The sequence below is a fragment of the Mytilus edulis genome, chromosome 2, assembly GCF_963676685.1.
Source record: "Mytilus edulis chromosome 2, xbMytEdul2.2, whole genome shotgun sequence".
Classification (NCBI taxonomy): domain Eukaryota; kingdom Metazoa; phylum Mollusca; class Bivalvia; order Mytilida; family Mytilidae; genus Mytilus; species Mytilus edulis.
The window spans coordinates 37,257,235-37,329,323 of record NC_092345.1 but is presented as its reverse complement, the minus strand read 5'-3'; the positions used below and the strand labels follow the sequence as shown (position 1 = coordinate 37,329,323).

General features: G+C 32.8%; 2 protein-coding genes across 4 annotated transcripts; both read left to right on the top strand.

Annotated features, from left to right (window-relative positions):
* Positions 1-6,639: 6,639 nt before the first annotated feature.
* On the top strand, positions 6,640-10,082 carry LOC139512106 (uncharacterized). Its single transcript, XM_071299497.1, has 2 exons — positions 6,640-7,193; positions 9,622-10,082. Exons 1-2 carry the CDS (start codon positions 6,686-6,688, stop codon positions 10,035-10,037), a joined length of 924 nt encoding a protein of 307 aa, XP_071155598.1. The 5' UTR covers positions 6,640-6,685; the 3' UTR covers positions 10,038-10,082.
* Positions 10,083-25,731: 15,649 nt separating this feature from the next.
* On the top strand, positions 25,732-71,218 carry LOC139512130 (glycerophosphocholine phosphodiesterase GPCPD1-like). Of its 3 annotated transcripts, XM_071299524.1 has the most exons (20): positions 25,772-25,916; positions 30,772-31,103; positions 31,846-32,009; positions 32,789-32,845; positions 33,744-33,895; positions 34,116-34,193; positions 35,499-35,609; positions 36,151-36,304; positions 41,793-41,928; positions 42,716-42,770; positions 43,677-43,769; positions 44,253-44,327; positions 45,307-45,346; positions 50,987-51,114; positions 52,647-52,777; positions 63,776-63,911; positions 64,279-64,439; positions 68,110-68,172; positions 70,404-70,601; positions 71,078-71,218. In XM_071299524.1, exons 2-19 carry the CDS (start codon positions 30,907-30,909, stop codon positions 70,564-70,566), a joined length of 2,094 nt encoding a protein of 697 aa, XP_071155625.1. In that variant the 5' UTR covers positions 25,772-25,916; positions 30,772-30,906; the 3' UTR covers positions 70,567-70,601; positions 71,078-71,218. The 3 variants fall into 3 exon arrangements, with proteins under 3 accessions (XP_071155627.1, XP_071155625.1, XP_071155628.1); XM_071299526.1 differs by lacking the exon at positions 68,110-68,172 and having other exon boundaries at positions 25,732-25,916; XM_071299527.1 differs by lacking the exons at positions 25,772-25,916; positions 68,110-68,172 and adding an exon at positions 29,755-29,868.
* The last annotated feature ends 871 nt before the right edge of the window (positions 71,219-72,089 follow it).

Genomic DNA, 72,089 nt, shown 5'->3' with positions numbered 1-72,089 from the left:
AGCAATATATATTCAGATGGCATTTCTTTTATAAACAATCTAGATTCAATAATGCGTATTGTTATGCGTTTACTTTTCTGCATTGGCTAGAGGTATAGGGGGAGGGTTGAGATATCATAAACAAGTTTAACCCTGCCGCATTTTTGCGCCTGTCCCAAGTCAGGAGCCTCTTCCTTTGTTAGTCTTGTTTTGTTAGTCTTGTTAATTCTAGTTTCTTGTGTACAATTTGGAGTTTAGTATGGCGTTCATTATCACTGAACTAGTATATATTTTTGTTTAGGGGCCAGCTGAAGGACGCCTCCGGGTGCGGGAATTTTTCGCTGCATTGAAGACCTGTTGGTGACCTTCTGCTGTTGTCTGCTCTATGGTCGGGTTGTTGTCTCTTTGACACATTCCCCATTTCCATTCTCAATTTTAGATAATTTTGACTTGACTTTAAGTTTCTTTCGAAATTTCTTCCTCATCAACATTAAGCATTTTGTTATGTTGTGGGCAGCAAAACTTGTAACAAATTACCCCTCTCGATCCCTTCTTATTTTAATATCTTCATATTGTACAAAAAAAGAAAGACCTCTGTAGTAAAAAATCAATAATAATTGTAACAATTTACCTCCCTCGATCCCTCCCTATTTTAATATCTTCATATTGAACAGAAAATAGAAAGACCTCTGCAGTAAAAATCAATAATAATTTCCATCGAAATTCAATCAAAATAGAATTTGTTTGATAACTTGTCTACCACAGAGATCTTTTGTTCTTTTGTGATGCCATATAACTTTGGCAGTTATAAAAACGGTTTCAGCATTTGCACTTTTAATACCTGTCAAAGTACATTAATCAAGTAATATTAACGCCTTTATCTGTTTTCAAAGTGACATTTCAAAATATTAGTTATTAAAAGTTAAACTGGCGATATCAGTTTTTATAATTGCATTTTGAAATAATAGTTCTACAAATAACCATATTTTCATTTCTTTTAAATGTCATTTAAATGCAATGGTGTCATAGTCAACCAAAAAAAGGCTTTCGACTGCATGAAGCTTATTTCCCTATTAAACTTTTATCATTTGTGTGATTAAGCCATTTACATGTAAATCCGAAAATAGCTTCTGAAGCACAAATATTGATAAAGAGTTATTTTCATCAACAACATTACCAAACTATAGGTGACCAAATATAATCAAATGTTAAAATAGTAAACAAAATCCTGTAAATTCATTTCAAAAACGAACCTTACACAACTCTAAATCATAATACTGATACGTTTCTATATGGAAAATATTTCTTCAAATTTTGTACATTATTTAGAATATGATTGATGCATTAATGTACGAATAACCTGAATATGTTCTTCAAATGGAATCTTGTGTTATATCGCATAAACATAATTGGTAACCAATTAGATTCACGCAAAAAGAAATGGGTTTTTTTTCTGATCAATATGTATTGCTTCAATTGTTCAATTGATATGGGGTTTTTTTCTGATCAATATTTATTGCTTCAATTGTTCAATTGATATGGGGTTTTTTCTGCAAAATTCTGTATCCTTCTAAATGGTACTTTATACATATCTAAAGCGTACTGTTGTAACCTCTTCTGAATGTTTACATACAATTTATTTATTTTACTGTCCTTGTTGCAGTTATTTCAAACTAGGGGCTAAATAAACGATATCGGAAACATGTTTGCTATGCATTTTATCGATTGAAATTGTAGTACTATTTTAAACCATACCAAAGAAAAGAAATTTGCGCCAGAGAAATTAGCTTTGGTTCAATTTAATTTTATAGATTAAGTGTTTAGTACATTATTTTGATTGTTTATGAATTATAAAGATTTTATTCAGCCCAGAATTAAATTACCTTTAGTTAGCTGTATTTTGCAACTAGTTATCAAAGGTACCAGGATTATAATTTAGACGCGCGTTTCGTCTACATAAGACTCATCATTGACGCTCATATCAAAATATTTATAAAGCCAAACAAGTACGAAGTTGAAGAGCATTGCGGCTCCAAAATTCCAAAAAGTTGTGACAAATACGGCTAAGGTAATCTATTCCTGGGATAAGAAAATCCATAGTTTTTCGATAAATTCAAATTTTTGTAAACCGGAAATTTATAAAAATTACCACATAATTGATATTCATGTCAATACCGAAGTGCTGACTACTGGGGTGGTGATACCCTCGGGGACGAAACGTCAGCAGCAACACTTTTCGAAATTTTGTATCCTAAATGCTCTTCATCTTTGTACATTATATTAAGTTTTTACTTTTTTTGTATGAGCTTCACTGATAATCTTTGGATGACAAAATGCGCGTCTAAGGTATACAATTAAAACATGGTATCAATGTATCCCTATTACAAATGATGGCGGATATGTTCATAATGTCATAAACTTTAATCCCGTCCTCTTTACATGACTGGAACCTACAGAATTAGTCTTATTACCGGGTTTGTACTAACATGAGCAATACGACGGGTGTCACATATGGAGCAGGATCTGCTTACCCTTCAGGAGCACCTGAGATCCGAGGTGGGGGGGGGGGGGTCATGTTGCTTAGTCTTTATTTTTCCATGTTGTGTTTGATGTACTATTGTTTGTCTTTTTGTTTTTATCATGGCGTTAGTTAACAACTATATATTCAAGTCTCTGTGTATTCACCCTAGTTGGTCAAATTGAATACATTTCTCAGCTTCTCGTTCATTCAAGTGGAGGGTTGAAGTTAGAACGATCAACATTGCTTTGCTTTAGTAATAAGCTTGTAATGTTCTTGACTCAATTACAACGTGTAGGATAACTGTTGTACTACAGAGATCAGAGAAGTAACGCCAATAAGTGTTAATTGTGTTGCTGTTCTTTTCTTTCCGAATGAATCAATCAAAACAATGGAAAATACATTTTTTGAAATAAACAAAATATTCCAGTGCAATTTTAGATTTTTCTACTCCTGATTGCATTGTCTTAGTTGTATTTGGTCTAAAAAAAAATGCTTGGAATACCAGTATTTAATTTGGTCTTTCAGTAGTTTTGATTGTAGTGTCCCTGGTGAGTCTTTTTGTAGACGAAAAGCGCTAAGACTTGCTGAACCCCAAAACATTTTTTGTTTGTTGATTTTCAGTAAATGGTTTGAATCAACTTTTTGTTGGTGTAATTGATATAATTCATTTGATTTTCTGTTTTTTGTTTATTTCTCTGCCAAGTTAGAGCTAGAAATTCGGAGGCACTACATTAACTCGTAGATTCAACTACATGATACGGAATTTTATGGTTTTATTTTACCTAAAACATCAACGAATGAACAAAACTCATGGATACTACTCAACTGTTATCATGGTTATGTGAAGAATTAATAGTATGATAACATTACTGTCAGTGTGTAGACCTCTTATTGGATATTTTACAATATTGTGCTCCTCTTGGCATAAAATGAGAAGATAAAGATACCAAAGAGATTTCAAACTGATAAGTCGATCGAAAAAAAAAACTGATAACCATTATAACGTCATGGCAAAACAAAGAAAAACAACGACAAGACAAACAACAATATTATATACACAACATAGAAATCCTTAACTGATTAAAAGAGGGGCGAAAGATACCAGAGGGACAGTCAAACTCATAGATCGAAAATAAACTAACAACGCCTGAAAATGAAAGAGACAAACAGACAAATAATAGTGCAAAAGACACAACATAGAAAACTAAATACTAAGTAACACAGACCCCACCAAAAACTGGAGGTGATCTCATGTGCTCCGGAAGGGTGAGCAGATCCTGTTCCACATGTGGCACCCGTCGTGTTGCTCATGCTATTACAAACCCGGTTAATAGTCTTATTCGGTATGTTGCATTCATGAAAAGGGAAGGGGATTGTAGTTACGACGTAAGGAACAATGTCCGATATCATCTGTGAAACTGGTGATGGCGTCCGTAAAATTTATAAAGGGATGATTTCAACTTTACCTTTTGGAACTTTTGGTTTAATAGCTTCCTTATGAGCAGCAATCCTCTATCAAGGAAATCATGATAGGAAAAACAAGCCCTGTAATATCGTATCAATTGGGATATATATACCCTGTATAACCTGAACCCCGAGAAAAACCGGGATCACAATCATAAATCAGTTTAAATTTGTGTTGATAATCTTTCTGAAAACAAACAAATGAAAGTCTAAGATCCCTACTTTCAAATGTTTCAATCAAAATAACACAAAATTAACAAAGAGCCAACAACCAAGTAGATATAATCTGCATTAAGCAACATATCTTCAGATGCCATGGGTTTTTAATCAACACTCTATGACCATTGGTCGATCTCAATAGGATTAGTACCACAGGTGAAATATTTTTGACTTGTCTTACTGTATTCATTCGAAATGTCTTCCTCATTTAATACTGAACTTGTTGTTATGTTGTGGTCAGCAAAACCTTGTACAATTCTTTCCCTCATCGACACCTCCCAATTTTATTATCTTCAAATTAAACAGGAAATAGAAAGCCCTCTGCAGTAAAAAAAAATTAATTTACACCTAAATAGAAGCAATATTACGGAAGCCCTGGAGTGCCATGCAAAAATAAAATTACAACTTGTGCGCACAGGTTACTAACTTGCGCGCACAAGTTACTATCTTGCGCGCGCAAGTTACTATCTTGTGCGCACGAGTTATACAACTTGAAGTTGTGCGCACGAGTTACTAACTTGTGCGCACAAGTTACACGTGATCTTATAGACATGCGCTGTTTTGCTAAAGAGATTACTTTATGGAACGCCGTAGCTGCCGAATACGAACATATGTTTATATACATGAATGCACATACTTTTCAATATGTGCACTTTTTATATATATATATGCACATACCTTTCCTATGTATATGCACATCGTTTATTACATATGTACATACTTTTCTATATATGCACATATATGCGGGTTTTTTTTTTTTTTTTTATATATTTGCACATAGTTATATAACTTCATATGCATATACATTTTTCTATATATGCACATACTTATTCTACATATGAATGTACAAGTGAAGTATTCACATGCAGAACTACATTTGTACATTCATATGTAGAATAAGTATGTGCATATATAGAAAAAAAAATAGTAATTTTATTTTTGCATGGCACTCCAAGGCTTCCGTACAATATAATTTTGGCATTCAAATTTGTTAACAATTTTAATTTTAATACCTGTCAACGTATAGGCATGTACTAAAAGGTGGAGTAGAGTGGTGGAGTGTTGGAGTGGAGTCATGGAGTGAAATATACTTTACATATCCAAAAATCAATATTAATTTAAAATCATTTATAATTGGGTTTTTTTTAATTGCAGCGCACAATGATTTTATATCATTTCGTTTGACATACTTAATTATTCATCAAAGTTGGACAATGGTTTGGGTAGCATTTTATGAAAGCTTAGATGGAGGGGGGATAATGTTTTTATCGTGTAATTTATTTTACTGTCCTGAATTGTAGTATAGTTCTAATAAGAAGGGGGAGGCAAAGGCCCAGCAAAAGAGGAACGAAAGATACCAAAAATACAGTCAAACTCATAAATCGAAAATAAACTGACATCGCCATGGCTAAAAATGAAAAGTCAAACAGACAAAAAATAGTACACATGACACAACATAGAAAACTAAAGAATAAGCAACACGAATCCCACCAAAAACTAGGGGTGATCTCAGGTGCTCCAGAAGGGTAAGTAGATCCTGCTCCACATGTGGCACCCGTCGTGTTGATTATGCAATTATAATATTTCAATTGGATTACAAAGGTATGTTTTTGCTAAGACAAACAATATTTGTCTGGCGTAGCCGTGCGTAAAATGATTTTTTCGGCATATCTCCTCGAAATATGACTTGTTAAATGGAATAAAACATCTTTTTAGTACACTGTTCCTTCTCAATATGCTATTACTAAAATATAAACCTATGGTGTCCAGTTTGAAGGTTATTTAAGTAAATGTATACATTCATGCACGTGCAGATTTAATTACAAGTAATCCCATACTTAATATTTGGTAATCAAAGTCAGCAACAAAAATATGTACATGTATGGTCGATCTATTTCACGAAATCTAAAGTCAAAACGATAGTTTTAATGTCAATTCCGTCTTTAAGGCTACCTCACACTGATTAATGGATGTGAAGTTAGCAGCCGGCTCGTTATTCGATATTTGATATTCAATATCCAACCAGCAGAAAAAAAATAATTAACATCAAAAGCAGGATTTTCGTTGCTGGAAGGAGTAAAAAGATACGTAGGAAATCGTTTGAAATTTGTGAGTGTAACCTTAATCTTTAAAAAGTTATCTCTTTCTGTTTATAGCCAATCTAGTTCATGTGTTGATCTGTTTATTCAGTTTGTTCCCTTGTTTGTGTGTAAGGTTTTTCATTTGCTTTGAATTTTGAACTGTCTGTCTTACATCTCCATATTGTTTTGGATTAATTCTTATCTTTAGCCAACCCCTTTTATAAATCGTAAACCAATCTGATATCTTAAGTCATTTGTAATGCCGTATATATAAACTTAAGTGCAAATACAATTTTATTGAGTACAAGTGCAATATATATGCTGTCCTGACTAAACCTCGAGATAACCCTGGGTTATCTTGGCTAAATACTTATAAACACCTACGTATACTGAAATAAGATTAACAGAACTAACTGTCATCATGAAGTTTGGTTTATTTGGATTTCTTATCAGTGTACTGGCAGTCTCTGTGAAAAGTGAAACTCAAAATATAAAGATTCATGACCTAATGCTTGACGAAATACAGAACAAACACTATGCAAAGATTTTAAAATTGGAAACGATGGTCATGGCAATGAATGAGCAGCTAAATAGACAGGATGAGAAAATCAGAAGTCAGAATGAACGAATTCATGAGCAACAGCGGCGCTTAAATGATCAGGACATTCAAATTCGTAAGCATGATCGCCAGATAAACGACGTTGTACAACATGTCTCTGAACTGCAAGATAGTACAATCAATGACGAGAGCCAGAACCAATCAATGAGAGGCTCTAAAATCAGTCCTTTGAAACAGTCAGAACCACGTGACTTTGTAAAAAACAGTAGCCATTCGTTTATAGACCATGCACTGCGTCAGTTGATTAAGTCCACACCAAAAGAGAAAACCGGGAAAAGAAATGGAAGGCCATCTTTTATAAAACGTTCAGGTATATTATAGCAAACATGTAGGGTGGTTAATTTAAGTATGATTGAACCTAATCTAATTTTGAAGATAATAAGTAGTTTAATGAATATATACTTCTAATTACCTGGAGTTGACTCTTACTGTTTGGTTGTTGTCTCAATTATGTTATCTAATAGAACAATGTACTGTTTAACATACATATTGGCGACATTGTGTTCTTAATTTTACATTGTTCAAATGATGATTATAGATCAAAATGATCGAATACACCCATTCTGCGGACACATATTTTGACGCTCTGTGCTGATTTGTAGAATATTGTTTTTACAACAATAATTTTTGGTCCTCAATGCTCTTCAACTTCGTACTTTATTTGGAATTTTTAACTTTTTGGGATTCGAGCGTCACTGATGAGTCTTTTGTAGACGAAACGCGCGTCTGGCGTATATACTTAATTTAGTCCTGGTATCTATGATGAGTTTATTTTACCAAGTTGTCATTACAAGCGTAAGAAGAAAAACACGCAACAGTTTGTACTTTTAATCAACATTATCAAAAGCACAGAACCTTTGGATAAATAACGAGTTTTAAGTGAAAATAAGCCTATTTCAAGCAGACTCTGTTTCTTAAAGGGTAAAGTTTGAGGCAATATTGGACGTGTTATCGCATCTTCCATTAACTAATGTGTACGTATGGTAAACTTGAACAGTTCCCCCTTCGGCGCAACTGAGCTCACCCCGTTTTTTTAAGGGGTTTTGTTCCTCAGACTTTAGTTTTCCATGTTAGGTTTTTCTTTTGTTCTGAAGAATATTTATTTTAACTTTTGATTATACATTTATGGACAAATCCATATGGATTACTAAAAATACCAAGATAATCTCAAAAATGAGCGACCATTCCAACACAATTAAAGTTATTTTGAACGCCATTTTAATCCCAACTAAAAATGGAAACTCTGTAAGGTTTATTCAATTATTAAAAAAAAATGATCTCGATCACAAACATTATCTACATATAATCAAAGAGCTGAATAGATCTGAGGGGAAAGACGGCCCTTGTTTCTATTTCCTTTTTTTGGGGGGGTGGGGGGTATCTTTTGATAGTCTTCATATAAAGAATGAAAAAAAGAACAGCTAGAACATGTGGAAGGTTGACACTATTGGAATCAATTGTTGTTTAATGTAATTTCGTTTCTTTAGTTTAGGATTCAATTTAGACCAATGGAAGAGATCTGCATCTTCTAAATCTAAACATTCAATTAAAGTTGATAGTTAATTATCTAAAATTCAACTAGTAGAATTCTGTCATTTAACAACAACAACAATTATTTTTGAAATCTTAATAGTGTACGACTGAACTGCAGGCTAGGGCCATTTTCCATTTTTTGTGACAGTACTCTTAAGATTTTTAATTTTTTTCTTAAGAAAGTTAGGACTGAAAAATCTATTCAGTTTTAAATTTCCATTGAGTAAAGTTCCCAGTTACATCTATCACCACAGGGATACAGGTACTAATGAAAATAACAATATGATTGATGTAAACTGTGAAGCTTGTTTTCAAATCCTACATTTTGAAATATTTGTAAAATTTCATGAATAAAGAGGTTTAAACTACAAAATGCAACATTTGTAATTTTTTTGTAACTATTACAATGATTATGTTGGTACACAAAATTTAGTTTTAATGGAAGACTACTTATCATATACTAAATGTCACATTGTAAGTGTTTATTTTAGTGGATAATTAGCTCATAAATTGAGGTGCTCCTGAATTGGAGGAAGATTCTCAAAACAGAGTTTTACAGAAAAAAAATGGAAAAGATCGTTTCTCTCCCCGATCTCATGTAGCCCCTCGGACTTCCTGTTTACTTTGAAAGTTGTTGACCTACAAATTAAAATATTGCATGTTGATGTTTGAATCATCTACAGCAAACATCATTATGTTTAAATTTAACAAATGCTATTTTTTAATAAGTGCACAATCTTTGAGAATGATTTAAATAACCAGTGAAGGATATCCCTGCTTATCATATGCGTAGTGTGGCATTCCAACAATGACGTCACTATAAAATATAATGTAGGTTGGATATATTTAGAATATCTCGTCATACTGATTTTTCCGGATTGTAAACTGAGAAACGTAAATAGTGTAAAGGAGAGCTCAATATACGATAATTTCGAGAGAAACAGAAGGGAAATGTGTAAAAAAGTGTTTAAAGTCAATTTATTCATTTGTGTCTCCCCATCTCATCATTCTCAGTAAGATTTGTTGGGTGGTTTTCCACACTATAAAAACAAAATGAATGATGTGAGGGAATGTCACTCTGGTCAACCCCATTTACGGCTTGAAGCCGTCTTCCCAAAAAGTACGAGTTGACACTGTATAGACTCAAATTTTGTAAAAATAAAACAAAATATCAATTATAATATCTTTTCTGTTGATATTTACAGGTTTGAATGGTAACATTGTAGCATTTTATGGCTATATGAGTCACGGAGAATCCCAACCAGGAAAACATCAAATACTCGATTTCGATGTCGTAAAGACAAACGTTGGACTTGCCTACAACAAGTACAGTGGAATGTTTACTGCTCCAGTGAATGGTGTATACGTATTTACCTGGACAGTCTCCACTGGTATGCATAGTTACGTTTATTCTCAGCTTGTAATCAATTCAGATCCATTTGGAGCAATTCAAACAGATAGCGACGAGGTAAGCGATTACCATACATCAACGGGGAGTGTAGTAGCAGAATTAAACTATGGAGATGTAGTCTACATACGTACCCACCCCACTGAACTCATAAAAGGAGTAATCAGGAGCGAAGATGAAATGCGTACAAGTTTTAGCGGATGGAAATTATAATCCAGATTTTAAATCGCGTTAGTTATAAAATATTTTGAACTGTTATCTAGTTTTTTAGTTTCATAGCAGTGTTGACTATTACGTACATGGGGGAACACATACTTGCCTCCCCATGCCGCTAAAGTTATATTTGCTTAAGAGCAACAAAAACACGTCTATTTCCATAGCACGTTTATTTCAAAGAGACAGATAACATCACATGACAAATATACATCATCATCATACAAAGGGACACAACTCTCACGACTTAACTACAAAACACATACGACCATACAATACATATACATAACATCCCGCCCCCAAAAAGAAAATTTCCCAAATTTGATCAAAATGGTGTATGTGTTTTATCCATATACTATTTCAAGAAGAAGAAAAAAATGCACTATAATAAATTCAAACTATATAATCACTTCCGTATATTAAGACTCAAATCAGTAACAATTTTCCAAATAATCTTTGTAAATACATTTATATTTACTGAAATATTCGTGGCTGACCAGTTCTGAATCTAGCATCCATACACACCAGTATCAACAATGCAGAAAAATCCGAACGTCTGGCATCTCGATCTCCCCCTTAGGACCTTATGCACGCATTACGTTCATTCAACATAAAAAAAAATATGCATTTGATACATTTACTCAGTCTACTAAATGGAAAATACAAGAATATTGTCATAAATGTAGCTGTATACAAAACATTGATAGATAATCATCAGAGACCTTTAACTCTTAAAAATAGTAAATATTACATCAATGAAACACTTCATAAGTTACATATGGAGTCAAAAGAAAATACGACTAATTCTCCCTCCCTAACGTGTTCAATCTCTCATACATCACACTCACAAAATAAAATAAAGATGAAACAAATGAAAAGCTCCAGAAATGTCAATATCAACCTAGGTTTTATTTATGACTATTATCTCACCGCTACTGACAATCCGCTATCAAATCAGTCCAACTGTTAACAGAAATATAGGTATTTTAAAATAATAAAAAAAAATCCTTCAGACAAAATTGAATTCATAATTAAAGTCGGTGTTTTCCTTGTAACTGGGTAGCGTACGACGAGATAAATCTCACACGTACCGTCCGTAGTATAATTCAAATAGTTCAAAACTGCAACACATTTTCCCTGCTAAATCCTAAATACACATATAGGTCAAGCTGATTAGTTAGTAATGATAACGCCAATTACTTTAGCAATTATTTTCGAAGTACTGTAAGATGATAGGACGGGACGTCACATGACACGTCATGCTACAGTTTTCTGCACACATAAACATACACAGCTGTATTTCCTGATGTCAGACTGACCAACGCCAAATTGCGGTTAAAATTTAATTGTTTGTGTAGAAATTTCAATCGCGTCCAACAGTCCAAATGAAAATCAAAGTTCAAATGATAATAAACAATTGCGAAATACTTTCGATATTAATATGCATGTATACCATGTTGTTTAAAAACAGTTCCTTGAATTTCACCGTTTTCTTTTGTTGACGAAAACTCCCATAAATTTGTGACTTCTGAATATTGGCTAAATCCAAATAAAAAACATCCAAATTTCACACAAAATCCAAAAATTGTTTCTAGTGTCAACCGCATGATACTGATATACTCCACTAAACGAAAATTCCAAGGTTTCAACGTGGTCAAAATTTAATAATGGCACCGCCAACCTCGTGGTCTAGACTTTAAAAAGTTTGTTCTTCATCTTGGGGAGACAGCTCACATAAAATACATTTAAAGGGACCCGTTTTAAGTCCTCCACCATATTACGTACATGGGGGAACACATACTTGCCTCCCCATGCCGCTAAAGTTATATTTGCTTAAGAGCAACAAAAACACGTCTATTTCCATAGCACGTTTATTTCAAAGAGACAGATAACATCACATGACAAATATACATCATCATCATACAAAGGGACACAACTCTCACGACTTAACTACAAAACACATACGACCATACAATACATATACATAACATGACCAATGATACTCTCTACCGAGAAGCAAGCCGATTTTCAGTGGTTATGCATGGTGGGAAAATACAATTATTCTCGAATACCAATATTCTCGACGCCACTCTCCCATGTGTTCGATAATCCCTTGTAACTATGGAAGAATTTGATACTGTAAGGATTATCAAATACACTTTAATTTTCAAGTTGATCCACTTCCACAAAGATGGCAAGATCTGTTAGCACATGTTTATTCATTTTGTGTGCTGATAAAGTTTATGACCCTGGTATCTTTGATAACTATTTTTAACTCGTCCAATCATCATCTGAGATCATCGTAACCAACCTTTTATTTTTTTATATACAATTGGTATATACAATGGGTATACTATATAATAGTTGAAAATGTGTTTGAAGCCATTACACCGTAACCTTTAAAAAGGCGAGTTTTGTGTCATTAATTTTTCTATTCAATAAGTGACTTAAACATGTTAACGATGTAAGCGTTACAATTTGGTACGATTGACGCGCGTTTCATCTATATAGGACTTATCAGTCGCGCTAGCTAAAACTAACATATGCCGGCGGACCAATTCAATCAGATGTCAAATAAGCTTGACAAGATTTTGTAATGTTGGACTAAATACAACAAGTGAAAATGGCGCGTACAAGATTTAAGGCTTTAATTTTTAAATAGCCACTTTTGATGGAATTAATATTTTTGATAGATTAATAGAGGCTTTGCATTTCAGACATTATTCCGTAATTTTTTGTTTACGTAGTATTTTATATTTCAATCATGTAACAACGCATAGTATGTGAATCTCTTCAACATTATTTTTTTCGAGTTGCAGTCAATAGCCTTAAATCTCAGTTTTATCCACTTTTCCGAACCTATAATTCTTTTAATTATTGTCAAATTGATTTTGCATTCTTTTCAATAACTGTATATATTGCTTCAATTGCTAAGAAACTTAATTTATGTATACCATAACTTTATTTCACTATTAGAGTATTTATTAATAACTAACAAAAGATGCATTTGGCCATTGGTTTATTCCCATTTATCACATATTCATACAACAATGGCTTTCAAATATATGGTTCCTATGGTGTTCATTTCAATTTATTAGGTAATGCGCATTATGGAAATATCAATATATAATGACAGTAAATGCTATAATGACAGTATTTAACTTCCCTTTTCCATTCAGCAGTTTCAGGTGTATTACGTCGATTGATTACATCACCTTTAATTGTATTTAGTAGATATAAGAAGATGTGGTATGATTGCAATGAAACAGCTATCCATCCAAGTCACAATTTGTAAAAAATAAACAATTATAAGTCAAAAAAGAGGGGCAAACAATACAAAAAGGACATTCAAACTCATAGATCGAAAATAAACTGACAACGCCATGGTTAAAAAGGAAGAAAACAAACGAAAATGATAGTTTACAAGAAACAACACAGAAAACTAAGACTAAGCAACACGAACGATTCTCATTGCGTAGCCTTGACTCACACAAAACAGCAAGCTACAAAGGGGCCCATTTAAAACGAAAACTACTGAATATCAGATTCCTGTTTACATTCTTAGTACTTCCATTATGTTTACGTTAAAAGAACGTTGGAGATAGTATAAGGAGTTATGTATACACTGTTTAAGGATTATGTTGCAAGTCAGGACTTTTCTATGTGTATGTAGTAAGGTTTTAACGGAAAGAGGGTATTTGTACACTTCATTGGTGATTTTGCAGTTGTTTTGTACTTTAATAATAATGCTGGTGTACTACTTTTTTTCCACGACCCTTTGAATGTACCCAATTTAGTTGATTGTCTCAATTTTCATAATGTTTACCCATTTGTGGGCTATTATCGACCAGGCAGAAGCTAGCGAACAATAGCTAGCGAACAATAAGGCGATATATCGAGAAACCAAAAAACAGAATAACACAACAACGGCCGTTAAATAAAAAAATATTTAAAAAGGCAGAAAATCAGTTAAAATATAACAATTTAAAGTCAATTTTGAAATGGTTTTTATCCAATCTATTGATTTAACAAGTCGCATAACTTTTTAGGCTAATATTCAGTACCACAATAACTATGCATCTATCAACGGATTATTTGTAGGTGTAGGGCCACCTATGCACCCTCTTCAATTTAGAACGTATGTAAAAGTAGTCCTACCCTGTAAAATATATCACCTTTTATGTCATTGTTTAATCTAGAGCTCAAAATTTGAAAAAAATGTCAAAAAATTAGGAGGGTCGGCCTATTCCAGTGCTTCTAGAGAAAAATAATGATGGGTTTCACGGGGAATGACTATATAGTCTTGTAGAGGAGAAACAGGCGCTTCTTTTGCGCTAGGTATCGAAGGGCGCTGTGTTCAAAAATCTGAAACTAGAGCTCAAAGTTTGAAAAAAATGTCAAAAAATTAGGGGGGTCGGCCTATTCTAGGACTTCTAGAGAAAAATAATGAGGGGTGTCACGGGGTATGACTATATAGGTCTTGTAGAGGAGAAACAGGCGCTTCTTTTGCACTAGGTATCGAAGGGCGCTATGTTCAAAAATCTGAAACTAGAGCTCAAAATTCGAAAAAAATGTCCATAAATTTTGGGGGTAGGGTCGGCCTATTCCAGGAGTTCTAGAGAAAAATAATGAGGGGTGTCACGGGGTATGACTATATAGGTCTTGTAGAAGAGAAACAGGCGCTTCTTTTGCACTAGGTATCGAAGGGCGCTATGTTCAAAAATCTGAAACTAGAGCTCAAAATTTGAAAAAATATGTCAAAAAATTAGGGGGGTCGGCCTATTCCAGGGCTTCTAGAGAAAAATAATGATGGGTGTCACGGGGAATGACTATATAGGTCTTGTAGAGGAGAAACATGCGCTTCTTTTGCGCTAGGTATCGAAGGGCGCTATGTTCAAAAATCTGAAACTAGAGCTCAAAATTTGAAAAAAATGTCAAAAAATTAGGGGGGTCGGCCTATTCTAGGACTTCTAGAGAAAAATAATGAGGGGTGTCACGGGAAATGACTATATAGGTCTTGTAGAGGAGAAACAGGCGCTTCTTTTGCGCTAGGTATCGAAGGGCGCTATGTTCAAAAATCTGAAACTAGAGCTCAAAATTTGAAAAAAATGTCAAAAAATTAGGGGGGTCGGCCTATTCCAGGGCTTCTAGAGAAAAATAATGAGGAGTGTCACGGGGAATGACTATATAGGTCTTGTAGAGGAGAAACAGGCGCTTCTTTTGCGCTAGGTATCGAAGGGCGCTATGTTCAAAAATCGAAACTAGAGCTCAAAATTTGAAAAAAATGTCAAAAAAATAGGGGGGGTTGGCCTATTCTAGGACTTCTAGAGAAAAATAATGAGGGGTGTCACGGAGTATGACTATATAGGTCTTGTAGAGGAGAAACAGGCGCTTCTTTTGCGCTAGGTATCGAAGGGCGCTATGTTCAAAAATCTGAAACTAGAGCTCAAAATTTAAAAAAAATGTCAAAAAATTAGGGGGGTCGGCCTATTCTAGGACTTCTAGAGAAAAATAATGAGGGGTGTCACGGGGAATGACTATATAGGTCTTGTAGAGGAGAAACATGCGCTTCTTTTGCGCTAGGTATCGAAGGGCGCTATGTTCAAAAATCTGAAACTAGAGCTCAAATATTGAAAAAAATGTCAAAAAATTAGGGGGGTCGGCCTATTCTAGGAGTTCTAGAGAAAAATAATGAGGGGTGTCACGGGGTATGACTATATAGGTCTTGTAGAGGAGAAACAGGCGCTTCTTTTGCGCTAGGTATCGAAGGGCGCTGTGTTCAAAAATCTGAAACTAGAGCTCAAAGTTTGAAAAAAATGTCAAAAAATTAGGGGGGTCGGCCTATTCTAGGACTTCTAGAGAAAAATAATGAGGGGTGTCACGGGGTATGACTATATAGGTCTTGTAGAGGAGAAACAGGCGCTTCTTTTGCACTAGGTATCGAAGGGCGCTATGTTCAAAAATCTGAAACTAGAGCTCAAAATTCGAAAAAAATGTCCAAAAAATGGGGGTAGGGTCGGCCTATTCCAGGAGTTCTAGAGAAAAATAATGAGGGGTGTCACGGGGTATGACTATATAGGTCTTGTAGAAGAGAAACAGGCGCTTCTTTTGCACTAGGTATCGAAGGGCGCTATGTTCAAAATCTGAAACTAGAGCTCAAAATTTGAAAAAATATGTCAAAAAATTAGGGGGGTCGGCCTATTCCAGGGCTTCTAGAGAAAAATAATGAGGGGTGTCACGGGGAATGACTATATAGGTCTTGTAGAGGAGAAACATGCGCTTCTTTTGCGCTAGGTATCGAAGGGCGCTATGTTCAAAAATCTGAAACTAGAGCTCAAAATTTGAAAAAATGTCAAAAAATTAGGGGGGTCGGCCTATTCTAGGACTTCTAGAGAAAAATAATGAGGGGTGTCACGGGAAATGACTATATAGGTCTTGTAGAGGAGAAACAGGCGCTTCTTTTGCGCTAGGTATCGAAGGGCGCTATGTTCAAAAATCTGAAACTAGAGCTCAAAATTTGAAAAAAATGTCAAAAAATTAGGGGGGTCGGCCTATTCCAGGGCTTCTAGAGAAAAATAATGAGGAGTGTCACGGGAATGACTATATAGGTCTTGTAGAGGAGAAACAGGCGCTTCTTTTGCGCTAGGTATCGAAGGGCGCTATGTTCAAAAATCGAAACTAGAGCTCAAAATTTGAAAAAAATGTCAAAAAATTAGGGGGGGTTGGCCTATTCTAGGACTTCTAGAGAAAAATAATGAGGGGTGTCACGGGGTATGACTATATAGGTCTTGTAGAGGAGAAACAGGCGCTTCTTGTGCGCTAGGTATCGAAGGGCGCTATGTTCAAAAATCTGAAACTAGAGCTCAAAATTTAAAAAAAATGTCAAAAAATTAGGGGGGTCGGCCTATTCTAGGACTTCTAGAGAAAAATAATGAGGGGTGTCACGGGGAATGACTATATAGGTCTTGTAGAGGAGAAACATGCGCTTCTTTTGCGCTAGGTATTGAAGGGCGCTATGTTCAAAAATCTGAAACTAGAGCTCAAATATTGAAAAAAATGTCAAAAAATTAGGGGGGTCGGCCTATTCTAGGACTTCTAGAGAAAAATAATGAGGGGTGTCACGGGGAATGACTATATAGGTCTTGTAGAAGAGAAACATGTGCTTCTTTTGCGCTAGGTATCGAAGGGCGCTATGTTCAAAAATCTGAAACTAGAGCTCAAAATTTGAAAAAAATGTCAAAAAATTAGGGGGGTCGGCCTATTCTAGGACTTCTAGAGAAAAATAATGAGGAGTTTCACGGGGAATGACTATATAGGTCTTGTAGAGGAGAAACAGGCGCTTCTTTTGCGCTAGGTATCGAAGGGCGCTATGTTCAAAAATCTGAAACTAGAGCTCAAAATTTGAAAAAAATGTCAAAAAATTAGGGGGGTTGGCCTATTCCAGGGCTTCTAGAGAAAAATAATGAGGGGTGTCACGGGGTATGACTATATAGGTCTTGTAGAAGAGAAACAGGCGCTTCTTCTGCGCTAGGTATCGAAGGGCGCTATGTTCAAAAATCTGAAACTAGAGCTCAAAATTTGAAAAAAATGTCAAAAAATTAGGGGGGTCGGCCTATTCCAGGGCTTCTAGAGAAAAATAATGAGGGGTGTCACGGAGAACGACTATATAGGTCTTGTAGAAGAGAAACAGGCGCTTCTTTTGCGCTAGGTATCGAAGGGCGCTGTGTTCAAAAATCTGAAACTAGAGCTCAAAATTCGAAAAAAATGTCAAAAAAATGGGGGTAGTGTCGGCCTATTCCAGGAGTTCTAGAGAAAAATAATGAGGGGTGTCACGGGGTATGACTATATAGGTCTTGTAGAGCAGAAACAGGCGCTTCTTTTGCACTAGGTATCGAAGGGCGCTTTGTTGAAAAATCTGAAACTAGAGCTCAAAATTTAAAAAAAAGGCAAATAATTAGAGGGGTCATCCAGTAGCGGCATAACACAAAAAAACTCATCATAAATACTAGACGCGCGTTTCATCTACAAAGACTCATTAGTGACGCTCGAATCAAAATAATGATTGAAAGGCCAAAATAAAGGACGAAGTTGAAGAACATTGAGAACATAACATTCCTTGGCTAGTAGTTTTGCAAAATACAGGTAAGGCAGTCTATTCCTGGTGTAGAAAAACCTTAGTTTTTTCAAAAATTCAAAACGGTGTTAATTTATAAGATTATATCAATGATAAGCCAAGTCAACACAAGTGCTGACTACTGGGCTGGTGATACCCTCGGGGAAATAAATCTCTACCAGCAATGGCGTCGACTCAGTGGTTGCATTTTAAGTTTTAACTCATCATAGATACCAGTATTTAAATTTTATATTTACGCCAGACGCGCATTTCGTCTACAATATATCAGTGAATGTCCTGTGAAGGGAAAACAGGCGCATCGTTTGCGTAAGACTTTAAAGGGTGCTATAGAAAAAGGAAGATGTGGTGTGAGTGCCAATGAGACAACTCTCCATCCAAATAACAATTTAAAAAGTAAACCATTATAGGTTAAAGTAAGGCCTTCAACACGGAGCCTTGGCTCACACCGAACAACAAACAATAAAGAGCCCCAACATTACTAGTGTAAAACCATTCAAACGGGAATACCAACGGTCTAATCTATATAAGCAAAACGAGAAACGAGAAACACGTATATATTACATAAACAAACGACAACTACTGTACATCAGATTCCTGACTTAATAGGACAGGTGCAAACATTTGCAGCGGGATTAAACGTTTTAATGGATCCAAACCTTCTCCCTTTTTCTGAAACAATAGCATAACATCACAACATAGAAAAACACACGATAAAATATCAATTGGTAGACTTAACTCAATCAAAAAACGTATGATTACACAATGAACGAATATATTTGATCTGCAATATCTGAATACAAATGCATAGTTAATTAAATATTAGAGACAAAAATTCATGAACAAAAAGCTAACAAACAAATTTAAACAAAGCCATGGCAGGACATCACTGAGAAATATTTAACCCTTCGAAAATATTGATCAATATTCACTTTAGAAAAAAACCGGTTTTAAAAAAAATAATTATAATCTTGAAGTTTATACAAATGTAGTAAGAATAATGCTATGTTCAATTTTGTCGAAAGGAACTAAAAACTTTGAATGAAAAACTCAACTGTCAGACAAGAACGCGAAAACCAAAAAAAACATATCATAGTCAGCAAAGACTAATTTGCAATTTCTTGTCATATAAAGTCATAATTTCCCCATCCGAATAACATGATAAAAGAGTTTGTAAAATGTGTTATGTAAATACTGATAAAAAAAATGCTGATTACTGGGCTGATTTTCTTTTTCAAGGGTATGTCGAAAAGAAAACGACGAAGATAAAAAGAACTTTAGTGCGAATGGCAGCTGGTATATAACCAAATTGGAATTGAAATTAAAAAACACTCTTTATTTTTTTATGATATAATTTGTTAAAATAGAACTAGTTAAACACTATTTAAATATCACCTGAGTTTGATCAATAATTATCGACTCGATAAGTTCTTATCTGCACATGCAGCTCCTGTACCCGTACACAGCAAAACATGTGTTTCATCCTCATTGTTTTCAACACTTTAAACAACCAAGTTTATAAAGTTATGTGATTGACACCTTGAAATAGGTCCTCCACAACTCATAACAGCAGCAAGATGGCAGATTATCAGCATGAGAGAGGCAGGAATGTCGCTGTGACAATTGCACGTATTGTCGTTCATCACTTTTCCACTATAAGTCGTTTAGAGAATAAAAATTAGGCAATACACGATATAAAAGACTATCCGAGATCAAAAAGACCCCCTATGCCACCTGCTAGGGAAAATCAAGCATGATGAAGCTTAGTCAGAAAGAAACCCATTGCATACAATACAATCCTGAAAAGAGAGAGGTGGGCATACAGGAGCCTTTTAACAATAATTGTTCGAGATACTGGTTATTGTGCGATAAGACCATTTCAGGGACGTTTGCTTACGAACAGACACACAGTTATCCGTATCAAATGTAGTTCAGAGCTCGCCAAAATTGGAAATTAGCATCGTGGAGGAAGATCCAATGTTAAAATGGAATTCGGTTCATCTTCCTTGGCCAGATCGTAGCCCGGATTTGAACCATATCGAGCATATTTGGGACACTATTGGGCGGAAAGTGCACAAAAGGACACACCAATTCAAACACATCATGAAATAAACAATGCCCTTCATCAGAAATGGTTGCTGCTACCTTAACAACATATTAGCCGATTCATGGCAGGAATCAAAAGACGTTGAGATGCGGTAATTCGTTTGATTGGAGGCTGCGCACAAACTTTAAGTACTAATTCTTTGGCGTATAACGACCAACCATGATGCGAACAGTCATCTGAAGATTAATTTTGAAATACCTGACATTGTAAAGTTCGACTACAGTAAAAGTTGAAAAATGCATTTTTTGTACAAAAAACACTACATTTTGTTATTAAAATTGTGGTTGCCAATGTTATCATAAACTATGTTTCAATAATATCCTACACATATTTTATTATATTTCATCCAAAAAAAGAGGCTGATTTTTCAAGTTTTAAAAAATCAAGGTGCTGCAATACTTTTTTCCATGTGTATATATAATACAGCCGTGCGTAAGATGGGTCCATTAGTGTTGTTAACTAACCGGCTTTTTGAAATAAGTCACTCGCCTATTGCAAATAAGCAGTCGATGCTCAACATAAGAATACAACGACTCGCAACTATGTGAGTTAAAGAACATAGGTTGTTAACTATGCACTTTATAACCGACTTCATCTAGTCAGCCGTTTAACAAACCTCATCTTCACAAAAGTACAAATCGGTCTAGGTGTCTCTATAGAAAAGTTTGTTAAACGGATAAAATATTTCGACGTAAATTCGAGAAACGATGCTTGATCGTTGTTCGTTTGAGTGAAACTTGGATTACAGTTCTGTTTCAACAGAATAAAGAATTCACGTTTATTCTTCGCATCATTTATGTTTTACTTGCCAATATGACTAAGTGCCGCCCAAGACCAAGAAGTTGTGATGATCCAGGTTGCTTTTCATTCCATATTCAAGTCAAGCATTTTCATAAAACTATGGACGGAAAAGATTACCGAATTCAACAACAAAGAAATCAAAGTACTATGTATAATACACTGCGTTGATGTCTACTCTATCGATCCCGTAAGATTTGAGGAAACTCGAGTTTTTCTCGATCACTGAGATCATACCATGATGGGGAAGATGAACTAATACTTTAAAGCCAAATATATTCGCACTTGCGTGATTGGTACTTTAGATGATCTCTTAACCAACAAAAACACCACCAAACAGAGACCGACTTAGGACATGTGGCCGCAACTTATAAGAAATATGAAAGATAATAAGGTGAAGTGTAACTTGTATGCAGACATACTAATTATACAGCAGGGTCAGTTCCGCGTGATTACCAATTCCTGAATTTTAACAATGAGGAAAAACAGGGTTCCCGAACTTCTGAATACCGCGTATCGCATCTATAATCGTATAATTGGGGTGATGTAAATGATCTCTTGGAGGAATGGAAAGGTATTCTCGGTCATTTATTTCTTGGATCAAACAATAAGACATGGAGTCACAACCTCTATTTTCAAACACAAAGGTTCGTGGTTCCATCTCCGTTTCTGGGAGACAATTTCAGGGACCAAATTTTCGGCTCTTCATTCACACCATTTGCGAGTATTATCTTCTGGAACAACGATAGTCTGTCGGAAGGATACGTGACTGATCACGTGTTAAAAGAGAGCCATACCACTTGCACATAAAAGACAACTTGTTAGCTTCAAAAAAAGAGCAGCACTCGCACAATAAAAGTAGAAAGGGGTATGATTACTAGTAATTTAACTCATAATAACTTGTTTCCGAAATAACTATGATTAAACTAACATCTCTAGAAGGTCTATATTCTTGATGATTCTCCAAGACTGTAAAGGTTATGAGAATGTAAACATACAGAAAAATTTTATGCATACTTTAATTGAATTCATCATCTAAATTATTTTTGCTCTTGATTTTAAGGGAAGCAATTCCAGCTTAAAATGTTTTCAAATTATACATATTTATATTACAGATCTATTTTAAATGAAAATTTCACAATTAACATATTAAAATCACCACTTATGCAATGATGTAAAAGAACAAACACTAAAAAAGAGAGAAATATTTTTATAAAAACTTAAAACAACCTCAGATCTCAGAATGAATAATCGAGTTAATATATATTCTTTGTATGTTTATAATCTTGTATGAATATTGTTAGTGCTTCATAAGCCTCTAAAGGCTGGCTGATATGGTATACTATTGCTAATGTATTGAAATGTAATTGTAATTTCATGTATATTGTATCAGGTTGCACTTTAAATAAAATAAAATCTAATCTATACTTGAAATGTCTGCAAATTGGTTTCATTTATCTTGAGGAATATTTTCTAAGGAACACTTAACTCACTTTTATTATCCGTAATTACATTGAGGCAAATGCCTCATGTAGGAAATTTCATAACCAATCCTTTTGTAATTAAGTAAATTTGTTTTTAACTTAATCATGTTTTTAAAAACATAACAGACGCCACAGACTTAACTATGTGAATTACATTTTTGCTTTATCATGCATATTGGTCTTTTGATATTGTCCCTAAAAACTTATTGTCAAAATATTATTAAAACAGAACTTGCATTTTCAGATTAAGAAAGGGTCTGGTGAACATGCACACAGAAAGCATGATTTTGCATCATTTGTTCAATAGCTTCTTAATTTGGGCCTCCAAAACCTTTAAAAATTTGTTTTGCCTCGCTCCGCTCGGCGAGACATGTTTGCCAATTCTTTAAAAAAAAAAAAAGGCTAGATACAAACACACTTTAATACTGTGTATGTATGCAATACATATATATGCAGTTGGGAATATAGAAGATTCATTTCTGCAGAGGATGATGAATAATTCTGATTAAATGGTACATAATGACCTGACTATACATGTATTATTTATAATAAACTAAAGTTTAAAAATTGTATGTTTTCGAATATTATAAATACAGTTGTGAAAATAAATAATCAGTCCCTTGCTTTAATGAAAATTAAAAATCTTGCTTCAATAGTGCAGAAAATAGATAACATGTCCTCCTAGTTTACAAAAATAAATAACCGATCCAACACAAATCCTCCTGCCCCCAAGGCCCAGCAAAAGAGGGACGAAAGATACCAAAAATACAGTCAAACTCATAAATCGAAAATAAACTGACATCGCCATGGCTAAAAATGAAAAAGTCAAACAGACAAAAAATAGTACACATGACACAACATAGAAAACTAAAGAATAAGCAAAACGAACCCCACCAAAAACTAGGGGTGATCTCAGGTGCTCCAGAAGGGTAAGCATATCCTGCTCCACATGTGGCACCCGTCATGTTGATTATGTGATAACAAATCCGGTAAATAGTCTAATAGTAACTTATGCAGTTACGATTAATTTTGGAAGCGCTCACAAAACTTTTATTAAAATACACATAGTGCTCATGTAAATTTTCAAATGGTGGTACGTTTAGTCCCTAGTTAAAAAAATGTATGTCTTATTTCCAGCAAAATATATTAGAATCAAACAGGCTAAAAAAATCATCTGTGATAAAAAAAAAAATTATTAATATAACTTTGTTCAATGGACTATGATATAATAAAATTAAATTGTCAATCAACATTTTCACTTTGATTTTATCTTACATGTTAAAATAATGATTGTACTATTTAAAGTAGTGTGTTTTTTCCAATTAAAAATAGATAAGAAAAATGTATCTAGCCACCATCGCCTGTCCATAGAACCCATAAAATAATCTGTCATTACTATAACCTCAGAAACTAAATAACTTAAATAGATGAGAAATGTCGTTTTTTTTTTTTTTTATTAATTTGATAAAATAAACAGATGTTAAATCAGTACAAGCAACACATTATATGTTGTGTTCGGCATATTATGAAAACAAGACAGATATAAGTATATAATGAAAACATTTTCAACAAATTATTGTAAAATCGTACTTTATCTATTGTCCTGAACATTTAATGTTGAATTTCGAACGATTCTAGTAAAAGGAAATGCTCATCGGATAAACTTTGCTTTATTTCATTACATCTCTGAATTCAAACTGAGGATCCTTTTTTCTTGCACAGTCATATCATTTAAATGAAAATATGTGTTTTGTAGAGAAACAGATTGTTTCAAGATCTTGGACTTCTAAATTCTAGGATCATATCTTTTTAAAATTTTGAACATTTCTATGTTTATCTGAAAATGATTGTCCACAGCCGAATTGTTTTCTAATTATTCCAGCTACGAAAGTAAGATGGAATGGTTGTTTAGTTTAATCATGTCTTTGAACTTCAGTGTCTAGTCTTTAAAATTATTTACATCAGAATGTTGTTAACCAAGGTAACCTTGCTAAAAGACCCCCTCCTAAATTAAAGAAATCTATCATTTTACATAAATCTTATTTTTTTTAAGATTGTTTGGAGATATAACCTTAAAAAATGCCCATGACACATCCAAGGTGAATTATATTAGTATAATGAACATGAATGCAGTTGGATGCTGTTGAAACATTTATTCTATGATTTTTATAGCTACATATGTATACAAAAATATCTTATAAATTGGTTTAATTTCCTAACTCAATGTTTTCACTCCGTGACTCCATTAAAATAATCCATAACTCCAACACTCCACAACTCCACTCCATCTCTCCACTCCACTCCACTCCACCTTTTAGTACATGCCCAACGTATATAGTATATACATAATCTTACCAAAAAAGACACTTAACACTTTCATCCCTTTTCAAAGTGACATTCAACATACATGTATAAGTTATATAAAATAATAAAAGCGAAATCTCTTTATAATTGCTGTTTTAAATGATATTTCTACATATAACCATATTCATGATATTATCATTTTTTCTAAATGGCATTTCCATGCAATGATGGCATAGCCAAACAAAAATGCTTTAGATTGCACGTAGCATATTTCCCTACCAAACTTATTTAGGACACTTTACCAATAAACGTAGGACTACTATGTCTTTGAAAATTTAATGCAAGTAATTATTTACAGGTACATGAACATCTTAAGATGAGCTACGGATGCACGAAAATTATCAAAGTGTAATTTTTATCAACAACACCAAAATGTTAGTGATAAAATATAATCAAATGTTATAATAGTAAATGAAATAGTGTAAAGTCATTTCGAAATTTCAATACCTGTCATACATAACAATGATACTTTCCTATATAGAAAATATTGCTGCAAATTGTGTACATTCTTTTGAATATGATTTTGTATTTATGTACGAATTAATAATCTAAATATATGTTGCTCTAATTGACGACCATTGACTCTTGCATTCTTTAGCATTAATACAATTGATAAACGGGGAAAATTGATAAAAGGGAAAAATGCGTCTTACTTCCAAATATTTATTGCTTCAATTGTTCAATTGAAATGTTGAAGTTTGTTCTGTCTACTGTCTGATGGACTTTGGGGGTTTTGGATATATTAGGCCGAAACTTGTCGAGGCCGAAACCTCTTCGTTCTACTTTAGAGTTATCGTTCTTGTTTCTACTACTGGTTCCTCATCGAAAATAAGATCATGATATTCATAACATAACAGAAATATTATTTTCCGGGAAACAGTCATCTTCATGCAAATGGCTACGGGCCAAAACATAGCAAAATTATTTTCCTAAATACTACACAATGGAGAAAGAACATGATTATGTCAAATTATAAATGAATATACAACGAATTGGTAATTTTTTTTTCCAAATAATGTATTTCTTATAATTTGTGACCTGAGCGTATGGCATTAAGGATTTATATTTTACTATACAAAATAATTTATCCTCAATGGCTGTATCACTCAGTCACAGACACTAGTCCTATAATATAAGACGTTGAAGGTTCATATCATTTACATTCAACGAATTTTATCGGATAAAAATAAAATATCCGATAAAAAACGTTGAATGTAAATGATATGAACCTTCAACGTCTTATTAGGCCAAGAAAAAATATATGTCTGTTTCCTGCTGTCAAGGCAAAAAAATCAGGGTCGGTAGGTCGGAATTTTTAATTTTTTTTTTGCACTCCTTGTCAGATTTGCAGATGGTTAAATGTCATGTTTGGTTAGGGTCCTGTACCCTACATGCCCTAAATTCATTTAATCTCTTTAAAGAAGCTTTAATTGAACAATCCTCCCAGTGCCGACATTTTTTAAACCTAATTGTATCACATTTGTGCTGGGAGCAGCCATTTTGATTGTTTGGGTATAGTAAAATACGGATCTGGATCAGACCGGAAACGAATTTTTCCGGACTAGAAACGATTTTTTCCCAGAATTGAATAAAAAGATCTAAGGTCAGGGCTTTGAGTCAGGGTCCGTCTGGAAACGGGAAACAGACATATATTTTTGTTTGGCCTTATATTATAGGACTATCACAGACACTTGTTTTCTATCCATGGCAAAATCTACTATCCCTATATATTATAGGGATAGTAGATATTGCCATGGATATATTATAGGGATAGTTGATATTGCTATGGATAGAAAACAAGTGCCTGTGGTATCAGTGTATGGACATGATGGAGGTTACATGATACATGTACTAAAAAAAGGGTTAAAAAAAATATTATTTGGATACTTGAATAATGTCAGTCTATGAGTGGTCTTCTTTAACTTCAGAAGTATCTATATGGTTACACTAAGGTCGATTCCCTTCCTAAAAATCTGTCCTGCTTGAACTATTGACGTCATGTAACAATCACTTTTCCATTGTGTCGTCAGATATTTTGTATTATGATGTCAACATTTTTTAGTGAACCTTTGTGATGTCCAGTAATGACATTTTTAACTGAATTAACAGACATACATATGATCCTGAGAAATCATGCTCTGCATGCTGCAAGTGTTGCAATATATATATACATGCATTAGAAGAGTGTCAAACAAGTACATGTATAAGATATTTTAAATCCAGATAATAATTGAATGTATTATGATATAAAATCAAAACAATCTTTCATAACTAAGTTTATAAAGCTGCTGAAGTTATCATGGTCATGTACAAATGATGTAAGTATTGAAACACATGATACAAGGCTACTCATAAAATCCCTTTCATGGAACTAACTAATTTAGACATTAATTTTAAGCTACATATGTTAAACATCCAACAATCAATCACAATACAACTATTTTAAATTCAAAATTTATCAAACACATAGGTAAATTTTACCTGGGACGCATTATACACAGTTTATTTTTATCTTAAAATTACAGTCAGTACTCTCCATTTGGGACATTAATATATAAAGTATTCCATCTCTTCAATTTTAACAATTTATACCAGGATTACCAGGGTTGGCAAAAACCCCGGGTTTTATGAGTAATGCCCAGCCAGTCCAGTGGGAAATACTGGGAAAACCTGGGTTTTACTGGGTTTTAATTGGTAATACTGGGCAATACTGGATAATTATATAAAATACTGGCCTGAATTTTAAAGAGGATTCAGTGATCAAACTCAAATGCAATACATTTAAGATATTTATAAACACATTTTGATTTATAAATAAGTTTACTTGTTTGAGAGTCTGATAATACAAGTGTATACATGTACATTTGAAAATGTACTATTCTAGCAACTATGAGACAAGTTAATATGTAGACACGCATTAGTCAAATATTAATGGAAAAGGCCTTTCTCAATAATTCTACTAAAAGTCTATTAAATCACCCTTCCGTCTAGATTGGTCAAACTGTTAACATAAATTCAAATAATTCAGTTTTCAAATGTATATATTATCTTACATTAAGAATTACCAAGAAAATGTTAGAAAAATTACTTTTGCATGATTTATAGGGAGTATTGCATTTCCGCTAAGTCCCTACACTACGTTTCCGCAAATTTAAAGTATACGTTTCCGCAATTTGTATTTATTACTTTTCCGGAAATTTACCTGGTAAATTATAAATATTTAAAATTATATTAGATAAATTGTTTATTTTATTGTTAATATAATAAAGAAAAGGTTCTAATCTTATATCTGCAATATAATAGACTATGCTTTATAGCTTGTTGTTCAGTGTGAGCCAAGGCTCCGTGTTTATGGCCGTACATTGACCTATAATGGTTCACTTTTTTAAAATTGTTATTTGGATGGAGAGTTGTCTCATTGGCACTCACACCACATCTTCATATATATCTATGGTAAGTATTTCCAACAACCATTTGGGCATCACCTTCAACGAACAAGGAATGGTGCCGAGTTTTTACATGCCCACCTGAACGAGCAGTTTTACGCTAGCCATCCTTACATTTTTTTTTTTGTCGATGTGATATTGAAACTGCAAACAGCATCGTACATTAAGATGAGATCTCTAACTGTCAAAGCACCCGTTCGCAAATATGAAAAGGAGAATATGGACTTTCTTCTTGAACAAAAACTTGTAAACGGTGAATGTACTATTGTGGACTTTGTACGACGTGTTGGCTACAAATACTCTGCCAGAACTGACTTATGAACTTATTGAAGATATATCTGTTTAGTGCTGTCTTTTGAACATACGTTTTCATATATATTTTAATGATGAATCTTACTTGCATGGTTATGATGACCTTTAACTTGATAAATATTTATTTTTTATTATGGCATTGCTTTCGGTCAACAGGTTAATTAATTATTTGCGGAAAAGTAATAATTGATTTTTTTCCCGGAATAGTTACTTTTTTTTTCGGAAAAGTGATATATTTATTTGCGGAAAAGCAAACTTTTTTCCCGGGGGGGGGGGGTAAACGTCATCTTTTTTTCCGGAAAAGGAATGCCAATTTGCGGAAAAGTAAAACGCCGGATTTATATGTACATCACTAATTAATAAGTAATTATTCAGATTAGGACAGATATGTTTATATAACAATATTCAGCCATTTCATTTCTATAATTGTTAATGACTTGACCCTGTAGGGTGTTTATTTAGCAATATGATTCCATAGAAATTTAAATCTATAATTCACATAAATACTGCTATAAAATGTATTTTTAAGTTTGGATTATTGGAACAATACATGGATATTAACAAGGTATCCTAAAATGTTCAAATTTTTTATTCTGTCTACATAGAAGTAGTGGAGAAAAGAATGAAATTGAATTTTCAATTTTCTAGAAATGACTCTCAATGGTTAACTGTATAATACTATGAATACTATGAATCTACAACAAGTCTTTACTTTTTTGTGTTGATATAAGCTTAAAAAATCATATTGCCCAGTATTACCCAGTATTACCCATTTCTGGGAGTATTGCCCAGCACGGGAAAATCTGGGAATTCCTGCCTGGGTTTTCCCGGGCAGGTAATACTTTGCGAACCCTGAGGATTACATGTAACCTTGATAAATTAGTTATAAGTGTTATTACAAGTTACATAATCCAATAATCCAACATTAGTTCATTGTATACACAATAATTATGGGAACTCCAACATGAATTTCTTAATATTTTACCTATAAACATGATAACATTCAGAATGTTGGATTAGCCAGAATAAACCGGTTTATTCCTTTAATGCCGACATGCATGACATGTACATTTTGCATTGTTAAGGAAATCAGGTTTACAAACATGCTAGATTTTAAGGAATAGTGTACATGTATGTCTTAATGAAATTCAGTATTTTTAAAAAGAAACCAGTAATTTGACTTATGCAGGTAAGTGGAGTCTTCTAATTCCCCCAAATATTAAAATGATATCATCATGATCATGGGATTGCCATTTTTTCTGTTTATGAATAATTCATATGTTTTTCAATTACCTCTCTCTTAATAAACTCTTAAGGGTGCAATTATTATGTAATGCAGAACATAGACATGATAGAAATGTTTTGAAAAGATTAAAAAAAAAACGCAAATCACACTCAAAATCATAAATAATGTATTGGTTTGCCTTTGTTTACTTGCCATGCTTGCTAATTTAAGTCCATGAGAATGATGAGATGAAGGGGAGACATAAGTTTAAGACTCGAATAGGTTTACCAAGCTATATACATGTACATGTATAATCAAACCCAAAATTTATACTATGAATAGTCCATAGCCATTTGCCAATTACCGATATGATTCTGTTATTACACACTTTTTATTAAAAGCAAATTTCTTCCCTTTGTCAATCGTCGACTGGTTCCATACCGGACAAAATTGACATTTTCCAATGCAAAGCCTGATGAATTGAAAGTGAAGTATCGTCGGTTTATCTAACTTTTCATTAAAAATAATTTCTGATGTCAAAAGTATTTAGCTGAACAACAAATTAATGTAATTATAAGATTTAAAAACCTTAAAGATTACTCACATTATGCACAGGTAAATTTGCTCTTTCTGCTGGCTCTCCATTGTAAATAAAAATTAATGTCCCTCATAAGGGAGACAACTAAAAAAGGGATCTCTAATTACAGGGTCAATTATCAATGATTATGGGAATTGGCAAGTAGCCTATTAATAGTACAAATTTAAACGTACATGAAGTCACAACATTAACACATGATTAAGTGTTTTATCCTGTTACTTTGTAATTACTTAATCATGTTAATGTCCTGTTTTTTTTTCTTTTTTTAGATACATTTACAATATGCAGTTGTTTTTGTTCTGGTATGGATTTAAATAACAGACACTCATTCTTGGAAGGGACAAAATTCTAAATTCATAAACCTACCTGCTTTTATTTGAAATAAAATACTACACATAGTCAGCATGCAGATGTCCGTGACTTTTGAGGTCACATTTTGTGTGCGAGCTGACACACATCCAGGAGAAACAGTATGTATCATCGGAGATTGTGATATGCTGGGAAACTGGAATCCACACCGAGCTGTAAAACTAACTAGAGTTTCAAGTCCTAGACCTTCCAGGAAAGCTGATAGCAACGATAAAAGTAACACCAATGGAATGTAAGTATATGAGAGGAGATATACCTGTACAAATGAACATACAATGTATAGCTGGAAATATTTTAGTTTTTAGTGTATTTCCACTATATTGTATGTATATTTACATACATGTATTAGAATTTCTTTATTATATAGATGTGGTGTGAGTGCCAATGAAACAATGCTCCATCCAAGACACAATTTGTAAAAGAAACCATTATAGGTTAAAGTACGGTTTTCAACACAGAGCCTTGGCTATGCACTGATTCACTTCCTGTTTAGCCATTTCCACTCTCTATATGAGTATGATCAAAATCATCCCTGGTGTCATGAAGTGAGAAACAATTCAAACAAGAAAACCAAAGGCCTAATTTGATATGTACATACATGTACATGTATCATAACCTTGTGAGAAATTTAGGCAAACAATGTTAGATCTGCAAATTTGCATCAGCAAATATTTGTCCTTATCTCAGCTGGATTTGAATCTATGCTTCTGTGACTTTGTCATGTTTGTCTCAGAAATCTCAACTAATAGGCAATTGTAAATTGAGTTCTGCATACATGTATATACCATGCATACTCACAAATTTTATCATGTTTATCTAGGGTTAAGTATACATTGTACATAAATATGCCCTACATGAAGAAAGTTTTGCTGGTTTCTGACTTTTATTTGACGACTTTTGCTCTCTTACCATGCTTACATTTATTTTATTTTATTCATTATAAATTATATGCATTTTTATGTGTACAATTGCAGGAATATATGGAAAAAAAAAGTTAAATTGACAAATGGGATGCATGATTATAAATACCGGTACGTTATTGCAAGAATTGTTGAATCTGATAGTGAGGACTGTGAAACAACAGTAGATGTCAGTAAATGGGAAACTAATATAAGACAAAGAGTTTTCTCTCCAAGAGGTACATATATAGTATATGTTTATGCTGTGCTGTGTAATAATGTACATGTCCTTATATTAATTACCATGTCTATTTAAAAACATTTGAAATGTTGAGGGGGAAAAATGAAATTTTTATCATCTTAAGCTTTTTCTGGATGAACCTTTATCAGGAACACATGTACAGAAAGCAATATTTTGAAAGCCAAGGATGTAAAAGTAGTAAAAGAGGGGAAAGGAGTAAAACCAAAAGGGACATGAGAATATTAGTTTGTAACAGTAAAAATATATTTGACAAAAGTAAAAAAGAAAAGTAAATGTCTGGTTTCTGTCACCTACCATTATAACTTATAAGATAGGGTTGGTTGATCAGGATTTTATTCTAATTTTGCATATGAACGAAACTGAAAAAAATACATGTTTTCTTATGTGTAATCCCATTTTACACTTTTGCACAACATAATTTTTGCAGGTGTGTGGATAGGCTAACAATATTATGAGTTTTGACAGGTTCTATATTTGATATGCATGGATCTTATCTCAAATTTGAGTAAATAATAAATTGTCCTGTCAATGGCAAATAACATTTTAGTTTTTGCACCCTCAAAGTGTAGATTTTCTCCTAACTATGTACACTTTTTAACATTCATTTGGTATCTGAATGTCAATCATATGACTACAGACTCAGGGACTGACCACACTTAATAATGTTATAAAATGTCTTCCTATTTATGTCTCTGATAACTTTTATTACTATTATAGTTGACACAAAATGCTGACTTTGATTTCTTTATATTTCAGCATATATGGATGAACCTGCAAAGTATGAAAATACGATTGATACCTTTGGAGAATACGGTATTTATAATTGAAATATTATAAAGAACATGTGTAGCTTTAAGGGCACAAAATAAAGGTTAAGGGACAACATAAATCACTCATATGTGTAAAAAAAAGTCTTTCCTTCTTTTGCACCTCTGTCCAACAATTTTGTTCTGATCCGCAACTTGAAAACTTTGTTAAGAAAGTTAAACTGACGGACACATTTTCAGTAACATTATTCATCATCATGGCCTCATTTAGAGCCAGTACCTGATGCTTGACCATTCTAAGCTACTAATTTGTATCACTGGAATAAAATAAATTCATTTTGCTTATATATATATATATACAATGCTGGGCTTCCAAAACGGTCATATATTCCGGACATTTGTATAATGTCCTGTAAAAGTCCGGCTGGGCAAAGCATGAAACGGTCATCTACTTTTGTTTTCAAGGCTTTTTCAGTCATTTTACCATAATTCACGATCTTTTTGACCCAACCTTTTGCCTTTAACATCCACACATTTCCGGTCATAAAAGGGACATGATGATTAATTACTATCAAAACAACCTGTACTTCAATACTTTCTAATTTTAATCAAGGCTAATTAGTTGTTGGACAGCTGAAATCTACCTGTTCAGGTGACAGGTAAACTATTTTCAGTACCAGACATCGTATAGATTGATCGGTCTATTCACAATTATTTTCTTACATTTCAGCAATTCGTATCTAATTGATTTAGTCCAAAAGATTAAAATTACAAGAAATTAGTTAATCAACATGATTTGAGTGAAAATTTGGAATGTGTCAAAGAGACAACAACCTGACCAAAGAGTAGAAAACAGCTGATAAATCATTTAAGTTGCATATTAGAAGGCAACCATGGCAACTATTGTCTCGGAGCGTTTTTTCTTACTTTATTTTTTCTTGTAGGACAGAATAAGTATGTGACAAATGGCTGGCTGATTGACAAGACAGAAATACACATACGATTACACAGCAACCCAATATATATGTGGAAAGCTCGTCACAGAAAACAGACCTACAGTATCAAATGTACTCCTTTAGATCATCGATTTAGAGATGTATGTCAAACTAAAATGATATGTGTTGTGAAGTTTATATTTTATATTTTGTCTCTACAAAATTTATATGACTTTTGCAAAGTTTCATAACCATGAAGACCAGAATACGTTTTTCCAGTAAGTTGTGTAAATTTTTAGTATGACTCTTCACGACCAGGCATTCATGAGTTAAAATATAAACATATAAAGATGATCTATATGATACCAATTTTATTTGTAGACAATAGATGAAGATGAAGAAGATGATTACCAGCCACATACTATGCCTCCACATACTTTTACTAAAGTGCTTGTTTCTGTAAGTATATAGGCATATTTGTTCACTATATTTTAGGGCTGTTAGTTCCATGTTTACAGTATTTACCATTATGTACAAAAACCCACTCATATACATTTATTTTCCACCAAAAAAAAGCTACATTGATGTATTAAAAATGTACATACTAAAGCAGCTTTTATTTGTATGTTTACAAGAAACAAGCTACAAAACAGGCTACATTCATGTGCATACAAAAACAGGCTACATTTACGTGCATACAAAAACTGGCTACATTCACGTGCATACAAAAACAAGCTACATTTATGTGCATACAAAAACAAGCTACATGTATTTGCATACAAAAATAAGCTACATGTATGTGCATACAAAAACAACCCACATTGGCATGCATCTAAAAGCATGGTCCTAGGTGTCATTTCAGCTTTAGAAGTTACATCTCATTACAGCATATCACCTAATTGGATTGTTCCTGGAATTCATGTTTAGGGAGAGTGTGACCTTAATGATAAATAATATATATAATAACAAAATAATAAATATATACCTGAAGATGCCCTGGTCTTTAGGTACTAATATACAAGGATCTTCATTGGCATACTTGAACAGGTAAAAAAACATTTGTGAACAGCATTTACAAAATTGTTGTTATATAAAAAAAGTTAAACAGCAGAGTGATACAAATATTTTTTTTAGATTTTTTTAATTCAATTGGGATAGTTTTAGACTTAAGGGGCACATCCTCTAAGCTGCCACTTGAATATGAATATCTAATGCAAGATGATTTAATTGCTTCCTGAATGAAAGAAATAAACAAGCTATTAAAGTACAGTAAATGTTAATTTTTTTATGCCCCACCTACGATAGTAGAGGGGCATTATGTTTTCTGGTCTGTGCGTCTGTCCGTCCGTCCCTCTTCAGGTTAAAGTTTTTGGTCAAGGTAGCTTTTGATGAAGTTAAAGTCCAATCAACTTGAAACTTGGTACACATGTTCCTTATGATATGATCTTTCTAATTTTCAACCCAAATTAAACTTTTGACCCCATTTTCATGGTCTACTGAACATAGAAAATGAAAGTGCGAGTTTCAGGTTAAAGTTTTTGGTCAAGGTAGTTTTTGATGAAGTTGAAGTCCAATCAACTTGAAACTTAGTATACATGTTCCCTATGATATTATCTTTCTAATTTTAATGCCTAATTATATTTTTTACCCAATTTCAAATCCATTGACCATGGAAAATGATAGTGCGAGTGGGGCATCCATGTACTTTGGACACATTCTTGTTTATCATACTCATATTAGGTTTTTTTCAATGTTTTTTTTTAGACTTTGAAAAATGAAAAGGAAAAACCTCATGCACAAGAGTCTCATGGAGAAATATACTGTCAAAGCGACTTCATGATATTTTCAGCCAGAACAATAGACCCAGAATACTTGGTATGTTATATCTTGGGTTTGAACAAGGTTTATTTTATAATTCATGTTTAAAAGAATTAAGGAACATTATACAACATTAGTTATACTTGTCAAGAAAATTACCTAAATTTTCACAGATATTATTGATCGAAAACATTCTTTATTTATATTGCACATGGAATTTTTTCATGATATTGTTAATTTTGAAATCGCTGCATGCATTTATTATTGCAATTTAAAAAAATGGATAATAATGTGAGTTTGATTATTTTGATTTCAAAAACATCTACATACAGGTCTATGTTCCAGTTATCAAAATGCAAGTTCATATTATTGTGATACTCACCCATTTGCATTATTCGTATTTATAAAAACAGTAATCAAATCAAATTTTCTATTGGTCACCATTTTGCCACAACATTATTTTTGACTCTTTCAACATATTTTTCAAAAAAAATATTCTTTATAAATTTAACCATAAAGGAAGTTTTTAGCATTTTATGATAATGGAGACTTCCAGCAGAAACCCCCTAGCATATTTTGACTTCTATTTTAATTTCAGGGATTTCAGTTTGATTTCTATGTACAATTCCCTGACAAGGAACCAAAGCATGTTGGTTACAGTTATTTGTTACCAATGGAAATGAAACACTCCAATGATATTAAAAACTTACCAATCACAGGTCTTAAGCATAAACCGATTGGCCAGATTAAAGGTATTATAATAAGCAAATTAAGTAAATATTGCTATGGAAAATAACATATCACCAATGCCATAAATACAGAAAACCTTCCATCATTATTAATTGACTAAATTTTGAATAAGAACCTTTGATATTGTCTCTATCAGTACTAACATAATTCAATAACTCAGGACACACATGAGATATTCAGGACACACATGAGATATTCAGGACACACATGAGATATTGTCTCTATCAGTACTAACATGATTCAATAACTCAGGACACACATGAGATATTGTCTCTATCAGTACCAACATGATTCAATAACTCAGGACACACATGAGATATTGTCTCTATCAGTACTAACATGATTCAATAACTCAGGACACACATGAGATATTGTCTCTATCAGTACTAACATGATTCAATAACTCAGGACACACATGAGATATTGTCTCTATCAGTACTAACATGATTCAATAACTCAGGACACACATGAGATATTGTCTCTTTCAGTACTAACATGATTCAATAACTCAGGACACACATGAGATATTGTCTCTATCAGTACTAACATGATTCAATAACTCAGGACACACATGAGATATTGTCTCTATCAGTACTAACATGATTCAATAACTCAGGACACACATGAGATATTGTCTCTTTCAGTACTAACATGATTCAATAACTCAGGACACACATGAGATATTGTCTCTATCAGTACTAACATGATTCAATAACTCAGGACACACATGAGATATTGTCTCTATCAGTACTAACATGATTCAATAACTCAGGACACACATGAGATATTGTCTCTATCAGTACTAACATGATTCAATAACTCAGGACACACATGATATATTGTCTCTATCAGTACTAACATGATTCAATAACTCAGGACACACATGAGATATTGTCTCTATCAGTACTAACATGATTCAATAACTCAGGACACACATGAGATATTCAGGACACACATGATATATTGTCTCTATCAGTACTAACATGATTTAATAACTCAGGACACACATGAGATATTGTCTCTATCAGTACTAACATGATTCAATAACTCAGGACACACATGAGATATTCAGGACACACATGAGATATTCAGGACACACATGAGATATTGTCTCTATCAGTACTAACATGATTCAATAACTCAGGACACGCATGAGATATTGTCTCTATCAGTACTAACATGATTCAATAACTCAGGACACACATGAGATATTGTCTCTATCAGTACTAACATGATTCAATAACTCAGGACACACATGGGATATTGTCTCTATCAGTACTAACATGATTCAATAACTCAGGACACACATGAGATATTCAGGACACACATGAGATATTGTCTCTATCAGTACTAACATGATTCAATAACTCAGGACACGCATGAGATATTGTCTCTATCAGTACTAACATGATTCAATAACTCAGGACACACATGAGATATTGTCTCTATCAGTACTAACTTGATTCAATAACTCTCAGGACACACATGATATATTGTCTCTATCAGTACTAACATGATTCAATAACTCAGGACACACATAAGATATTCAGGACACACATGAGATATTGTCTATCAGTACTAACATGATTCAATAACTCAGGACACGCATGAGATATTGTCTCTATCAGTACTAACTTGATTCAATAACTCTCAGGACACACATGATATATTGTCTCTATCAGTACTAACATGATTCAATAACTCAGGACACGCATGAGATATTGTCTCTATCAGTACTAACTTGATTCAATAACTCTCAGGACACGCATGAGATATTGTCTATCAGTACTAACTTGATTCAATAACTCTCAGGACACACATGATATATTGTCTCTATCAGTACTAACATGATTCAATAACTCAGGACACACATGAGATATTGTCTCTATCAGTACTAACTTGATTCAATAACTCTCAGGACACACATGAGATATTCAGGACACACATGAGATATTCAGGACACACATGATATATTGTCTCTTTCAGTACTAACATGATTCAATAACTCAGGACACACATGAGATATTGTCTCTATCAGTACTAACATGATTCAATAACTCAGGACACACATGAGATATTGTCTCTATCAGTACCAACATGATTCAATAACTCAGGACACGCATGATATATTGTCTCTTTCAGTACTAACATGATTCAATAACTCAGGACACGCATGAGATATTGTCTCTATCAGTACTAACATGATTCAATAACTCAGGACACACATGAGATATTGTCTCTATCAGTACTAACATGATTCAATAACTCAGGACACACATGAGATATTGTCTCTATCAGTACTAACATGATTCAATAACTCAGGACACACATGAGATATTCAGGACACACATGATATATTGTCTCTATCAGTACTAACATGATTTAATAACTCAGGACACACATGAGATATTGTCTCTATCAGTACTAACATGATTCAATAACTCAGGACACACATGAGATATTCAGGACACACATGAGATATTCAGGACACACATGAGATATTGTCTCTATCAGTACTAACATGATTCAATAACTCAGGACACGCATGAGATATTGTCTCTATCAGTACTAACATGATTCAATAACTCAGGACACACATGAGATATTGTCTCTATCAGTACTAACATGATTCAATAACTCAGGACACACATGGGATATTGTCTCTATCAGTACTAACATGATTCAATAACTCAGGACACACATGAGATATTCAGGACACACATGAGATATTGTCTCTATCAGTACTAACATGATTCAATAACTCAGGACACGCATGAGATATTGTCTCTATCAGTACTAACATGATTCAATAACTCAGGACACACATGAGATATTGTCTCTATCAGTACTAACTTGATTCAATAACTCTCAGGACACACATGATATATTGTCTCTATCAGTACTAACATGATTCAATAACTCAGGACACACATAAGATATTCAGGACACACATGAGATATTGTCTATCAGTACTAACATGATTCAATAACTCAGGACACGCATGAGATATTGTCTCTATCAGTACTAACTTGATTCAATAACTCTCAGGACACACATGATATATTGTCTCTATCAGTACTAACATGATTCAATAACTCAGGACACGCATGAGATATTGTCTCTATCAGTACTAACTTGATTCAATAACTCTCAGGACACGCATGAGATATTGTCTATCAGTACTAACTTGATTCAATAACTCTCAGGACACACATGATATATTGTCTCTATCAGTACTAACATGATTCAATAACTCAGGACACACATGAGATATTGTCTCTATCAGTACTAACTTGATTCAATAACTCTCAGGACACACATGAGATATTCAGGACACACATGAGATATTCAGGACACACATGAGATATTCAGGACACACATGATATATTGTCTCTTTCAGTACTAACATGATTCAATAACTCAGGACACACATGAGATATTGTCTCTATCAGTACTAACATGATTCAATAACTCAGGACACGCATGAGATATTGTCTCTATCAGTACTAACATGATTCAATAACTCAGGACACACATGAGATATTGTCTCTATCAGTACTAACATGATTCAATAACTCAGGACACACACGAGATATTGTCTCTATCAGTACTAACATGATTCAATAACTCAGGACACACACGAGATATTGTCTCTATCAGTACTAACATGATTCAATAGCTCAGGACACACATGAGATATTGTCTCTATCAGTACTAACATGATTCAATAACTCAGGACACACATGAGATATTGTCTCTATCAGTACTAACATGATTCAATAACTCAGGACACACATGAGATATTGTCTCTATCAGTACTAACATGATTCAATAACTCAGGACACACATGAGATATTGTCTCTATCAGTACTAACATGATTCAATAACTCAGGACACACATGAGATATTGTCTCTATCAGTACTAACATGATTCAATAACTCAGGACACACATGAGATATTGTCTCTATCAGTACTAACATGATTCAATAACTCAGGACACACATGAGATATTGTCTCTATCAGTACTAACATGATTCAATAGCTCAGGACACACATGAGATATTGTCTCTATCAGTACTAACATGATTCAATAACTCTCAGGACACACATGAGACACATGAGCAACTGTACATTTATCGCTATCCAGTTAACATTTTGTCCTTTATCTCCTGATGCTAACTTTATATATTTTTTTCTCTGATGGCTGAAATCATCTTTATATTAAAGATGGGTACTGATTGACATTTTTGTCTGGGAGAATATGGTTAATTTATATTATGTAGTTGAAATAGGACTTTAAAATAGATTTCAGTATTTTTGAGAACTCTTAAGTTTGTTACTCTTGTGTCTTAGTTGTTTAAGTCCCTACTTCTGATTGGATAAACAAGTCCTGATTTTAATATTATCATTAACACTTCCTCATGTGCCTGTCCTAAGCCAGGAGTGTTTAGTTTGATTGCTGTGATCAATTGCTATATACCATAATTGTTTTCACTTGATATTACTTCCTTAATTATAAAAAGAAGATGTGGTATTATTGCCAATGAGACAACTCTCCAGAAGATACCAAAATGACACAGAAATTAACAACTATAGGTCACTGTATATATGGCTTAAACAATGAGCATAGCTCATACCGCATAGTAAGCTATATATTGACTGTTTTATTCCAAACTTAGTTTACCTTATTGGTTTTGCTCATTGTTGATGTTGTTGTTTGGATCCTTGTCCTGTGATAATTGTTTCAAGGACAATCTTGTCGAAACTCATATTACAAAGTCCAAATTTATGGACTAAATTTTGGCATTTCTGGCCCTACTCTTTTAAATTCACCTGCTAAAATCTAAGAAATTTAATCAAATGAAATAAATGTTTCTTAATTAATAGTATTGTGTAACTTATGTTCAGTAATTTTAATGACTACTGTGTGCAAATTTTGTTTTTATTGGTACAATTTTTAGCTGATTTAGGAAAAATGAATTTTTATGAATATCCATGTATATATTTCACAATTCCTACAAATTCTACATAAAACTGATTGAAGATGTTTTTTTCCATTTTTTTAAACATTTAAAGTCATGCATATATATATGGGATACTTCAATTAAAAATAAAAGAAGACATGTACAAGGACTTTCTTTTAAAATAAAATACTTTATATCATCCAAATCTTCAAAATTGAATGATATTTAATTACTGTCTTCCAATACTGTACTGGTATACAGATTTTCTGTATGCAGTGACTAGAACTTTGTGAACTGCACAGTTCAGTTGTGCGGGGAAAATCGTGATGAAAGAAAAAAGAGGGCTTAGATTGTTGGTTCAATTTATGTAATATAATTACGTAAAACTTGTTTCATATGACTATAGATAAGTGGTTCACATAAATCCATAGAAAAAGTCCACCAAATTGTGCACCATATGAAAAATAATACATCCACTTTATTTATATTTTGTATAATCTTTTTTGCATGTTTTATAATTTCTAGTGGATTACTTATTTATTAAACCACTGGTTGGTCTACCTATGACAATGGAAGTATCATACCAGAATTACTGGAAGTTTGAAAGAGCTGCACTAGATATAGGACATAAGGGAATGGGATCATCATATAAACATAAAAAGTAATTATATTACAGTAAATTCAGACATTAATTAGTTGTTTTATCAAGTGGAAAAAATATATACTTTAAACACTCTTATTTTATCTTATCTTGCACATATCCAAGATCTCCATGTAGGAACCTCACACTGGACAAAAGCAATTGTGTTGTGATAGAAATTGTTTTATTTTTCCATTGCATTCTAAAGAATGGTGAATAGACTGATATTGTTTAGTTTATCTAATTTCATTATATAAAAAAACCAATATTTTCATTAATTTTCATTTGTAACAATTCTAATATCAAGCCTGACTCATATAAGTCGAAGATACTTATAATTCAGCTTTCCTGTTATCATGAGAATATTTTGGTGGTACTATACTGAAAACCATCTTGGAAAAAAATTACAGCAAAATAATCAGGCAACAGAACTATGAACTCAGAAATGGTAGTGCATTATCAAATGTATATAGAACATGTAGAATCTGTCTTAATTGTCATAAAAATATCCCTGTATTGGGTAACATGTCTGTTTGTGGACTATCCCCTTGTTTTAAAACATAGCACATTAAAAAATCGGACATAATGTTTCAGTCTAGCATAAGCAGGTATCATTATTTTAAAACTTGTTCTTATCTGGAATATATTTGATAGTTTGTCCCTTCAACATGTTCAATGGATTTGTATTATTTATTTGAATACCAAAATGTTTATTTTTTTATGAGACTATATTGAAAACCTTAGATTGCATGGTTTTTTTTTTATGAGACTATATTGGAAACCTTAGATGACTTGTTTGTTTTTACAGGTCAGATGCCATCAGAGAAAATACTATTACATCCTTACAATCAGCAGGCAGTCATGTAAGTTTACTATATGCATGATATGTGTCAGTATACTTTAGTCTTGCATGCACATTTTCTGTAGTTTGATATTTACAATGAAATAAAATTTAACAATAATATTTTTTAAACTAAAACAGATTCTGAAGCTCCACAGCCATTGTTAATTGTGCAGTAGACTTCATAGTCTCTGGTGTGAAGAGGTTTTAAGATTGAAAATGAACTTAATTTTTTTGTTTCCTTTTCCTTATTTAAATGGCTGCTACTGGCGGTTAAGTTCTCTCACATTTCTATTGAAGGAGATATCAATCTTTTCCATTCTTGTTTTCCAAAAAAAAAATGTTCCCTGTCTCAGTCATTACAAAGGAGCCTCTTTATCCCTATCTTTACTGAAAATTAAATCTATTATTTGCACATTCTGATTGCCAACCTTTTATGCTTGCCAAACACATTTACTTCTTGCTAAAATATTTTTCTGTGTATTTTTCGTTGGTAATTTTTGTTTGCTTAAAACAGTAAAAATGTTCTTCATGGTTCTAATCTTGCAAGATGTCTAACTACTGAACAAATCTTAGTTTTAGAGGTGCAGCTTTCAAAAAATGCTTAGAGTTAGGGTAGTGATTTCAGAGACCCTAGAACCTACTGTTATTACAAGCCAGTCAACACTGAGGTTGTCAGTTCGAACCCCGCTTGTGCAGGTGCACTGGACTCCAATCTTAATTGACTAGATTGTCAGTTTTCCTATCAATGGTCGGTGGTTTTCTCAGGGCACTCTGGCTTCCTCCACCAATAAAAACTGGCCGCCACGAAATACTGAAATGTGGTGCTTAAAAGTGGTGTTAAAACACCAAAAAATGCTTTGGATTAGGGTAGTGATTAAAGAGAACCTAGAAGACATGTAGATTTATATTTTGATTAATGTTGTAGGGTGCTGACTTTGTTGAGTTTGATGTTATGTTAAGCAAAGATCTGATACCAGTTGTTTATCATGACTTCCATGTTCTGATAACATATAGAAAGGTACGATATTTATTATATACTCAGTACTAATAGAAATATATCACCTATGTGTGTATTTTTCAGATTGTTATATTTGAAAAATTCTTAGTCAGACAAGGATTGATGCAATCCATAGGTTTTTATTAATTCATTACATTTTTCCTTGAAAAACATTTGTAACAGTTATCATAGATTACCTCTCTTAAGTCATTATTCATACTGAGGGTCATTTTGATCTACCTGCAAAGGTCACCACTGAACACCTTTTAAATCAGTTGTTACCTTAAAATCCAAAGTGTAAAGGCTTTAAAGACCATCATAATATATAACCATTGTATACATCATATCATGTTTTATCAATATCTAGTTTTGAGCCTCAAGTGGTATTACACAAATAATATATATGTAATGTCAGCTGAACCTTTGTCTAATGCAAGATAAAAAGTCTCTACTTATACTTATGAACCTATTGATTTATATTTTTTTTTAATTTTTTTTTTTTAGAAAAAGAGAAATGAACTTGAAAACTTTAAGATATCTGTAAAAGATTTGTCTTTAGCTGACCTCCATTCTATGCAGGTTTGTATTTAACTTTACAGAAAAACCTATTCTATTCTTGGTCTCAAAATCCTGTCTTTATTCCCGACTGAGGTCAAAATCTCCATAGCATAACATGATGCTTTAAAAGACTTCTTTGGTACAAAGTTAGAACATCATACATGACAATATTTGTTCATGATAAAGTGCATTTATTTATAACATTAGATTTTCTAAAAAAAAACATTTTTGACAAAAAGCCTAAGATTATTAATAGATATAGGAAGAATGTCACTTTTCAGATGTTTATATGTCAAAAATGAAAGTGGCCGCATCCGTGTTCATCCTCAACCTTTATATATGTATGTTATGTATTATCAAATACAACCTACATTTCAATATTAAGAATGAATACGAATTTGACCACTTTTATTTAAGACGGAAACCATTGAAAATTTTACTAAAATGCTAAAACTGTGAAGATTTCATTAATTTCGCATGACTTAATGATGCTAGTACCCAATATATGTGCACTGTATTGTCAAAAACAGCCCATATTTATGTAGCAGAAGCATTCTACCTTTCAATAAATAACTATTTAGGTTTACATTTTAACAATTTTGCAAAACTGCTATATTTTGGGGCCAAAAATGGGTCTTACTGGACCTACTCCTTTGTATGTGAAATTATGAACATTACCACATTTATATTAAAAAGTATGCATCTACGTCACACGTTTTCACACACTTTTTGACATGTCATGTCATGTCATGACATGATTTCCCATTGTCAGAGGTTGGCAAGTAAGTGCTTGTATAATGTTATATGCATAATGCATAATAGTAAATTTGCTTCACCTCATAAATTTAACGCAATGATATTACTCCTTCAAACAACATGTTTTCATCTCACAAATTAACACAATTATCTAACTCCTTCCAACAATGTGATATCTTTATGTAAGTTGAGTGAGAAAGGGGGAGTTTAATGTGAAGATGCTATTCCCAGTTCTCTTTTTTAGTTGTCGTCTGCAGAGCATAAGAAGGAAGACCATGATGCTGGTGAGTGGTGCACATTTGTTGACATTCTGATTTTTGATGTCGACAGATATTACATTTGATAAAATGTCAGTGTATATAAACCAAGATCACACATTCCTCTTTCATCCTGGAACTCTGTTCATGAAAGCAAGTTTGATCACATCTCATTTTTAACCGGATTTTTGTGACAAAAATGTTGGTTATTGATTTGGGGATGTATGGCGGTCGGGCGGGCGGCAACCAAATGTTGTCCGCGCATTTACTCATGAACCGTTCAACCAAAGCTTTTCAAATTTTAATATGTTGTTACAGACAACAAAATGAAGGTCAAGTTCAATAATGACCATTTTGACATTTACTGTTCAGGAGTTATGGTTCTTGAAAGATTGAAAAATGGCGTTTCCAGTCTGTCTGTGCATTTACGAATGAACTGTTCAACCAAAGCTTCCCAAATTTTAATATGTTGTTACTGATGACAAAATGGAGGTCAAGTTCAATAAGGACAATTTTGACTTTTACCGTTCAGGAGTTATGGTTCTTGAAAGATTGAAAAATGGCTTTTTCAGTCATGTCCGTGCATTTACTCATGAACTGTTCAACCAAAGCTTTTCAAATTTTAATATGTTGTTACTGATGACAAAATGGAGGTCAAGTTCAATAATGACGATTTTGACTTTTACCGTTCAGGAGTTATGGTTCTTGAAAGATTGAAAAATGGCATTTCCAGTCGTGTCCGTGCATTTACGCATGAACTGTTCAACCAAAGCTTCCCAAATTTTAATATGTTGTTACTGATGACAAAATGGAGGTCAACTTCAATAATGACGATTTTGACTTTTACCGTTCAGGAGTTATGGTTCTTAAAAAAAGATTGAAAAATGGCATTTCCTGTCGTGTCCGTGCATTTACGCATGAACTGTTCAACCAAAGCTTCCCAAATTTTAATATGTTGTTACTGATGACAAAATGGAGGTCAAGTTCAATAATGACGATTTTGACATTTATCGTTAGGAGTTATGGTTCTTGAAAGATTGAAAAATGGTGTTTCCAGTCGTGTCCGTGCATTTACGCATGAACTGTTCAACCAAAGCTTCCCAAATTTTAATATGTTGTTACTGATGACAAAATGGAGGTCAAGTTCAATAAGGACGATTTTGACTTTTACCATTCAGGAGTTATGGTTCTTGAAAGATTGAAAAATGGCTTTTTCACTCGTGTCCGTGCATTTACTCATGAACTGTTCAACCAAAGCTTTTCAAATTTTAATATGTTGTTACTGATGACAAAATGGAGGTCAACTTCAATAATGACGATTTTGACTTTTACCGTTCAGGAGTTATGGTTCTTCATGAAAGATTGAAAAATGGCATTTCCAGTCGTGTCCGTGCATTTACCCATGAACTGTTCAACCAAAGCTTCCCAAATTTTAATATGTTGTTACTGATGACAAAATGGAGGTCAAGTTCAATAATGATGATTTTGACTTTTACCGTTCAGGAGTTATGGTTCTTGAAAGATTGAAAAATGTTTTTTTCAGTCGTGTCCGTGCATTTACTCGTGAACCATTCAACCTAAGCTTTTCAAATTTTAATATGTTGATACTGATGACAAAATGGAGGTCAAACTTGATATTGACAATTTTCACTTTCACCGTTCATCAGTTATGGTTCTTGTGATATTGGCAGGATACAAATAAATGTTAATAAATCCGGTTTGCTGTCGTTGTGACAGCCTCTTGTTTTGCTTTAATATAGGATATAGGAAGATGTTGGGTGAGTGCCAATGAGACAACTCTCCATCCAAATGTATATTTTGTAATAAGTTCACCCTAAAATAATCATGTATGTACATTCAAGGTTTATTCAACTATCTATAGATTTACGTCTATATAACCTTGAGTGATTGTTTTGGTATATTAAAAAATAAATCTGAATATTCAATCTTTCAGGGACGACATCAAAAGTTCAATGTAGGATAAAAATCTAAAGTCGCATAGTTTTTTCACTGACCCAGTTGGGATGGGTCCAATTACTTTCAATGTAATTGATTAAATTACAATTACTTTGTCATTTGTACGATTAAATTAAATTAATGATTACATCATTTCTGAAAGTCTTTGATTAAATTAATGATTACATTGGCAAAGTAATCGTGATTACATCTGATTACAATGAACTAAAAAAAAAAAAAAACATTTTAAATGATGTGAATGAATTAAGGTTAAACATGTTAAATATAACTATAGCACTTTTTAGAAATGATTTTGTTTTATATGTTTTAAAATGATAACTTCAAACTTCATTTATTTAATAAACCACAAAAGTTCACTACATACATACATAAACATTGTGTTACACTTTATCATCATTGAATTATTTTGACTTCAATTGAATATGACTTTATAAAGAGTTGTCTTCTGACCTCTTCCAAACTATATATGTATTTCAAGGTGCAGTTTGTGGAAGTTAAAATATGGATGAAATATAGTTACCAGATACATTGTAAAAACTATGTAAAATTTTAATAGAATTGTTTAAACAGATTGTAAACAAAATACATGTACTATAAATCAATGCATTTTACATGTCCAGTTCAAGTACATACCAAACATTTACTTATTTTAAACAAGATATTTGGACAACTTTTAATTTAGTTTGTGCTAATTAGATAAATTTTCACATGTCTGATTAATCTTTAATCATATATATTGTCCTACAGCTATACTCAATTGGAAATTGCAATAAAAACAAACCTTAATTGGTTTCCTACCTGTCAATTCAGAGTTGACAAAAATCACAATATTAACAAAAGATTATAATGCAGGGTTAAAGAAAAGTAAAATATAACTTAAATATAACAGTTTTTTACCAAATATATATATTTACATCTTAAAATTGTGAATATATGAACAATATCTTCTACCATGTTTACTATGGCAAGAGACATAAAATTGAAATATATATGTCTCTTCTTAGGCTACTGATGACTTTTCAATACTGTAACAGTTTATAATTTACTAAATATACAAATCAATTAACATGCTTTATAATGTAAACCAAACTATCTTAACTTGTTTAATATTCATTAAATAAGAATAACAAAAAGGATCATTTATTGACCATAAACACAGTTCAAGATTTTTTCCATTGTAATCAGAATGTAATCATAAAGTAATCATGATTACAGGGCATTTTAAAAAGTAATTGATTAAATTAAATTACATGTAATCAGATTTTTGGCTGATTAATGATTACAATGATTACTTGAAAAATTGTAATCAATTACAGCTGATTAACGATTACAATTACAATTACCCCAAGTCTGAATTCCCAACCCCTCTCTTAACTAAATTTGGGGAAAATTGATTGAGCATTTTAGATATATGTAAAAACAAATTTGGATAAACAAAACTTTTAGCAATTTTAACACACCCCCAGCCCCCCTGCCCCCCTCAAACTATTTGATTTAAGTTGTTTTTATGCCCCATTATGTTTTCTGGTCTGTGTGTTGGTCTGTTCGTTCATCTGTTTGTCCGTACAGAGGCTGTGGCGTTAGCTAACTTCTTAAAAGCTTTATATTTAAGAAGGTGTAAGACCTGGATGCTTCATACTGTGTATATAGATGCCTCATGATACGAACTTTCTGTCAGTCACATGTCCAATGTCCTTGACCGCATTTTCATGGTTCAGTGACTACTTAAAAAAAAAGTTAACATTTTTTGTAATGTTAAATTCTCTCTTTGCTTATTATAAGTAATAGGATAACTATATTTGATATGTGCGTACCTTGCAAGGTCCTCATGCCGTCAGACAGTTTTCACTTGAACTCTACCTCATTTCATGTATCAGTGAACAAGGTTAAGTTTTGGTGGTCAAGTCCATATCTCAGATACTATAAGCAATAGTTCTTGTATAGTTGGTGTATGGAAAGATTGTAAGGTGTACATGTCCAACTGGCAGGTGACATCTGACCTTGACCTCATTTTCATGGTTCAGTGGTTATAGTTAAGTTTTTGTCTTTTTTTCTTATACTATATGCAATAGGTCTACTATATTTGGTGTATGAAATGATTGTAAGGTGTACATGTCTAGCTGACAGGTGTTATCTGACCTTGACCTCATTTCCATGGTTCAGTGGTCAAAGTTAAATTTTTGAGTTTTGGTCTATTTTTTTCTAATGCTAAAAGCAATAGGTCAACTATATTTGGTGTATGGAAATATTTTATGATCTATATGTCAGTCGTGCAGGTTTTATTTTCACGGTTCATTGCACAGTGTTAAGTATTTTTGTTTTGGTCAGTTTTTCTTAATTTATAAGCAATAGGTCAACTATATTAGTTGTATGGAAGAATTTTTAGCTGTACATGTCTACCTGGCATGGTTCATCTGACCTTGACCTCATTTTTATGGTTCATTGATCAATGTTTAGTTTTCTTGGTTAATGTTGAGTTTATGTGACAGTTGTAATAAAGCTTTATATTTAGGACTATCAACATAATATCAATGATAAGTAAAAAAGGTGAGACATTTCAGTGTGTGCATTCTTGTGTTAAAATACACTGTAATTATCGGCTAATTTATATGGGTCATATAAGGAAAACTTGATTTTTCCATGTTGAAGAAGCATTAATCAATTGAATCTGTTAAAATTCAATTAGAAAATGAGTTTTCATAATGCTTTTAAAATATCAATAAAAATAGGGAGTCACATGCCTTATTTTATGGGGGGGGGACACAAATTGTCCATGTTATTGTATTAAAAAGAAAAGATAATTATCTCCCCTTCATGTTAAAAAGATTTTTCCTGAAAACTTTTTGTTTTTACACTTGAGGAACTGGTTTTTATTTCCCTATGTATGCACCTTTAAAATGTGCTCATGCTTGCAACATAATTATCTTCGTCAATTCTTTCCAAATCCTACCATGCATGTCAAACTTGTCATATCCTTTAATGTATATCCTAATGTAAAGGAATATAAACCGATCTACAAACACTTTTTTTTTCTCATCAACTTTTATCAATCATATTAGGGGGCCTCAGTGGCTGCATGGTTTTAGTAGATACTGCTGTAATCACTAGCCAGTCAACACTGAGGTTGCAAAGTCGAACCCTGCTCGTGCAGGTGCACTCTACTCCAACCTTAATTGACTATGATTGTCAGTTTTCCTATCAAAGGTCGGTGGTTTTCTCCGGGCACTCCGGCTTCTCCACCAATAAAAACTGGCCGCCATGAAATAGCCTAAATGCAGTGCTTAAAAGTGGCGTTAAAATACCAAAATTCAAAAAATTCAAATCACTCATGCAAGGATACTTGAAAATTTAGTTTTTGTAAAGTTCTGAATTTCAACTTTAAATACATTGAGCAACATAATGGGGCAAAACTTTCTTTGATATCTTTGAAAAGTAAGTAGCATGCTATTTACAGTTATCTAAAAGTAATGTAAATACTTTGGATATTAGTCCATTAATTACACACTATAATCTGATTAATTTCAAGTAAAAAAAGTGAAAAAATGTTCAAGAAATGGTTTACAATCATGCCCATTCTTGTCTGAGGTTCAGATTAATATGTTGACAACTATAATCATGATTATGAGGATATTTTGTTACTTTGTTAGTGTTGGTACAAAATACTACAGGAATTTTCTTGTCTCATTGCAGATGATAAATATGAAGACCAACTTGACCCCTTTGATTTACAGCCATTCCCTACACTAGAACGGTGTTTTGATTCTGTGGACGAGCATGTGGGATTTAACGTGGAAGTAAAATACCCAATGGAACAGCTGGTTAGATATTTTAAACAAAAGTCATGTGACAGTCATGTGATAATAGTATCCAATGATATTATAGGGTTATTGATAGGTCAAATGATATTAGATTCAATGACAAGTGAAACAGATGGAAGGTAAGTCAGGTAAATGGAGGAATATCTTGAATATGTCCTTAAGAAAAACAGTAAAATAACAAAAATACCAAACTTTGAGGAAAATTCTAAATGAAAATTTTGTTATCAAATAGCAAAACTATAAGCTCAAACACTTCAAACAAATGGAGAACAAGTTTCAGGTACTGTGGCTTCTTTTTCATTCATAGGGTATCTGTTTTCATTGATTTCATGTGTATGGGGAAACCTGAATTTAAATGTTCAATGACGTATAAGTTTTCTTAAGTTTTGCATACAAACTTTTGAAAAACCAGGAAATCAATTATCCATGAAATTTTTTTTTTTCTCAATCCATGAATTTTGATACACATGAAAACTAGATGATTCCACAGTATTGTAAATATATTGGTAATGTGTTCACTTTAAGCATTGGCTAGATCAAATCAGAAATCTGGAAATTGTCAGATGCAGATTCTATTCTAAACTCACAGGATTCACAAATCATCCTCAGTGCATCAGTCTTATGGGGCCTCTTGTGCTGGCAAACAAAAATCATCCTCAGTGCATCAGTCTTATGGGGCCTCTTGTGCTAGCAAACAAAAATCATCCTCAGTGCATCAGTCTTATGGGGCCTCTTGTGCTAGCAAACAAAAATCATCCTCAGTGCATCAGTCTTATGGGGCCTCTTGTGCTAGCAAACAAAAATCATCCTCAGTGCATCAGTCTTATGGGGCCTCTTGTGCTAGCAAACAAAAATCATCCTCAGTGCATCAGTCTTATGGGGCTCTTTATAGCTTGCTGTTCGGTGTGAGCCATGGACCTGTGTTGAAGACCGTACTTTGACTACAATGGTTTACTTTTACAATTCGTGACTTGGATGAGAGAGTTGTCTTATTTGCACTCATACCACATCTTCTTATATTTATATCTATTGTTCAAAATGGGATGAATTATATATGTTTTATGTCCAATTTAGGTGGTATACCACTGAATAGGCATTTGAATTGAAATTGGTCACTGGTCATTAATCATCCTTCCATCTATAATTGTATATGTTGTAGCAACATAAGCATCAAAGAGTATCAATCCCAAGGGAAGCTGGATTATAGAAATATGGTCACCTTGGTATTCTTCTCATGCTCTCTGCACTTTAAAGAATCCTTGAAACAAGCCTTTAAGGGGTTGTAGGTTGATGTTGTGATCCAAAATGTCTGCACCTATCAAACATACATTGTTTTCCAGTACAAGCCAAAATTTCTGGCTTTTCATCACTGCTGTCCCCCCTTTCAGAACCTACATATTGTATTAATTGTCAAAACTAACTGGTCTTGGATATGCATATAAATTAAAATTACAATTTGACATTAAGCATGCAACAATCAATCAAGTAAGGAATATGTTGTATTTTAAAGTTTAATATTTTTTATTTTCCAGGATGGAACTTTTGAGGAGATCAACTTCTTTGACAGAAACAAATATGTGGACACAATCTTGAGATGTGTGTTTCAAAATGCTCAGTCTCGAAGGATTGTTTTCTCAAGTTTTGATCCAGACACATGTGTTTTGTAAGTATTTCAAACTAGATAAGATTTATAGTCACTAAAGACGGGGGGGGGGTCTGTTCCATTGAAACAAACATGTGACGCAGTGAAGGCACTTTAACCCTTTCACCGATTGCTGCCCAGACAGAAGCTACTCTGAGACGATGGCTTCCCTGGCTACTTTTACTCAAGTGGGAGATCTTCATAATAAATGTCAATAAAAACTTGTTTGTAGTTATTTGTTTATTTATTTCATTCACTAACACCAAGTTCACAGGTTTTTTTATGTTTTGATAATTTTTTCCTCATAAAATATTCAAATTTTCAATTTTTCGGCATTATTTCAGTGAAATTCTCAAAATTCTGCTTATTGACCCCAAATCGTAATTTTTTTAACCCAAAATGGCAAAATTTTGAAAAAAATTATGAGGCTGTACAAATTCATCACTGAACGATGTCCATTCCAAGTGTTTTGAACATAAAACGACAATTTATGTCAAAAAAGTATACTAGTTTGGCTTCAATTCTTCCATATTCTTTCTAAAAAATTGTTCCCTCATTTCAAATTCTTGTAAATTCCGTAAATTTCCTCTGATTTTGACACGGTTTTCAACAAACTGAAGCGTCATGTTTACACTTTCATCCGGGTTATTCATCAAAGAAAGATAACTCATGTTTGCACTGTTTGAGCGGGAAATATAAAAGATGTATTCCGATCCCGGTAAAACGGGACTCGTCGTCAGCAGTCTGAAGTGTGAATCCCGGTAAACCGGGACTCATCGGCGAAAGGGTTAAGGGAGTTGGCTTCTCAGTTTCAAAATAATTAACTTTCCAAAACACTAGCATATACTAATAGGGGATTAATAAAGGAATCAAAAGACCAAAAAAAATATATAGGTCACCGAGCTTGTTTCAAGATATTAGCCATTGAAATTTTGGCGGGAAAATGTTCTCTCTTGACTTTTCATAGCTTTGTCATTGACAAGTTTAAGTCCTCAAAAACTATTAAAAAATAATTAAAATTTTAAAAGACTTTTAATGACAGCTTATCATTATACATGTAAAAGAATTATAAAAAGAAAAATGGGGGTCACGGGGGAAAATTTGTTAAGGTATTCAACTAGATAAAACCAGAGGATTCTGAAAATCTGACCAAAATTCCAAAACCTGACAAGCGAGCTTCCTTAAAATCTTAATTAAGGATGGTTGCAGACAAAAACAAACGCCATGGCAAAAAAAAAACACCAAAAGACTAACAGTGTACAAAAAAACAACAGAAAACTAAAGACTGAGCAACACAAATCCCGCCAAAAACTGTTGGTGTTCTCAAGTGCTCTGTAACTTGGGTAATACGGTCCTGCTCCACATGTGGCATAACATATAAATTGAATTTCAAACTTTCAGAACAATATTTCATTGGTGCTACTGTATAAAAGACTATATATTTAATCAGCCAATTGGTAGTGATTAGTTTCTTATAAAGTGGAGGTGCTTTTTATTTTTTGAGGTCGTAATTGGTATGACGTTAGCGTAGGCGGAGGTGGCGGCATTGTCATCGTAGTCATCCAAAGACATTTGGTTTTCGCACTATAACTTTAGTATAAGTTAATAGAAATCTATGAAATTTAAACACAAGGTTTATGACAACTAAAGGAAGATTGGGATTGATTTTGGAAGTTTTGGTCCCAACAGTTTAAGAATTAGAGGCCAAAAAAGGATCCAATAAGCATTTTTCTTGGTTTTCGCACAATAACTCTAGTATAAGTAAATAGAAATCTATGAAATTTTAACACAAAGTTTTTCAAATCTATGAAATTTTAACACAAGGTTTTTCGGATCCGGCCAACCAACCAAGATGGCCGCCACAACTAAAAATAGAACATAGGGGTAAAATGCAGTTTTGCGCTTATAACTCAAAAAGATAAACTGTAAACAGCAATAATGTTCAGTAAAGTTAGATTTACAAATAAGTCAACATGACCGAAATGGTCACTTGACCCCTTTAGGAGTTATTGCCCTTTATAGTAAATTTTTAACCATTTTTCATAAATCTAAGTAATCTTTTACAAAAATCTTCTCCTCTGAAACTACTGGGCCAAATTAATTCAAACTTGGCCACAATCATCTTTGAGGTACCTTGTTTGAAAAATGTGTCCGATGACCTGGCCATCCAACCAAGATGGCCACCACAGCTAAAAATAGAACAGGGGTAAAATGTAGTTTTTAGCTCACCTGGCCTAAAAGGCCATGTGAGCTTTTCTCATCACTTGGCGTCCGTCGTCGTCGTCGTCGTCGTCGTCGTTAACAATTTTTCAAACATCTCCTCTGAAACTACTGAATGGATTTGAATGAAACTTAGCATGATTGTTCCTTAGATTATCCTGCACAAAGTGTGTGCTTCGATTTTTGATCTGTCAAAAAACATGGCCGCCGTTACTTAAAATAGAACATAGGGGTGAAATGCAGTTTTTGGCTTATATCTCAAAAACGAAAGCATTTAGAGCAAATCTGACATGGTGTAAAAATGTTCATTAGATCAAGATCTATCAGCCCTGAAATTTTCAGATGAATCAAACAAACCATTGTTGGGTTGCTGCCACTTAATTGGTAATTTTAAGGAAATTTTGCAGTTTTTGGTCATTATCTTGAATATTATTATAGATAAAGATAAACTGTAAACAGCAAAAAATGATCAGCAAAGTAAGATCTACAAATAAGTTAATAATGACCAAAATTGTCAATTGGCCCCTTAAGGGGCCATTGTCCTTTAATGACAATTTTTCACAATTTGTTCATCATATTTGCTAACTTTAAAAAATCTTCTCCACTGAAACTACTGAATGGATTTGGATGAAACTTAGCATGATTGTTCCTTAGATTATCATTCACAAAGTGTGTGCTTCGATTTTTGATCCGTCAAAAAATATGGCCGCCGTTACTTAAAATAGAACATAGGGGTCAAATGCAGTTTTTTGGCTTATATCTCAAAAACGAAAGCATTTAGAGCAAATCTGACATGGTGTAAAAATGTTCATTAGGTCAAGATCTATCAGCCCTGAAATTTTCAGATGAATCAAACAAACCATTGTTGGGTTACTGCCACTTAATTAGTAATTTTAAGGAAATTTTGCAGTTTTTGGTCATTATCTTGAATATTATTATAGATAAAGATAAACTGTAAACAGCAAAAATGATCAGCAAAGTAAGATCTACAAATAAGTTAATATGACCAAAATTGTCAATTGACCCCTTAAGGGGTTATTGTCCTTTAATGACAATTTTTCACAATTTGTTCATTATATTTGCTAACTTTAAAAAATCTTCTTCTCTAAAACTACTAAACCAAATTCAACCAAACTTCAACTGAATGATCAGTAGGGTGTATAAAATAAAGTTTGTGCTTTATTTTTTATTTCGTCAAAAAACATGGCCGTCATGGCTAAAAATAGAACACAGGGTAAAATGCAGATTTTGGCTTATATCTCAAAAACTCCAGCATTTAGAGCAAATAAGACAAGAAGTTAAAGTATTTAATAGGTCAAGGTCTACCTGTCCTGAAATTTTCAGCCAAATTGGGTAACTGGTTTTTCAGGTATAATGCCCCTGAATTGACGATTTTAAAGAAATTTTGCAGTTTTTGGTTATTATCTTGAATATTATTATAGATACAGATAAACTGTTTATAGCAAAAATGTTAAGCAAAGTAAGATCAACAAATAAGTCAATTTGACCAAAATTGTCAATTGACCCCTTAAGAAGTTATTGCCCTTTAAAGACTTTTTTTCACAATTTGTTCATCATGTTGACTTACTTTAAAAAATCTTCTCCTTTGAAACTGCTGTATCAATTTCAGCCAAACTTAGGCTAAATGAGTTTCAGAGTATCTAGTATAAATTTTATATTTCATTTCCTTGTATGTCAGAAACATAGCTCCTATGGCTAAAATAGAACATAGGAGAAAATGATTTTTTTTTTGCTTTTGAAGAAAATAGGACGATTCAAAGAACATTTAAATAAATTGAAAAGCCAAAATAATCATTGATGAGAGATTTAACCAAAAAAATTAAGGTGAGCGATTCAGGCTCTTGAGAGCCTCTTGTTTGCTTATAACTCTGAAACCAAATCATTTAGAGGAAATCTGACAAGGAGTTAAATTGTTAATCAAGTCAATATATAATCTGCCCTGAAATATTCAAATGAATTGGACAACCGGTTGTTGGGTTGCTGCCCTCCAATTGGTAATTTTTAAAGAAATTTTGCTGTTTTTGGTTATTATCTTGAATACTATTATAGATAGCGATAAACTGTAAACAGCGATAATGTTCATCAAAGTAAGATCTACAAATAAGTCAACATGACCTAAATGGTTAATTGACCCCTTAAGGAGTTACTGCCCTTTATAGTCAATTTTTAACAATTTTCATTAATTTGATAAATTTATGTAAATTTTTACCAAATATTTTTCTCTGTTACTAATGGGCAAAGTTCATTATAGATATAATTGTAAGAAGCAAGAACGTTCAGTAGAGTAAGAACTTCAAACACATCACCATCACCAAAATACAATTTTGTCATGAATCCATTTGTGTCCTTTGTTTAATATGCACATAGACCAAGGTGAGCGACACAGGCTCTTTAGAGCCTCTAGTTCGTAAATCTTAGTAATCTTTTAGAAAAATCTTCTCCTCTGAAACAACTGGGCCAAATTTAATCAAACTTGGCCATAATCATCATTGGGGTATTTAGTTTAAAAAATGTGTCCAGTGACCTGACCAACCAACCAAGATGGCCACCATGGCTAAAAATAGAACATAGGGGTAAAATGCAGTTTTTGGCTTATAACTCAAAAACCAAAGCATTTAGAGCCAATCTGACCAAGTAAAATTGTTCATCAGGTAAAGATCTATCTGCCCTGAAATTTTCAGATGAATCGGACATTCCGTTGTTGGGTTGCTGCCCCTGAAATGGTAATTTTAAGGAAATTTTGCTGTTTTTGGTTATTATCTTGAATATTATTATAGATAGAGATAAACTGTAACAGCAATAATGTTCAGCAAAGTAAGATTTACAAATAAGTCAACATGACCAAAATGGTCAGTTGACCACTTTAGGAGTTATTGCCCTTTATAGTCAATTTTTAACCATTTTTCGTAAATCTTAGTAATCTTTTAGAAAAATCTTCTCCTCTGAAACTACTGGGCCAAATTTAACCAAACTTAGCCATAATCATCATTGGGGTATCTAGTTAAAAAAATGTGTCCAGTATCTCGGCAAACAAACCAAGATGGCCACCATGGCATAAAAAAGAACATGGGGGTAAAATGCAGTTGTTGGCTTATAACTCAAAAACCAAAGCATAAAGAGCAAATCTGACAGGAAGTAAAATTGTTAATCAGGTCACACTCTATCTGCCCTGGAATTTTCAGATGAATCGGATAATCGGTTGTTAGGTTGCTGCCCCTGAAATGGTAATTTTAAGGAAATTTTGCTGTTTTTGGTTATTATCTTGAATATTATTATAGATAGAGATAAACTGTAACAGCAATAATGTTCAGCAAAGTAAGATCTACAAATTAGTCAACATGACCAAAATGGTCAGTGGACCACTTTAGGAGTTATTGCCCTTTATAGTCAATTTTTAACCATTTTTCGTAAATCTTAGTAATCTTTTAGAAAAATCTTCTCCTCTGAAACTACTGGGCCAAATTTAACCAAACTTGGCCATAATCATCATTGGGGTATTTAGTTTAAAAAATGTGTCCGGTGACCCGGCCAACCAACCAAGATGGCCGCCATGGCTAAAAATAGAACATAGGGGTAAAATGCAGTTTTTGGCTTATAACTCAAAAACCAAAGCATTTAGAGCAAATCTGACATGAGGTAAAATTGTTCATGGAGGTAAAGATCTTTCTGCCCTGAAATTTTTAGATGAATCGGACATTCCGTTGTTGGGTTGCTGCCCCTGAAATGGTAATTTTAAGGAAATTTTGCTGTTTTTGGTTATTATCTTGAATATTATTATAGATAGAGATAAACTGTAAACAGCAATAATGTTCAGCAAAGTAAGATCTACAAATAAGTCAACATGACCAAAATGTTCAGTGGACCACTTTAGGAGTTATTGCCCTTTATAGTCAATTTTTAACCATTTTTCGTAAATCTTAGTTATCTTTTAGAAAAATCTTCTCCTCTGAAACTACTGGGCCAAATTTAACCAAACTTGGCCATAATCATCATTGGGGTATTTAGTTTAAGAAATGTATCCGGTGACCCGGCCAACCAACCAAGATGGCCGCCATGGCTAAAAATAGAACATAGGGGTAAAATGCAGTTTTTGGCTTATAACTCAAAAACCAAAGCATTTAGAGCAAATCTGACATGAGGTAAAATGTTCATGGAGGTAAAGATCTTTCTGCCCTGAAATTTTCAGATGAATCGGACATTCCGTTGTTGGGTTGCTGCCCCTGAAATGGTAATTTTAAGGAAATTTTGCTGTTTTTGGTCATCATCTTGAATATTATTATAGATAGAGATAAACTGTAACAGCAATAATGTTCAGCAAAGTAAGATCTACAAATAAGTCAACATGACCAAAATGGTCAGTGGACCACTTTAGGAGTTATTGCCCTTTATAGTCAATTTTTAACCATTTTTCGTAAATCTTAGTTATCTTTTAGAAAAATCTTCTCCTCTGAAACTACTGGGCCAAATTTAACCAAACTTGGCCATAATCATCATTGGGGTATTTAGTTTAAAAAATGTATCCGGTGACCCGGCCAACCAACCAAGATGGCCACCATGGCTAAAAATAGAACATAGGGGTAAAATGCAGTTTTTGGCTTATAACTCAAAAACCAAAGCATTTAGAGCAAATCTGACATGAGGTAAAATTGTTCATGGAGGTAAAGATCTTTCTGCCCTGAAATTTTCAGATGAATCGGACATTCCGTTGTTGGGTTGCTGCCCCTGAAATGGTAATTTTAAGGAAATTTTGCTGTTTTTGGTTATTATCTTGAATATTATTATAGATAGAGATAAACTGTAAACAGCAATAATGTTCAGCAAAGTAAAATTTACAAATAAGTCAACATGACCAAAATGGTCAGTTGACCACTTTAGGAGTTATTGCCCTTTAGTCAATTTTTAACCATTTTTCGTAAATCTTAGTTATCCTTTAGAAAAATCTTCTCCTCTGAAACTACTGGGCCAAATTTAACCAAACTTAGCCATAATCATCATTGGGGTATCTAGTTAAAAAAAGTGTGTCCGGTAACTCGTCAAACAAACCAAGATGGCCACCATGGCTAAAAATAGAACATGGGGGTAAAATGCAGTTTTTGGCTTATAACTCAAAAACCAAAGCATAAAGAGCAAATCTGACAGGAAGTAAAATTGTTCATGGAGGTAAAGATCTTTCTGCCCTGGAATTTTCAGATGAATCGGATAATCGGTTGTTAGGTTACTGCCCCTGAATTGGTAATTTTGAGGAAATTTTGCTGTTTTTTTTATATTATCTTGAATATTATTATAGATAGAGATAAACTGTATACAGCAATAATGTACAGCAAAGTAAGAACTAAAAATAAGTCAGTATGACCAAAATAGTCAATTGACCCCCTAAGGAGTTATTGCCCTTCATAGTCAATTTTTCACAATTTTCTTAAAATTTGAAGATTTTCAATAACATTTTCCACAGAAAGTACTGTTATAGATACAGATAATTTTAAGCAGCAAGAGTGTTTAGTAAAGTAAGATCTACAAACACATCACCATCACCAAAACACAATTTTCATGATTCATCTGTGTTCATTGTTTAATATTCACATAGACCAAGGTGAGCGACACACGCTCTTTAGAGCCTCTAGTTTGATTATGGACCCAGTTTTCAAGTTGGTCAAAATTGGGGTCCAAAATTAAACTTTGTATGATTTCAACAAAAATTGAATATATGAGGTTCTTCGATTTGCTGAATCTAACCATGTATTTATATTTATGATATTTGGGCCGGTTATCAAATTGGTCCACAGTGAGGTCTAAAGGATCCAAAATTGAACTTTATTATATTATATTTACTATATTGGAATACATGTACCACAAAGGGATGGTAAGAATTGTCTTTGGGAGTTATGGCTCAAACCGTTAAGGAATCAGGTGCAAAAAAGGGGGGAAAAGGGTTTCCAGGTTAATGGACAATTACTTAAGTACAAAACATAATTTAAAAGCAGTGTAAGGTTGGTAATTGAAACTCATTTGAATATCTCACCTAAACTGCTTTTAAATTATGTATATTGAAAATTTGCCAAAAACTTTATTATTAATAAATTTCATTGGAAATTTGCCAATAACTTTAGTTTAATGAATTTCATTGGAAATTTGCCAATATACAATGTTGCTGATGAAGCTTTTTTGTTTATCTCACCTTAACTGTTTTTGAATTATGTACATTGGAAATTTGCCAACAACTTTAGTTTAATAAACTTCATTGGAAATTTGCCAATATAAAATGTTGCTGATGAAGCTTTTTTGTTTTTTTTAGTCATGATTATTATTCTTTGAAAATTGGAGTTATATTTCTCTGTCCAGAATAGTAGTTGAATCAATGCTATATACAATATACAATGCAATATTCACTTTTACTACCAACTGTTACCAAACGGTTACCCGGCCAACCAACCAAGATGGCCGCCATGGCTAAAAATAGAACATAGGGGTCAAATGCAGTTTTTGGCTTATAACTCTGAAACCGAAGCATTTAGAGCAAATCTGACATGGGGGTTAAATTGTTTATTAAGTCGAAATCTATCTGCCCTGAAATTTTCAGACGAATCGGACAACCCATTGTTGGGTTGCTGCCCCTGAATTGGCAATTTTTAGGAAATTTTGCCGTTATATGGTTATTATCTTGAATATTATTATAGATAGAGATAAACTGTAAACAGCAATAATGTTCAGCAAAGTAAGATTTACAAATAAGTCAACATGACCGAAATGGTCAGTTGACCCATATAGGAGTTATTGCCCTTTATAGTCAATTTTAAACCATTTTTCGTAAATCTTAGTAATCTTTTACAAAAATCTTCTCCTCTGAAACTACTGGGCCAAATTTATCCAAACTTGGCCACAATTATCTTTGGGGTATCTAGTTTAAAAAATGTGTCCGGTGACCCGGCCAACCAACCAAGATGGCCGCCACAGCTAAAAATAGAACATAAGGGTAAAATGCAGTTTTTTGCTTATAACTTAAAAACCAAAGCATTTAGAGCAAATCTGACATTTGGTAAAATTGTTTATCAGGTGAAGATCTATCTACCCTGAAATTTTCAGATGAATCTGACAACCTGTTGTTGGGTTGCTGCCCCTGAATTAGTAATTTTAAGGAAATTTTGCTGTTTTTGGTTATTATCTTGTATATTATTATAGATAGAGATAAACTGTAAACAGCCATTATGTTCAGCAAAGTAAGATTTACAAATAAGTCAACATGACCGAAATGGTCAGTTGACCCCTTTAGGATTTATTGCCCTTTATAGTCAATTTTTAACCATTTTTCGTAAATCTTAGTAATCTTTTACAAAAATCTTCTCCTCTGAAACTACTGGGCCAAATTAATCCAAACTTATCTACAATCATCTTTGGGGTATCTAGTTTAAAAAATGTGTTCGATGACCCGGCCATCCAACCAAGATGGCCGCCATGGCTAAAAATAGAACATAGGGGTAAAATGCAGTTTTTGGCTTATAACTCAAAAACCAAAGCGTTTAGAGCAAATCTGACATGGGGTTAAATTGTTCAGGTCAAGATCTATCTGCCCCGAAATTTTCAGATGAATCGGACAACCCGTTGTTGGGTTGCTGCCCCTGAATTGGTAATTTTAAGGAAATTTTGCTGTTTTTGGTTATTGTCTTGAATATTATTATAGATAGAGATAAACTGTAAACAGCAATAATGTTCAGCAAAGTAAGGTTTACAAATAAGTCAACATGACCGAAATGGTCAATTGACCCCCTAAGGAGTTATTGTCCTTTATAGTCAATTTTCAACAATTTTTATAAAATTTGTAAATTTTTACTAACATTTTCCACTGAAACTACTGGGCCAAGTTCATTATAGATAGAGATAATTGTAAGCAGCAAGGATGTTCAGTAAAGTAAGATGTACAAACACACCAACATCACCAAAATACAATTTTGTCATGAATCCATCTGCTTCTTTTGTTTAATAGTCACATAGACCAAGGTGAGCGACACAGGCTCTTTAGAGCCTCTAGTTAAAGTTATATGCTAGTGGGGGCATCATCTGTGTCCCTTTGGACACATTCCCCATTTATTTTTAAAGAAGTTACTAAGTAATTAAAATTAATTTTAACCATTTTATATTTTAATATTTTATGATGTATTTAAATGAGTAGTTATTGTTGCAAACTCCATTCAAATTTGAATTGAGATCATTTTTGGAATAAGGGAAAAAGGGAGATGAAAAAAAATTGTGGGGGGGGGGGGGGGGGGGGGGGTTTCAATTTTTCAGATTTCAGAAATAAAAAGATTTTTTTTTTTTTTTGAGAGGATTAATATTCAACAGCAAAGTGAAATGCTCAAAAGCAAAAAAAAATGTTTTAGATCATTAGACCACGTTCATTCTGTGTCAGAAACCTATGCTGTGTCAACTATTTAATCACAATCCAAATTCAGAGCTGAATCTAGCTTGAATGTTGTGTCCATACTTGCCCCAAGCGTTTAGGGTTTGACCTCTGATGTCCGTTAAAGCTGCGCCCTGCGGAGCATCTGGTTCAAATATGTTAAGGCACCTACTTAATGTGGTCTCTTTTTCCACAGTTTGACTTATGAGGTAGGGTATGCTTAGAATGAGAATGACTGCATTGTTGGTTCTTTTAAAATTTTAATATAATTTAAATTTTGAAATTTCAGAATGTTGATAAAACATAATTTAAACAGTATTGTATTTCAAGAAAAAGAAGATGGTAAAATTTGCATTGATTCATTTTAATATTTATTTTATTTCTAGGTTGAGATTAAAACAGAATAAATATCCAGTTTTATTCCTGACAACAGGAGAATCGTCACTTCCGAGTGATTACTCAGATCCAAGGGCAAGCAAAGCCTCAATGGGCATCAGCTTTGTAAACTTTGCAGATTTATTGGTGAGCTATGTGTCAAGTTTTAACAATCTGTATATGTAAATATGTGAAGAACACAAAAACTGTCCATTTTGCTTTTTGGGGGAACATGCACAAAAGTGTATAAAACACTGATAAAAACAGTCTCTAAATTTGATTATTTTCTCAAATAAGAGTGTTTTATGTGGGAAAAAAAGATTGTTTTCAAGACGATTTTAGGAAGTTCAAAACACTAAATTTATATGTCATTTCACAAATCTTTCTGACTTTGTATGGTTTCAGAGGACTCAATTTTACATCTTCATTCTATTGTCACTTGTAGATATTTGACTCATTGGTAGTTAAACCACATCTTATATTTAGACAAATTAATTTTTTTTGAATTATACAGGGTATAGATATTGATTCAAAGTTTATATTACAACATCCTGAATTGATAAAAGATATCAAGAAATCTGGCCAAGTGTTGTTTTGCTGGGGTGAAGATAATAATGATTCTAATGTAATCAATCAACTGAGACAATCTGGAGTCGACGGAATTATTTATGACAGGTAAGATTCATTCAGGAAAGATACAACAAAATTGGATTCACTTTATGGCATGTTTATTTAGTTTCTATGTAATTGTATATTATGATGACATGTGCTTTTGTGTTTTTCCTTGGGGAGGGGATAATTTTAATTGTGGAGATGATAGTGGATTTATCTTTAAGGTCCATCCTAGTATGCAGCATTTCATAGAGAGAAAAGAAAGTCATTAACGTACAGATAAAGTACAAAACAGGGTATTTTCCTACACGTTATTACATAAGTTGCAGTGAAATATGGTGATTTCCCAGTTAAATAAAAATGCCACTCCTCTGATGTACGTGCACAATCGAAACATTGTTGATGATGTTAAAATAATTCCTTTTAAATTCTACTTTATTTCCAATAAAAAGCCCACTGTCAATTTAATACAAAGAATAAATAAACAAAGAACTCAATTATTGAAAAATATTCAACTTGTTACCCAACTTCACTGATGTTTAACTGCATTGGTTAATTAATGTGTTGTTTGGTCGCTTGTTGAATAGTTTTATTTATTTGAATTCTTCAATTAGTTATTTTATAAATATTAACATATTCACATCATTATTATCTTGAAAAAGCATGTATAGTCTATGAATCAATTAAACAATATGAGGAGGATTAAACAATTGTATACTCATACATGTACCTTTGTTTATTGTTTCTCATGAATAAAATTCTCTTCATGCTCACAATGTTCATTAGCTTGAACACTTTAGATGCTGCTGTGAAATGCTCAAAGTAATTGGTCAGAATCAGTATTCAGATTTATTTCTTGAATTAGCTTTTATAACTTTATTAAATCTAAGAGCTGATAGCTCTGAGGTGGAAGAAGGTGAATAAAAGGTTACTTGAATTACCATAAAAGCAGCCCCAATAACCCAGCCTGCTTTGTTCCATTATCGTTATGACGTATTGTAAACCAACTTATTTTCACGGATACTTTATTTCGTGTTTTACCCTTTCGCAGGTATCTAATTTCACGATTTTCTGATTTACTTGATGAAGTTTGATAAGAAATAATGGAAGTTTTACAAATTCGTGACGATTTGAATTCGCATTTCTTTTCTACTTGCGAAAGGTGCGAAAATAAGTTTGTTTACAGTATTTTGTTTCTTCAAACAAGAATGTGTCATAAGTACATGGATTTCCCATCCGTACATTCATTTTCTATGTTCAATGGACCGTGAAAATTAGGTAAAATCTTTAATTTGGCAGTAAAATTTGAAAGATCATATATATCATAAGGAACACATGGGTACTAAGTTTTAGTTGATTGGATTTCAACTTAATCAAAAACTACCTCGACCATAAACTTTAACCTGAAGCAGGATGGACTGACAGGCCAGAACACATAATGCCCATAAATGGGGCATAAAAATAGTAAGACTTGTATTTTGCACGATCTGGATTGTCTAGAAAAAGTGTCATATTTGTATGATGAGCTTACATGCCTTTTTTTTAAGTCTGTTTGCATGATTCTAGTTATTAAATCCGTAGAAAAGATGAACATGTAGCTAGCAGACCAGGGTTTATTCTCTTGTGTAAGAATATATGATGCTTGTTGAAATTTCCAATTTTGAATTATGCACAAAGATGGACCTTTTACATGTTGGGAACAACACTCCAAATGAGAGGTAACCCTCATTGGAAGAACATAACAACCCACTGTAAGAAATGAGCACCTTTATATTCATATTATTTGATGAAACTTTCCCCAAGAATTATGCATCTATCAAGTATTAAATGGTCAAAACATGTCGAAAGAATTTTGTGATGTTTCTAAACTTATATCTTCTTTATTAATTTGACCCCTAATTTAGAAAAGTTGTTCCAAATATATATTGAATTTTCCCACCTGTTTGTTTTTCTTTGTGAAAAAAGGAATAGTACATTGTGCTTTAAATGATTTAATTGAATACAAAAATAAGATATTATGTCAATAAATTAGTGTAAAAACTACTATTCAGTATTATCTTTATGGTAGTACTACATCATTGAATTTTGTCAATCAGCCATGCTTTTATCCTTAAGCTGTGTAAGAACCCTCTTTGCAGATGAAAATTCACCTGTGGCAGTGCCATGTTCATGATTTTACAACTAGATGAAAGCAACAAAGTTCAAAATCTAGCATGTTAGAATAAACTTCAGAGAAAACATTTTTGCTTGGCTTATTAATTTGATCATGAGAAGCACAGAACTTGATTGACTGAACACGATTGTTTTACCTTGGGAACAAAATAAGGAACAGATGATTTTCACTAAATTGTGTTTTAGAGTTTTTTTTAACGATACCCTTAATATTGATATTTTTTTAATAAATGCAAGGACTTATTATAAAACGTCTTTGATAAGAGTGAAGAGAATGAACACAGAACGAAAGTACTATATGGTCGAAAGAACTCAGGATGAACAGACCAAGGGCGAAGATGTAAACAGGGCGAGTCGACCCAATACCAAAGTCATGCATGCGTACTACAAATATCTACATTAAAAACATCTGGTTACAAGTAAACAAACAACGTTCATGTAGATGAGATGAAATCTAATAATTTGCATAAATAAAAGTGTACATATTTACAATAGTGATTGTTTTTCAATCCTAATTTACAAATTAAATGATTTTGATGCTTAATCATGTGTAAAAATCGATGTCAAGAATTGGAAGTTGTTATGAAATTGTAATGCACAGAAACAGATGCAGCATAAGGAGGTTCAATGATTTTAAAGTCGGCACCATAGGTCTTCAGAAGACTTGAAGTCTTCTTCCACCAAAAAAAGGACAATACTAGCCAGTAACAATTATTTTGTTCTAGCAAAATTTATGTGTCAGATGTGATTTATACTGGTATAATATATATATTCTTGACTTCCCAAACTTTATAGAGTTTTCCTAAAAGTTACAGTACTAATTGCATATTTTTATGATGTAAACTTATGAAAATATATGTCAAGTTAGGGTAAACAGGCAAACAACAGTACAGAAAAAACACAACAATAGTTACTAGGCAGTTGCTATTTATCCGGCTAGCCAGACGAATAGTACCAGAACTATTTGTCCAACCAATACAATGTGCATGTCACTATTTGTGTGTGTGTGTAATATTATCTTCAGCAGCACCAGGGGGTAGCAAATTATGTATATGGACATTTGTAATCTTTATTGTAGGGGCTTGATCTTGTTACTGGTATTTGAAATTGTTGTGTTCTTCATACTATCAGATATATAGTCCAATAGGGGTAACGAATAATTGGAACAAATCATATATATTCCATAATTATTACTTCATCCAAGGAATTGTATATTTAAATATGCAATTCCTTGCTTCATCTATGGATTTACATTGTAAGACAAGAGAAGAAATAACTTGTAAAACAAACTTGGGTCGAGTTTGACTCATACATTTATAGCTGACGTAAAAAATTTTGTCTAGCTGAAAAAGAGGTACAAAATTATATAACTTTGAAGCTGTATAAGAGAATTATAAACCCCTGGCACTATTTGTCACTCCGTAATTACTAATGACACGAATCCCGGCAAAACTGTAAGTGGTCTCAGGTGCAGACCCTGCTCCACATGTTGTAAATTTTACTTTGTTCTGCCTCAGTAAGGTTAGGCTTTATTCTTTTAATAAAGACACTTAAATTGCAGATGGATGGTGCACGAGGACGTATCAGAATTGTGGATCATCAGTGATGATAAGCAAATAATTGGGTAACTTGTGTGCACATGCTGTAGATTTATATGATTTTACTGATTTATTTGCTTTTAATTGCATATTTGGTTTATGCATCATATATAATGTCAGAATATATTGACGGATTTGCACTGTTTTAATCTAACTAATATTAATACGTGTAAAATCTTTTTTTGGTTCACCTGGCTCAAAGGTTTAGCTCACCTGGCCCAGATTGCTAATGTGATTATTGCATTTACATCATTCATTGTCTTTTTAAAAATTGTTTTCTTTGAAACCATTCTTAAACTCAAAATCAATTTTTGGGATGTTCATCCTGAATTTATTGCTAATGTTTTGTTTACCAAACAATATGGCCACCATTTATATAAAAAAAAAAACATTTATGAGTCCAAAAATCATGTAAATGAAGGTTTGATAGATGCAAAACTTCTGTGCTTTTATTTGTCTTTTGGTACACACGCACCAAGCATCATTGATGTTTACTAGAAGAAACTAAATAATTTTGATGATTTCTATCAATTTTACAAATAAAATTGACACTTTTAATCTCATTTACGAATATTTTTTTTTTTTTTTTTATTTGTGGGGGCTACATTTTAAGAAATATAAATAGAAATTCAAAAGATTATAGTATCTGATATTGCAATGTCTAAATTTTATGCTATTTTAATGATATTTTTTTACCATTATTCATAGAATTACATTTGCTTGCAAGCTTACCATTACACCATTTCTTTGAATCATATAACTTGGCCTGGAGCAAGTTTAAGATCAAATTCAGAATAAAGAATAATTAATGTGATGCAGGAAAAGTCAAAATATATTCAAACAAATAAAAATGTTAGACTAGCTTTAAACCTGCAATCCAACTTTTGTAAAAATCAACATGCATTTTTTGTCAAAAATTTCAGTTCAATTTATCTGACCAAGCACAAAGTCTAGTTTCATTTCAATGACTGCCTTCAGAACCCTGATCCAGGTCCTGGTAGTAATGGTCCTCAGGTTGTTAAACATTTCAGTTCAATTATTCTGACCTAAGCACTAAGTCTGATTTCAATTACTTCCTTACAAACCCAAATCATGGTCCTGGTAGTAAAGATACTAAAGGTATACTATTGCCAAAATGTCTTGATTTCTGAAATGGCCATCACAATTGCACATTATTCTACTTTTAAACATGGCAAATAGTTAGTTGTGTGAAAATGTTGAACCAAACCAGTTCAGAATGAATGTAATGATTAAGCAATGCAAGCCTTTAGTACATGAAATAGATGTATAATATATAATCATATATAACAGGATCTGCAATACAATTACAAGTTCATTTTCTTATTTGTGTTGTTAAAATTTCCCCCCAGTAATTTCCAGATATGATTATCAAAGTTTCTAATGTGTTCAATTGAATAACAGGTGTTGTAATGCCCTGCCAACAAAAGTATAGCAGCATTATATTTATTTATTTATTGGTTTTATGGGGATATTTTTAAAGACAATTTAAGGATGTACTAAGGTGAAATTGAAAAAATCTGAATTGAAATTGATAGTATAAGTCCGAAGAGCATTAGTTAAGGAACAAAATAAGCTAAAAATATTGATAGGTTATGGAGCTCCTTTTCAAAATATTTGGATTTTGAAAAATGCCTGGAAGAGTCTGACTCAAACTTTTACCTTATATTTGCATTGGTATATATTACATGTATTTCGGTCTCAAATTGATATAAAAGAAATATAGAATCTGCTTAAATTTCGATAAATAACCTTTTGTGAGCTATTGAAGACTTTAATAAAAAGAAAATGGGGTGTGATGGGGCAAAATATTTTTACCCTGTATTGAAGGGGGAAAAAAGGAGTCCAAACATTTGATACAAATTCCTAAACCACACCTAAGTACATCCTTAATTGAGAGGGAATTTCCTTATTTTGATCTTTGAACATTGTTCTTTTTTTTATCCTTCATTGAACCCTTTAAAGAATTGAATTTCTATTATTTATGTAATAATGATTTTGTCAAGCTCAGAAACTTTTTATCTGTTGTTAGGACTGTGTTTAAATATTTATAAGGAAAGAACAAGACAGACAAGTTCTCCCTTCTCCTTCAAAATAAAAGTTAACCCCATATGACTACCCTAAAAACAATAGATCAGTTTAGTGAAATTGTGGTTCATAGTGAGCTATTGCAATGACTTTCATACTGAATAGATTGTTATAAATTTATTTTTTACCCATCTTTTTATTATATTTTCAGAATTGATAGATTCAAGGGTACAAAGGAGAATGTATTCAAGATCGAAAAAAGACTGAAAGATAGCACAGTTCTCCAGCCTGTAAATGGGGAAGTTAATGGTGATGAAATGAATAATTGCTCAACAAGCTTAAGTGAATCAGACTTCAGTGAACCAAACACGTAACACAAAGACATAGTCATGATAATCAGAGCAAATGTGTATGTCTCTATAGTTTATTGAAATTTCCCAATAACTTATTCCATCCAAATTTTAATTTTCTGTGCCTTGAAGACATCAAAAAAATCATTATAGCTACAAAAAATTGTTTTATTATGATTTTTGTATTTTTTTCAAATTTTGTGAAGGATCAATCTTCTTTTTGTCGAAGCCAGCAACATTTATTGACTAATTATGTGACAGAATATCTAGACAGTTATTTTCTTTATAGCAGTATGTTTAACCATATATGCATGAAATTAGAATAATTCTCAAAATGTAATCAGTTCATTACATGTATCTATATTACTGTGTAGCTTATTCTTTAAACTGAGGGTTTTAACAGTTATATTGACCATGTCAGTAGATAGAAACATTTTGTTTATCATAACAATTGAAATCACTTTGTTAATCATGAGAATTGAAATTACAATACCATAGATAATTAATTGAGCTTTTGTTTTTATTAATTTTACAGAACCGGTGGTTAGATGTCAGAGAGTATACTGTCCATGGTCAGGAGGTTTTTACAGAATCAGTGGTTAGATATCAGATCCTAATGGACATGAGCTTGTATTGGCAAAATCCCTCCTCATCTTTAGTGTACAGATGAAGATTTTCTACCCATCCATCACCAGTCATTTTATTTTAAGTTTCAATCCATTCTCTGTTTCTTTTACATAGAGAAAAAATACATTACTTGAAAAATACTCTTTGTTCTGGTACACATGTATTAATGCTCCTTTAATTCATAGAATATTTCATTTTGTAATTCTATATGAATGGCTGTTACATGATTGTAATTTGTTTCTATCTACCGGTATGTGTTTTGTCCTTGTTTGTAAAAGGCGAGACATATTAGACATAAAGATAAAGAGATTATACATTATGAAATTAATATACAGTATTTTGTAAAGTATATATTATACAAATGAGTTTTTGTCAAGTAGTTATTTTAACTTTTACAAAAATGGAATCTCAAAATTCAGGTACTGGTCATCGTGAGTTTTTTTTGTAGCATTAAAAAAATGTAAACATTGTAGTAAAAAAAAATAATATATCTGTAAAGTATAAATTTTTCCTAAACTATAGTTTGAGATTTCAATATAGCTGCTTTGATATTGACACATTCTCATTATGTGCTGGTCTCAAGTTAGGAAACTAGTTATTGTCTTTGATTATCTAGTAATGTTTATTGTCCTACAGAATTTAGTGTTTATTGGAAATTTTTGAAATTATGTTTTATTTTGTTTTATGTAGTAATGTTTATTGTCCTTCATGTTTGGAAGTTTAATGTTGATGGCATACCTTTGATAGTAAGTTATCAACAGTTTAGTTATTAGCATGATTAGTAATGTTTATTGTCCTTAATTTAAGAAAATTTAATGTTAATGGTATATTTTTGATAGTATGTTAAATTTATTTAGTACATAAAAAAATGTAATGTTAATGTCCTTATATTAGGGAGTTTAATGTTGAATTTGATTTAT

What these genes read in the sequence shown, in the direction of transcription:
- LOC139512106 (XM_071299497.1), top strand. Translation starts at nt 6,686, where the DNA reads ATGAAGTTTGGTTTATTTGGATTTCTTATCAGTGTACTGGCAGTCTCT. An exon ending in ATCTTTTATAAAACGTTCAG is followed by an intron (nt 7,194 to 9,621) that starts GTATATTATAGC and finishes TGATATTTACAG; the next exon opens with GTTTGAATGGTAACATTGTA.
- LOC139512130 (XM_071299524.1), top strand. Translation starts at nt 30,907, where the DNA reads ATGCAGATGTCCGTGACTTTTGAGGTCACATTTTGTGTGCGAGCTGAC. An exon ending in TACAATCAGCAGGCAGTCAT is followed by an intron (nt 42,771 to 43,676) that starts GTAAGTTTACTA and finishes TTAATGTTGTAG; the next exon opens with GGTGCTGACTTTGTTGAGTT. An exon ending in GATGATAAGCAAATAATTGG is followed by an intron (nt 68,173 to 70,403) that starts GTAACTTGTGTG and finishes TTATATTTTCAG; the next exon opens with AATTGATAGATTCAAGGGTA.